Source organism: Vicia villosa, linkage group LG5, assembly GCF_029867415.1.
Source record: "Vicia villosa cultivar HV-30 ecotype Madison, WI linkage group LG5, Vvil1.0, whole genome shotgun sequence".
In the NCBI taxonomy this organism is placed as follows: domain Eukaryota; kingdom Viridiplantae; phylum Streptophyta; class Magnoliopsida; order Fabales; family Fabaceae; genus Vicia; species Vicia villosa.
Window position 1 is genome coordinate 91,183,759 of NC_081184.1, and position 72,089 is coordinate 91,255,847.

Consider the following 72,089-nt stretch of genomic DNA (forward strand, 5'->3'; position numbering starts at 1 on the left):
TCATCTTCACCTCACTCTCCTCGCCATCACCCTCATCTCTCTCCCTCATCTTCTTCCCATTCACCTTCCATTCTCTCTGCAACACAAACCTTCTTCACCTCTCCCTTACTAGAGCACAACCACAAGCATTCCTCAGGGTTCCTCCATTGAACTCTGAGTGAAGGTGTGCTAAACCTCTCACCTTCATCTCTCCGCTCACACGACTCAGAAATCAACAACACAACATCGCAATACAGAGCAAGATTCAGAGAACAAACAAAAAAGAAGAACAAAGAAGGATAAGAAGATAGCGGAAGAAATTAGAGAGGGAGAGAAGCATATCTTACGCGAAGTCTTCCCTGCGTTTATTTCGCCAGAATCTTCAATCTTCAGAATATCAACACAAGAACTCGTCGGAAGCTTCATACTATCTCCAACAACAATTGGCAATCGACGTCGTCCTCGTGCCGATCTTCATGCTTTCTGCAACGCCGCAATCAATCATCAATAACTCTACGCCGTCGCTTCAATTGTAAATTTGCGGACAACACGTCAATCATCATCACATCGCCACCGCAACAACTTCGCTCAACTTCCATCATTGTAACAACCGCAACATCACCATCAACGGAGATAAATTTGAACGAGAGTGTGACGAGAGTGAGTCAAAAAGAAGAGGAACGGTGCAATATGTAGCGACCGGAGAGAGTTCACCGGAGTATCGAGGGGAGAACTTCGCCACCATCGCTTGAGAGAGGGAGAGAAAAGTTCTGAAAGGAGCGTGAAGGTCACAACTAAAACCCTAATTTCCTCTTTTAATTATTTTCAATTAACATTAGTGCTAACCACATTTAATTAGGATTAATTAGGTCTAATTACACTGATAGAAACCATAAGTCTGATTTAATGGAATTAATGGACCATAAAGATTGATTAGGTTAATTGATGTCAAGGAAGTAATCTGAATACTGTACAATCCTTTGGGCCTTATTGCGAAATTAATATTCACACCCTTACTGAGCCCACAACACTTTTTTGACAAACCTGAAAACTCAACAAAAACGCCCTTGGGCCTGTCCACCTGGCCCTGCGCCCCATTGCTATTCACCATCCTTAATTCAACTTGCACCCCCCTCTGACTCACAAAATTATTAGGATTTTAGATCTTTTTACTTAGATTTCTCCCACTCTCTTTAGGTAATAAAATTTCTAATTTTCTTTTAGACATTAGTACTAATTTTTTACATAAAAATAATTCATAAAAAATAGTAACTTTAGGCTATTTTTTTTTTAGTCTTTTTACTTGATTTGTAATTCAATTTCTCTCATAATAACTCATAAAAAATAATAGTACTTTTAATTCACCTTTGTGCTATATTTTTGACTCGTTCGATTTCATGCTTTTATGCTATTTTCAATATTCCACTTTTTGCTTTATTTTCCATGTGTCTTTTATTCCTAACCATAGGTAGAAACCATGATAACATTAGGTAGAAATTCCCTTCATACTTAGGCTAGTTTCTTTTTCTTTTACAACCATAAAACACCTAAAAATACTTGAATAAACTCCCATTAAAAAATACAAAGAAAACACTTAAAACATTAATAATCAAAGTGAAAATCTTAAAAAGGGAATGGAAGCTTGAACATCCCTTGCTTTAGGGAATGTTCGAGTGCTTGGATCTCCCTTGCTTTAGGGAACCATTCGAGCGTAAGTTCCCACTTCTAAAAAACACAAACCATAGAGCAACTCGAGTTTCCCTTGCTTTAGGGATTTCCTCGAAACGCTCAAACTCTCTCTCTTCTCTCTCCTTTCTTAAGGGCATTGTTATCTCCGCTCTATTGCATCCTAGGTCGATCCCTTATGCAAGAGCGCGAGCGTTAACTCCGCCCAACTAAAAAACACAAAAACAAACAAAAACCTTGAGCCGAACTACGGCGCTCTGATTCCTGAAAAGGATACGTAGGCATCAAGTCGCGGGGCTTGAACGAGCACACATTTGTAAATATTCCTTCTTTTCCCCGTATTTCTTTTGCATGCATTCACATTTAGGTTTTAGACATTAGACACCCTTTAGATAGAAACAAACATAGGTGGATACCTTCGAGTACGATGGGCGTGAGGGGTGCTAATACCTTCCCCTTGCGTAACCGACTCCCGTACCTTGATCCTCTGGTCGCAAGACCCTGTTCCTTCCTTAGTTAGGTTTCCTGGTATTCCTTTCCCTTATGGGATAAATATATTGGTGGCGACTCTGTTCATTTTTCGCGAGCGTGCGACAGTGCCTAAGGGAACAACTAGAAAAGGAGTCCAGAATAAGAAAAGTAAGAAGACTAAGACTGGTGTGCCTGGTGTTGCTGCAAATACTGAGGCCCAGCCTGATGTTGCTGCACCCAATGAGACCTAGCCTGATGTTGCTGCAACCAATGAGACCCAGCCTGATGTTGCTGCAACCAATGTGCACCAACCTGATGTTGCTGCAAACAATGTGCCCCAGCCAAATGCACAACCTGAGGTAACAAGTACACAATCTTCTGCTGAAGCCATGAGAATGTATTGTGGTATAGATCCTGATGAGCTTGAAGCATTGTTGAATGATGATGAAATCCTGGATATTTAACCATTGAGTGTTGATACAAGTCCTGTGAAGTCAAATAGGTCTGGTCCCAAAACTTCTGGCCCCAAAACTTTTGTAGGTAAATGTCCTAAGGCACCAAAACCTGCTGTCAAAAGCTTCAAAGTTCCAAGTCCTAAGTCACCAACTCCTATTGCCAAAAATGTGGCATCTGATCCTTTAAGTTTGTTCATCATGCTTAGATATGCCAAGTGTATATTCATTGCTAATTTTCTTCTGTAATGACAGGTGAAAACCATGATATCACCAAGGAAAAAGACCAATGTTGTTACATCTCCTACAAGAAAAAGTGACAGGCTTAATACTTTAAGGACAAAAAACATAATGGGGCCTGGAAGGGATGCAAAGGAACCACTTGTAATTCCTGAAGATGAAGGAGAAGAAAGTGTTGGCAGTGCTATAGGGTCAAGCAAGTGGGATGACATCCAAAGGAACATGACTCAATGAAGACCTATAACTACTTTGTTTTGGAACCTATTATTATTATGTGTTTTGCTTGAAACTTATATGTTATGAACCTATTGTGTACTTTGCAACCTATTATGTTTTAGAACCTATTGTAATTTGCTCATGATTATGTACTTTGCAAGAAATGTAATGGAGCTCCACTTTTTTGCAACTACTGTTATGGAGCTCCTCATTTTGTACTTTGCAACTTAAGTAATGTTATCCTTATGTTACATTCATGTTATCCTTGTATTTTGCCAGTTACATTCATGTTACAAGTAACGTTTGGTCATCTATCAAATTAATTTGTTTTAACATTTTACCAATTACAAGTAACTATTGCTAACAATTTACCAATTTGCCAATTTTGAACACTAATGATACATACAAGTAAATTATGCAGAACATAACAATCTCATTTCATTAAACATCAAGTTAACATTACAACACTACCACCAGATCAAATGACATTACAAAGTTCATGAGATAACACATAATTCAGCAACTACATTTCATAACAAAATACACATTCAGGATAAAGGACACAACAAGACAAAACATCTTCAATCTTCCATGAAATTTCTCTGTTTTCAACTTCATCTTCAAGTTCTTGCTCTTCTTCCTTGATTCTCCATCGAATCTGCAACTTCAGTTCCAGCATGGTCTGCAAAATCTTCATCCCATATGAAGAGATCACACGTTTATGCACTCCTCCAATTAGGGCATCTCCAAAACAACCTACCTTTGTTTGGTCCATTCTTGCAGAGATACGACACCATACGAACATGACAACCACAAAACTTCCCAACTCCAGATTTCACCGAAGCAGTTGACATGATGATGGAGAGCAGAACAAGAAAGAGATCAAAAGGATGACAAAGACAACCAAATGAGATGATGGGTTTCACGATTTTAGTAGATAGGAGATGAGGCAAGAGAAGCAGAAGAAGAACATAAAAAATTGGGGAAATTAGGACAACTGATGAAATTGGGATTCCCTTTATAAACTAACCTACTTATGCCACGGTGTCATTGCAAAAATAAAAAGAAAAACAAAAATTTATTACACGTAGGCTGCCACATAAGCAACCGTTAGTGGCATCTGACGTCTGGGACCAATTATTAAGACGGAAAATTTTTAAGGGATGAAAAGTTGAAGGAAATTTTTTGAAGGACTAAAAATGAAATTTCAAATATTTAGAGGGACGAAAAACTTATTTAACCCTTAAATATATGTACGTTAAAAAAATACTTTAATCACTTAAAAAGTGTCCCAAGAACACTGTTAACATTTTCCTTTTTAAAATAAGGTAATATAACCAAAAATAAATGTAAGAATAGATACTTTATCATCAAATTACACCAACAATTTAATTTAAAATGTTATCAATTTAATTTAATGAAATTTGAATAAATAGTATTAAAAAATGACAGAAAACTTATCAATTTTATTGTTTTTCAATTTACAAATTAATTATTATAAACTCATTATTCATAAATTTATTTATTTTTATATAAATTTTCAATATAATTTGTTACTCTATCTAATATCTTATAAAATTTTATGGTTTAATTTAAGTGATTAGAAAGTGATTCATTGAAATAAAATATAATAGCAAATAGTAAAATTTATTCAAAATCAGAGGAAACAAATGTTTTTTTTATAAAAAACCATTTTGTTATTAAAAAATATTACAAATAGTATTATATTAATAAATAATAATATTAATCACATTACTTACGAGAGTTGTTAACAAAAACTAGAAAAATATATTTTGATTTAATAAAAATATCTTTCACTTTTAGTAATAAAATATATTTTAATTTAAGCAAATAGATCGTTTTTATTGTATATTATTTCAATAGATCATTTTTTATTCGCCTAATTAAACGGTAAATTTTTATAGAATTTTAATTAGTGTAAAAAATTATATTAAAAATTTACATGAAAAATAAAAATAATAAAATTCTAAGTAATGAATTCATAATAATTAATTTATAAACTGAAAAATAATGGAATTTTAAAAAAAAAATCATTTTAAAATATTTTTAAACAAATTTATTTAATATATGGAAAATTTATTTTTAATTCATAACTATATTTTTATATATCATTATTATTAATTAATTTTTTATACATATTTTTAGTGTTATTTATACTTTATAAGAGATATATCAGTTTTATTATTCACTTTAGGTGAATAGAATATAATTCAATTTAAAAAGTGAAATTTGTTTAAAATTAAGAACTATTTATTATTTAAAAAACCATAAAACGCAAAACTAGACATTGGAATTAAAGTGAGTTCAAGTACATCTTCATGACGATTTCTGGCACGATTTTCGGCGAGATCAAGACGTTTTTCGGCGACGATACTTTCTTCTTTGTTTCTTTTGGGTGAGTGTTCGGTGGTGGCTGTTCGCAAGGGTACCAAAACTCCTTCGTGTTGATTGAATTACATTCAATCCAAACGACAATTAACAACTACAATGACAACAACCATTATGACAGTATGAATATTAACATCGTTATGATTGCAACAACAGTTTTTCTAGTTGTCATCAACGTTGTTGGTTGATTTGGTCTTCTTTTTATAGTTTCTCAAAAGAGAGATGTTAGAGGGCAAGAAGGTCCTTTTGATTTCCAATGGCTAGTTCCCAACGGATAGAATCAAGCATAGATGTGAATGGTGTAGTACGTCTTTGTATTGTAGCTTGATACGTTGTTATGAATTGGTGGAAAATAGCTTATGTAGAATAGTAGGCCTTGTCCGTCCTTTCATGGTAATGGAACGAAACATTCATCTGTACCTTGTACATCATACTACATAACTTTATCTTCTATTCTTCTTGAACTTCAGAGGCTGACAGCATGAGTTGGAAGAAAGAAAATAAACTTTTGAGTCTTCAGAACCATGTCTTCAGAGTCTTCAGCACTTGGTCTTCACTACCCTTTGTCTTCAGAAACATGAATCTTCAGAGCTTCAAGTCTTCAGAGTCTTCAGAACTGCGTCTTCAGAGTCTTTCAGCACTTGGTCTTCAAATTGGTTTCTTGAGACTTCGTATCAGAATCCTTTAAGAGTTAGAACACTGTTATCCGATATGTGAGCATCTGAGAAACATGTCCTTTCATTGTTTGAATATACTTCTGATATTCTAGGATTGACCTTTGATGTATTCAGAATCTTGACTTTGACTTTGTTTGAATATAGCTTTTCTGATTAACAAATCTTGATTTCTGAATTTAACTTGAAAGCTCGCTCGTGGATTTTTGATCTTGGAGCAGAAGCTCAAACAGAGTTCTTTCTTCTGATTACTTGTGACTTATGAAGCAACAAGAAGCACACTGTAACTCCACTTTCTGATGAACATTCAGTATTATTCAGAACTGCTGATGTTTCTTCAGAATCAGATGCGAATGGCATTTTTTAGGCGCCTTGCTTATTTCTGATGATTCTTCACGGACAACAATCCAGAATCTCTTAGAACACATTATCTGCACACTCAAGAAACTATTAGAAACTAAATCGTTACATAGAAAATATATGTATTGTTAACGTCAAAACATAGAGACTTATTGTAGCAGCAAATCTTGTTCCAACAATCTCCCCATTTTTTATGATGACAAAACCATGTATTTTGATTAAACAATCTCACAGGGTAATATCATAAAAATAATATATATATATATATATATATATATATATATATATATATATATATATATATATATATATATATATATATATATGTGTGTGTGTGTGTGTGTGTGTGTGTGTGTGTGTTAGAAACAATACTCCCCCGGGGATGGAAACTCCCCCGAGTCTAAGAATCATGATGTCCTTCGAAGGAAAATAGTATCCTTAGAAATTGAACAAAGCGTTTGGAATATGCTTATTAGAGTTGCTTTGTCAGAGGGTACCTACAGTAATTCTCAAAAAACATATTCTAATCCTTTTCAAGTATGTTAGAATGTAAGCAATGGTTTATTTGAGAATTATATATATATATATATATATATATATATATATATATCAAAATTATTATCTCCTCTCCCCCTTTTTTTCATAATCAAAAAGTTAATTATGTGTGAAAACATAAAGCATAGGAAGCAAGAACAATAAATAAAGCTTCATTGGTGAAAGGGAGTACAAACAAACATAAAAAATAAAAAAACAAAGACACAAACTAGACTTCAAAGACATCACATCTTTCATCAAGCAAAACATTTCCACTTGTGAATTCTACCCGTCGAAGAATTCTGATAACCTCAGCTTCTTCAAATAAAGCGGATAAGACACGTTGTCGCGGGTCAAAAAATCATCGCCACGAAATTGTATCAAACAGAGTCGCCACCAAATTTTATTTATTCCAATGGGAAAGGGAAAATATTGATAAAACCCTTGGGAAATGAAAACAATGAATAAGATGGTCTTCGCAACCGAATTTGGGTTCGGGAGTCGGTTAAGCAAGGGGAAGGTATTAGCACCCCTTACCTCCATCGTACTCGATGGGACCCATTTAGTTGTTTCACAATCGAGAGTTAGCTTATGTCTATGTTTATTTCATTAAGAGAAAAGAACATGTTTTTGGTTTTTTTATTATGGAGGAAAAAGAAAAGATTTTTTTATTATTATGCTCGCCAAGACATTTGAATCTTGTGCCTACGTATTCCCAATGGGGAAAGTCAGAGCAATCGTAGTTCGAGGCTACGAAATTATATTTTTTTATTTAGGGTGCTCGCCAAGACATTTGAGTCTTGTGCCTACATATCTTCAATGGAAGAATCAGAGCGATTGTAGTTCGAAAGAACTACGAATTTGTTTTTTATTTTAGGATGGATGTTTACGGACGTTTAGTAAAGTGTTTGAGCATAGGTGTTCACCTAGCGCGTCCTTTACCCAAGGTATTCAACAGGAGCGAGTCCCGTTGTCACTTGTTGTCCAAGTTTTGGATTAATGTGTTTTAATTCAAAAGATCAAGGTATTCAAGAGGTGTTCACTTCTTGTCACTTGTTCTCTTGATTTGATTAATGTGTTTTAATTCAAAAGATCAAGGTATTCAAGAGGTGTTCACTTCTTGTCACTTGTTCTCTTGATTTGATTAATGTGTTTTAATTCAAAAGATCAAGGTATTCAAGAGGTGTTCACTTCTTGTCACTTGTTCTCTTGATTTGATTAATGTGTTTTAATTCAAAAGATCAAGGTATTCAAGAGGTGTTCACTTCTTGTCACTTGTTCTCTTGATTTATTAGGAAAGGGGTTTTAATTTATATGCTGGATTCAATGGACCAAAGGTATTCAAGAGGTGTTCACTTCTTGTCACTTGATCACTTTGATTTGATTAAGGAATATTCTTAAAAAAAGAACTTTTAATGTTTGATTCAAAGGATCGAAGGTATTCAAGAGGTGTACACCCCTTGTCACTTAATCACTTTGATATAGTTAAAAAAAGAAGATTAACAACTTGACGTTGGATCAAGCGTTTTATTTAGGGTTTATGAAATGAGTCTAATCGCACTTGGGCGGAGAAGACAATTTTTGAAATGAGATTCACACTTGGGTGAAATTTGCACTTGGGCAAAGAAAGGCTTCGCGCTTGGGCGAAAAATGAAATAATGAGTTTGAATTGATTTTTTTGAAGTTTTTGTGAGAAAGTTTTGAAATGGACTCGACATTGAATCGAGTATTTATTTGAATAAAAGCTATTTTTTTAAAAAGTTTTTTTTTTTTATTAATTCTTGGCATATGAAATAAGATTAATTTAAACAAACCAGCAAAAATCATTTTCTAAACAAACAAGAAATTATTTTGAATTTAAAATAAACATGAACTTTACTTATTTTTTGAGGATTTTTATTGTGAAAACCACTTATTAAAAATTAGGCTAATAACGTTTGAAATCAAAACAAAAGGAGGGTTTGAAGAGGTTGGGGCGATGGGCCCTGTTCATAGCAAGATGAATTGCTGGGTTTACGTGGACCGGGTCGGGTTTGGTCCAACCCTAGGTCCGTATCACAAATCAAAAAGGGTAAAAAAAAACCTAAAGCTTCTATGTGTGCCTCTGTTCTCTCTCTCACGCTTGCTCTCCGCCCGATCTCTATCTCTCGCGCATACAGAACAAAAACAAAGAAGCTCTAATGGCTTCCCTCACCTCACTCGGTTTCATCTCACGATCTTACTCAGTTCGGTTCAAACACAGACAACAAGAAAACAAAATCTACCCTTGTCCCAAATCAATCCCTAAATACCCCAATCCATTATGATTCATGAGATAATTACATCAAATTACATGAGCAAGCAACGATAAATGCAAGAAAAGCAAGAACTTGGTGAAGACTACCTCGTGTACGATCTCGGTTTGAACCATGTATGATTCTCTTATTTCTCTGCGTCTACTTCACTTGCTTGTTCTTCTTTGCTCTGTTCGTCTCCGTTCTTCTTTGTTGCTTCTGTTTCCGTTTGAATGTGTATGTGCTGGGTGGTGAGGACTTAAGGAGAAAGTTTGCAAGTTTTGAGTGTGGTGGTTTAGTGAGTGATTCGGTTTTGGCCGTGAGGGAGACTTAACAGGTGTTTTGAGGTTGTAAGTTGTGAGGGTTCTGTATTGAGTGGTTTTGAAGGTGAGTTTGAAGGGTTGTCTGTTGAGTTATGGTGAGAGTTAAATGAAGGTGGAGTGGTTCGAGTAGGATTTCGGCAGAGGTTTGGGAGTGTTATTTTCGTTGGTGCCTCCCCCTTCAGAGTTGTGTTGAAGGTCAGTTTTATAGACGAATTGAGGTAGGTTTTGGGGGGAAATTTGGGGAGCTTTTGAACTTATCTGGTATACTGAATCATGACTTTTTTTGACACAGGTTTTGGTTATGGTATTTTGGTGTATGCTATGGAATCCTATGTGCAAGTTTTGGACTATTGCTGCAGGTTTTTGGACTCTTTTGACAGAGCAAGGTTGGACAGCAAGGTTTGGTGATGCGCAGGGAGCTTGATGCAGAGGGAAACTTGCAATTTTTTTGTTTTTTTTTGTTTGTTGTGTAATGGGCCTCATGGACTTTGTAATAATGCTATGAAAAGAATTTAATGCATATAATACAATATGAATCTTATAGTTTCCATTTTAATTTTAATCTAAATTGATAATAACTAAATAATAATTTAATTATTAAATCAATCTAAATAAAATTTCAAAAAGAAAATGCAAGATTTAATTTATTAATAGGTGAATGAAAATACAAATGATAAAATTGAACTCAAGATGCAAAATTTAATGAAATAACGGGAAACTAAATTGCAAATTTCCTACTGATTTAAAATGCAATGTGCGGAATCGAAACTTATTTTGGATGTAGTTGAATTAATCGATGCTAATGCGAATGAATCAGATGAAAAAGCTTAGGGCAAAATTAGGGGTATGACACACGTTCATAATGGATGAAAGATTGTTGAGAGTGTCTGAAAGCCAAGATGGATTCTTTCAGATGATTGAAGATAATGGCTGGCAGATTGACTGGAATGCATTTTTGAAGGCAAAAGATAAGAAAATTATCCCTTGAGGATAAAACATTGAGACATTCTCCTCTAGGATGAAGGTTTGTAAGAATGAATCGAAACAATATTCTAGCAAGAGGTTTCAGATTCTCTGGATTGTTTGATGCTCGCCTAAAGGTGCTGAAGTAATTTAGAACAACAGTGACAGCCATATGATCAAAACTTCTATGATCATACGAATCAGGTTCATATGGACACCCGATAGCTTCAGCAATAGAGGATTGAGTGATCAAAAAAGGGATACCATAGATAATTGAAGTGATGCGACTGCCATCACTGCTAATAGAAGCGTAAAGCCAAAAAGTCTTCACAATGTTAGGATAGATGGGACCTCGAAGTATTGCAGTATATCCATACCAACCTTGATTTTCTTAACAAATATTGCTGATGAGACTGTCATCATTCACAATACTAGGACGTTTCTCACAAATGACTTCAAGCAAATTTTCATCTCCGCGAAACGTTTTGACAGCCATAATATCACACACACCACTTGAGATATTCATCATGAATGATTGCTTAAGATGTTACTTAAACTCCAAAGGAATGAGAATGTTATTGACTAAAATTGTCAAGGTACTCACTCTCTTTTCCAACTTTTTTACTTTGTGCTTAGTATTGTTAAAGCTTAGGACTCCCTCATTGTTTTAAAAATGATTTTGTATTGTTAAAGCTCAACCTTTTTAAATCCAACCCTTAGTTTTGTATTGTTAAAGCTCAATCACCACTCTTTTTAAATCATCTATTGCCTTGTACTGTTAAAGTTTGGCACCTTTTAAAACTTGTTAAGTACTGTTAAAACTTAACATTTTAAAAACCTGTTGAGTATTGTTAAAGCTCAACACCTAAAAAGATTTCGCCACTTAGCTTTTTATTTTCCTTTTAAGGGGAACTACAAATGCTCTGACTTCTCTATTGCACTTAAAGGGTATGTAGGCACACAATGTGATGTCGTGCTGAACACACTTTTAAAATCTTCTTTTCTCACCATCCCACTCTATTTAAACAAAAACACATAAACATTTTATAATAAAAACAACAATAATAATATATTTCAAAGAGGTTCCTATGGAGTACCTAGATGTGAGGGGTAATAATACATTCCCTTTGCATAATCAACCCTCAAACCTAAAATCTTTTTTTATTAGTTTTAATTTTAAAAATTTATGTGGGTTTTATTTCGCTCTTTTTCCCATTTCCTTTGGAAATAATAAAGCGCGATGGCGACTCTACTAAAATGTCTGAAATAAGTCAATCAATGGCTTTAATCTCAAAATTTCACCGCTACACATTTGAATGCGACTTTACTGATCCTTGCTTGTAATAATGTTATTAATGGTGCACTTTTATGAGTACAAAATCTATTTTCCAATAGTTTATGTGGGGATATAAGAAGAGGAAAAATTTATTAAGTTAAGTGGGAGAAAGTGTATAGTGTAGGACAATCGAAGAAGGGGGCTTATGGATTAGAAATTTAAGATTGTTCAATATCGGGTTGCCAAGCAAATGGACTTGATAAATTGTAATAGAAAAAAGGGGTTTATGGGGTATGGCGCTGGTTAATAGATCTCATGAGGTTTTGAATTTGGGGAGATGTAGGTTGTTGAAACACACCACTTGAGTACTTGGTAAAAGAGACACAAAAGTGTTTAATATTGAATTATCAAAGTCATTTCCTTTGTCTAAGTTCCGGGATAAGGTGATTCCCTCAAAAGTGATGGGTTTGGAAAGGAATAAAAAAAACCTTTTGAATGAGGAAATCAACGTTGAAAGAATGATAGAAGAGGAGAAATTGTTATTCTGAAAATGAATCCATTTAAAATTAAACAGGGCTCGTGATAATATTGTTCAATAGTGTGGGAATCCTAAGACGTACTATAGGTATTACGGTTGACTGATTTACATCTATCATTGTGCTTGTGCAAAAGATTGCTGAGTTTTTTTAGGCTTTGATTGAAGAGTACTGTGTCTGTCTGGTTCAGATAATGATGGAGAAGGCTGCTGATTAGCGGCGTGACTGCTGGTTTCTCTATTTGGTGTGATGTTCCTGTCTTTGACAGGTTTGTTTTCATGTCAGTGTAATATACTGATGTTTCATGCTCTTTCAAAAAAATCATTATATATCTTTTCCAATTGTGGAAGAATGTATAAACCCTCTGTCTTTTCAAAACAATTATAACACATTCTACATCCTCTTGATTTGTTGTGACCTTAAAACCGTGCCTTCTGAAAAGAACACTCCTGAGTAGAAGAGATCAACCTATTTAAGGGGCCAGCTCCTACCTTCTGGTTAGCGGTTATCAGTACCTTAACAACAATCAAAAGGGTAAATAATGACTAGTGCAAAAGGAGCAATAGCTGAATTTTTCTGCCCCACGATTGGGAATCGTTGATGTCGTTAGATGCTGCAATATATGATGTGAATCCTTTGCGAGAAACCATTCTCAAAAATCATATTTTGTTCTTCCACTTCCCAAAATGAGGCATAACATATCAGCAATGTCAGGAGTTGCTGAATAAAAATTCCATGATTCGAGCATTAGACGTTTTCTTGATCCTTTAAAATGAACAACCTGCATCCCAGAAATAAACCAGGAGTGAAAATAAACAAAAAATTCAGAACCAAAATTCGAAAATATAACTCCAAGCATTCAGCTAGTGAGCATTATACCTTAACATTCAAAGGCATGCCATGAAATTGACCAGCACCCTCAGGTGGAGTCCAGTTGTATATGGCACAGGGTAAGAACAATATTGAGGTACCACCAATGTCATCAGAGAAAGCAACTGTTTTGGCAAACCTGCTGGCATCGAAATGAGGTTTTGACTTCACAACAAAAGCAAGAGCTAACTGATCACCCAGCATGCGGGAAGCATTTGTGTATTTTGAGACATAAACTTTCAAAACCTCTTGTAGAAAAAGCTTTGCCCTGTGTTGATTCTCAAATTGGATTTAACAATTAGATAGCAGAAAAATGGAGAAATAAATCAGGATTTGAACATTAAATAAATCAGGAATTGAACATTAAATAAATCAGGATTTAACAATTAATATATACTAAAGACAACCTGTATATTTTAGATTTTAGGAGAAGCGGACATGGAAAAATGCTTCGAAAAATTAAAATGGCTCATGGATAGTATATACTATAGTGTAAAACTTTTTGCACTATAAAAGATCATAATTAAATATTTAAAGTACATTGTTTTCTTCTCAGAAACCTGAAACAAACATGACAATTTTCATGCAATTAGTTGCAGGTCATGTATGTCATCCACAAAAGGGTAAATCCAAGTGAGATAATTGAAACTTTGATAAACAGTGAAAACAGCATAAATACTATTACTAGCCAATTACACAATCAGACTTTAATTTTAATTTTTTGTAATAGTATCATGTAACTGCAATTGTTAGAATCAAAACCTAATATTTATTATTGGGAAGAATTAGCAAATCATATCAATTAGTGTTTATTGTGTTTATTCTATAAATAAGCTACTATAAATATATAGAAGTGAGTGAGTATAGTCTGTTCTTATAGACACAAATTCAACAGCAATTAAGCCAAATTACGGATAGTATAGTACAGTTCATTTACCTTAAAATTCCATCAGAAGTACCCCTTACTGCAATGAATCCTGAATTCAAAGGCTGACCCTTGTTGTTCCTGAAGGTCAGAGCCATATGACAATCAGGATGGTCGCGAAAAATCTGCCCTAAATCATCAACCACTGCTATATCAGAATCGGTGAAGATGTAATGAGTGATATCCCTCGGATTCTGAGAAAGTTTGTGAAGTCGTGTTTCTAAAAAGGTCTGTAAAGAAGCAAACAAAAGGTTATTTATATAACATTTAACATCCGTATCATCTTCATGGATAATGATAAAACAAGACTACTAGAACTATGAGCTTGAGAGTGACATAATGTCGAAGAGAAAGAATGATAAAGATAGAAAGCATCTATGATCTATTTCCGTGCACGTGATTCGGGGAAAAGACTGCTATAGTATTGATGTTGCATTTAGTAGATAGACAAAGAATGAAATGGGAAAAGCGAGCAGCAATTTTTAACCAAAAAAGATCTATATATACTTTCGATACAATGTGATCTTACAATGTAAGACCTGATCCTTTGGAGCATCAACTTGTCTCTTGAATATTCACCTTGTATGGGATACAGAGAGACCCTATTTCTGTGCACTGAAAGGTCAGAAACTGGATCTGTGAGAATAATCACTTCGCTCTGGGGCATTGCTACCTGCACATGTTACCCACACCAAATGTTAAATGATGTCTGTTTGATATAACTGTCAGAAATGAGCTCAAGGCTGAATGACACTATGAATTACCCAATATTTGGGCTGTATACACAAAGTTAAGAGAATTAAGCCTGAATTTGAGTATGTGAAACACGCTTAACCAAACTATACTCGATACTCCCTCCGTCTCACAATAGGTGTCCTCTTTCCTATTTTTATTTGTCTCAAATTATTTGTCCATTTAGAATATCAATGTGATATTTATTATTTCTTTCCACTAATTTACCCTTATTTATTGTATTTTAATTCATTTAAGTACTCCACTACCTATTATTAATAAGGTTATTTTAGTAAATGAGACTCATTTTATCATTGAAATCAACATAATTAATCATTTTCTTAAAAAGTGTGAAAATCTCAAAGAAGACACCTATTGTGAGACGGAGGGAGTAATTAAGTAACAGTAGAAACAATAATCAAAGGAAATAAGCTCTTTGCAATCTGACAGACCCACAGAATTTATTTAAGTTACCTGAATGAAGTTAATGAAGACATTCAACACAGCCATTGACCTGTCCATCTTATTATATGAAGTGTTGCCAACGACTGTTTTTGAGGATTTATCATCTACTCTATCAAGAGAAGAATTATAAATAGTAAAGACAGTTACAAATGTAATACTTCCATCTACACCTAATCTGTCATTTGAAGAATGGGTCCTGTTGAGAGCTTTTGATCCTGTAAATTGTGGAGATGTAAAATGCATTATAAGACTAAATAGAAACCAAAATAATACGGACAGGATAATAAGGAGTAAAATGTGAAACCTAAAAAATGAAAGTTTTCAAACATTTACAATCTACAAAAAATACCGTACTTATTGGATGTAAATATATAATAACAATTACGAGTTTTTCTAGATTATGAAACTTACATAAGTAAAAATTCCTTACCTGCACAATCACTATGCAAATAAACATACATAAGGTAAATAAAGGAAATTATGCCGGGATATAGATATCTTCAGAATAAGATTTATGAGAAATCAAGGTGATCTTTCTAGGCAATGCCATGTCAGGAGCCTTATAGCACTAGGTTTACCTTTAACAACATCGTACATGGTAATATATTAGAAGCTACAGCACTTCAAAGCACAAATTGATATTTACTCCTCGATTACATTAATAAAATAAAAGAACAAACGAAATTGTTTAGCACCTTAAGTTACATTTAAGATGATATCTAATATGGGGCATTTGAGAAAAAACTAATACTAGTTCAACATTTGTGAATGCTATCATGTTATATTATTAAAATCCCAAAGACAAGACAAAAGACAAATTTCACATAGCTATTTTTACTCATAGTGCAAGATGGGTCGTCAGCAACAGAAGATTTTAAGACAACCTATCAGGAATGAGGAATCACATCATTCTGAGCAAAATATTCAAGAAATAGACCATAACTTAAATAACTAATTTATAGAGACAAAAGGAACCTTGGCATTGCAAACGGTTTGACAAGCCTTGGCCAGCAGCAGGACCAAGAACCAGATGATCAAATTTCTTGTTTAGTTGTTTATGGGGTTCTGACATTTTTGAGCTGTTCAGCTCTGTGACTGCTGAGAATACAACCAAGTTCACTTGTAAAGATCAATTATACATGACACAGAATGATTTGTACTTATAGAAAAAATTGAAAGGGATTACCTACCAGAAAACAGATGAGTAAGGAGTAAAATTAATAGAACACCAAAAGCAAAACGACGCCAACCACTGAACATTTTCATGCTTCATAAATGCTCAATTGATGTCCAATACCATGTAAAAAGTGGAAGAAACTAATGCCCTGCCACCAAAGGCACTGTAGCTGCACAAAAATAGAAAATGAACTTGGGAATCAGGATGATGCTTTTAATGCTAAAATTACAAAGAGACGACAGAAAAAATTAGATAAAATATGGTAAATTTTTCCATTCACAATTCTTCGGGTTAGGCCCCCAAAAAAGAAATATTTTACATTTGAAAAATTGGGAGAATCGTGTGAATTTAATTATATCTAAAAGTGAATAATTATAATTTAGCTCAACCAAAATATGATGGCCCAGGTCAGCCTATCGCCGGTCTTCAATGGACATGAACGGGCTAGTTGGTGATAATCTAAAGTCAAACTTAGGTGCCAAGAGATGCTGTGTAATGGAATTATTGTTAGTATTGGGAGTTGTATAGCAATTATACTCAGATTGTTGTATATAGTTAGCCATGAACCTATGGAATATCATACATGCACTATACAAAGTAATAATATTGTTGATCTCCTTGTAAATGTAAATAATGTTTGTCTTTATTTATATATTTATTGCTAAGAGAGTATAAATAGAAGATCAGCTGAGAAAGTTATTTCTAAGGAGTTCACTAATAGAGTTGTTAGCTCTAGTGATCAACTAATAGAGATCTTCACAAAATCCCGATGGGGGCAAAGAGCTCAATTTATTTAGTCCAAGCTTAGAGCATTTCACTTGTATGCTCCAGCTTGAGTAGAGAAGACCATGCATGCACTTGGGAAGTAGAATGTTCTAATCTCACTGTAAATGTAAACTACATTTATTTACTTATTGCTAAGCTTAGAATTCAACTGAGCTGTGAAAAGGACGGACTTGACTAGTGTTGAAATGTAATTGATTTAATTTATATTTCTAATATCTTTACCTGTTTTCCTAATTTTCTGAAATTAGAGATATAAACCATGTAATATACATTCGACCATGAATGAATCTGAGATAGAGAGAAAAGTGCAGATGGAACATGTATGTTGAATCTTAAACCATATATTATGATTTGAATAATAGAGACTAGAAGGTATTTATATTAAGAGTTAGTATCTGACAGTCATTAACAGACGGAAAACCTTCTAGATTTTAGTTACTAGAATTATAACAGATATCAGAAAAAGATAAACAGTATCTAACTAAGTATAACTATCATTATATCATTCCCCTTGGGTGATGGAACACCTTTTCCTTAAGCAACTCAAGTATCTTTTTTTCCCTTTCCAGATCAGATGGATGGGATGCAAGTTTGGCCAAGTAATAGGCGGGTTGCAGAAGAGAGATAGAGAACGGTCCTTCTTTGTATGACTACATAACCAAACAGGAGGAGCTAACAATAAAATACTTTAATATGCTATGGACGAAGGACAGCAAGTAAGCCCCTGTGTACACGGTAATGTTTAAAGTGGGCAAAACGGGGTATTTTGTCCATTGCAAAAATCAAAGACAGGGTTGTTAATCACAACCATAGGTTGCCCACAATCAACCACTATTGTAGTCAGTAGCCACAATTAATTCAACACTGAAAATTGTGCATACATAGTTGTTTAGGCATGGCATACATCCATTCCTCTATGATTTAGGTGGTTGATAACCTCATTAGCATTAGTACCAACCGACTATTTAAGATTTTAAATTGAAGTCAGTAACCACAACTTCATTTGCCTAAAATTCAAAACTTTGGCAACTAGCACAAATTTCCAACACACGGCATAATAAATACGGTAATTCATGAAAATTAGGTTTATAAATAGCTCTTGAACTTGCAACCATTATTTTCCAAGGGAAACATCTTAACAATCAGTGTGTCAGTTGCGAAAATAAGTAGCTTGGAAATTTTGTTTCATTACTATGTTAAATAGTTTGAAGTAGAATCTACTTCAGGTTCAGACGCCAGGCTTCAGTTTCATCATCATCCTCCAAATCCACTTGTTTATGCCATATCTCATACCCTTCACTGGAAGTTTCTTAACCAGAAGCTCATAGCCATAGCTAGAATATACTTCAGGTTTAGTAACCAAGCTTCAATTTCATCATCATCCTCAAATCAACCAGAATACAGTGCTTCTATGTCTTCGTCATGAGGTGAATGTACCAATATCTCATACCCATCACTGGATGTTTCTTAACTAGAAACTCATTTCTGTAAGCCTCCCTAAGCACGACAGTCTGAGTCCTAATCTTATTACAGATGTAAAATATACCAGGATGATGAACCAAAGCCTTCTTAAATCTCGAGCCCAACCCCAAACACTCTCCATAACAAATAAAATTTTCTCTTTCTGTCTTCTTTGACACTAAAAGAGAAAGCAATTCATGCAAAATTGCCACCGTCCACTTCTCCGCCTGATCACTATTCGAGTCAAGATGAAATGCATTTTCGTATGGAGAAATGTAAGGCAATGTTTGCCAACCCTCTACCCAAGTTTTCACCCTTTTCTCTAAAGCAAAACTTGGGGGCAAAAACATGGGAAATGCAATATCATGTCGTCTTTTATCTGCACCATAGTTCACGCTTATTACCCTCTTCTCTAATTCCGACACAGAAAGATCTTTTCTCCAAGAAACAAGTTCTAAAGCAAGCACATCTTCCCCAGACGACGGATCTTTTACCACACAAACATCAAAATAATCAGGGTAATAAGCCAAAAGAGTTTTAACATAATCATGCGGAAGACCCATATCCCACTTTAGCTTCTCAATCACATAAATCGGCAATCTCTCCATGCCAGCAAGCATCAGAAGCCTTGCCAGCCTCCGAGCAGTCTCTTCACGGTTAATAGGAGAATTATGCACTTCCATCTCTTCTTTATGGAGCGATAAAGCCTGAGTAGTAAGCTTAACGCGTGGAGGGAGACCAGGACCCGGTTGGAACTGAGAGAAAACATGATGATATTTCTCAACGAATTTGACCGTTGTCATAGGAAGGTCGAGTGAAGATTTCAACATAGACGCATTGTAGATGGATAAGGATTTGGAAGGAGATGAAACAATATGGTTCTTGAGAGAAATTACGTGTTTGAGATTTTTCTCTTTGAGAACTGCAGTGTCGAGATCGGGATCTCGAACCCATTTAACCCTCGCATTCACGAAAGTCCTAATGTGGTTGAAGTGGTGATAGAGTTTGGAGGAACGAGCCATTTAAAACCAGCTCAATACCCTGTAATGTGGAAACACTCTGTCATAGAGTAGAAACTAAAACTATATAACTTTTGTATAAAGATTCTATAAAACTACTCAGATCAATTTTCTACTTGGTCTTAGCATTAGAGTTGAAGCAATATATGAACTTAAAATATTCAAAACTATAAAATCACAGTGCTGCAAATTACTGAAGGATCATATAATAACACTTTAAAACCCTAAAAGAAAAATCGAAACACAAATTAACATAGGGTGAAGGAAAATGTGAAAACAGAAATTGGGAATCTGGACTCACTGATTCTGGCGGCCGACGACGGGATCCGCCAACGATTTCCTGCCGGTTTTACTGAATTTGGCGAGTTGAGATCAGTGCGACGAATGCAGCTGCGTTTTTGTTGTTGAGTTTGTTCTTGCAAGTTGCAATAATGACACTCTTTGAACGAGAAGAAACCATAATTATTTTTTTGATTTAGTTATCTAACTTCAGTTTTCACTTTTCAATTTCTTAAAAAAAAACAATTTTCAATTTGAATTTTGATAATTTGTTTAAGTTTAATGATGCAATTTGATAAGACGGACATATTAGATTATAACAATAAAAAAATTTGATTTGTTTATAAAAAAATTAGGGTTAACGATGTAGACTTGTAGATACTGTACTTTTTAAGCATAAAAATTACAAAATTTTTGTTCATGTTCGCATCAGTAAAAGCTCGAAAAAAAAATATGAAAGATATAATAGAGAGAGCATGTTTAAAACCTTTTCTTGTTTCGCAAAAAAATCAGGCAAAACGAACATATCGAGCGGGACAGACTCGTTTTTTCACTCATAACAGTTCGTTCAGTTAGGTTTTCTTAACAAAAGGGGAGAGGAAAGGAAAAAATATTTTAAATTAAGTATGTTTGTCCACTCATTCCTCATTTTGATCCCAAACCAAGTCACAAAATCTTTCCATTTCTCCCGTCTTTCAAAACTAAAATATTATCTTAATATTTGAAACATTTCATTCTTTTTTATTCTAAATGGTTATGAATATTTTTACTTTCATTTTCAAACTGAGTAACCTAAACACTAGCATTTTCATTCAACAAAATTTTGAACATGCCTTGTCTAAATCTATAGTTAGAATCATTATTCGTTAGAGAAGCTCTGAAGCTTCTTCAATATGTATTTATCACCAAGATAGATGTACATCTGACCAAATTAACCGATCAAGCACCTCAGACAATCTAACCCTCTCTCAGCTAATAAAGTTATATATGTATTGACTAATAATTTTTTATCTATATATATACATATTTTTGATATGCATGATAGGAATTCAGACCCTTTCCAAGCTGATACACATGATTGAGTGAGTCGTGACCCTCATCTTTAACATGTCAGACGAAGCTTTGATTCTTGATCGAATGAGAGTCACGATTCTTAGCTTCAATATATTGAATTCCTCCTCCAAGATTTTATGTTTGATTTAGTGAAAATCTCAACACTTTATGATACATCCACTTCTTGTCTAACAATCAGATTGTCATGATATGCACCTCTTCCACCTCGATCTAAGGACTACTCCTTGGACCAAGGACGAGAACTTTTATGTTTTGTTTGACAACTTGTTCTTAGAAATGATAGGATGTCGATAAGACCAGTCATGCAAAATAAATATCATGTATCATCTGTGATACAACACATATGCAAAACACATGAAATGTATAAAGACTTTGTTTCCAAGACAACTTTGTTCTGGAATCAATTATCAATATAACAAATTTAATCGACAATAGTCTCGACAAAGGAACCGTGATTTCTAAATGTCAAATTCAAATCAGTCTATGTGATTTGAGACTCCGATGAGATGCCAAACTCAAACCATTACTTGACTCTGTCAGCCAAACGCTTAAAGGGCTATTATTCAGGTTGAACTTTTGGTTGACCCAAGTCCAATACTCCAACTTCAAGTCTATATAAGCTTAACACTACCAAGCACTCAAAATACATATTTATTAATCCAAAAAACTTCACAGTTAATACTAACTTAAGTGTTAGAGTGCTTGCAAGTTCTTTTCTCCAAAGTTGACGACCAATATTTTACTTAATACTATAATCAAGCTATCATTCACTAGTCTATTATCAACATTGTGAATATGAGTTTTACACAAGAATACATGACCTCTGAAAGTAAATTTGTGTTTATCAATCATGAATCATCAATAAAACAATCTTTGCATCTAATTTGTCATATTATAGTTTAATAAGAGTACAAAATCAATCTTTTCTTTTGGTGAGAAGAGGAAGATGATGATGATAAAAATAGTAGGAGAGATGGGGAAAAACAAATTGAGGGTGAGAAAATTTAAGAGATAGAATAATGAATTTAAATTTCAAATTGAAAGAGAGAAAGAGAAGAAAGAAAGAAAAAAAGAGGTTTCTTAAATTTATTCTCAACTTCCACTTGTAATATAGCTAGCATATGAAAAAACAAACAATTTTTATCAACTTAAAATCTAAAATAAACATAAAGGATGAAACGTGCAATTTTACATGGCATGTCATGTCCCTTTTTCTTTTTAATTTTCTAGATCCAAATTTTATTCTTGGAAATTAGAAAATATATATAGTTTTAAACAAACCAAAAAATAATAATCGTGATCCATAATAATAATAATCGTGATCCATAATAATAATAATAATAATAATAATAATAATAATAATAATAATAATAATAATAATAATAATCTACTTTTAATATAATAAAGTAGATGACATATGAAATCCTATTATTATCCCTCTAATCACCAATTTGAGGGTGATAAACGGGGATATAGATGTAATTGCATCTCCTTTAATATTTAATTGATAAATAAATTATTTACTAACCCATTTACTCCTTCTTTACACTAACCCATTTAATTGTTTCTACTAAGGGTGTGTTTGGTTCGGGGTAGATGGAGGGGAGGGGAGGGGAGGGGAGGGGAGGGGAGGGAATATTTTTAATTAAATGTGTTTGGTTCAAATTTTATGAGGGGAGGGGAGGGAAGGGGAGGGGAGCAAAACCCCTCCAAAACACATTTTTTGCGTCCCTCCGAATCGGAGGGATTTGGAGGGGAGGGAAGAGAATCTCAATTTTAATATTTTAAAAATTATTATAATTACTATAATATCCTCAGTTTTATTTTAATATTTCAAAATTATTCATTTTCTTTTGTATTATTGCTCTCTTCTGTGTCATTTTTCTCGATTGTTTCTATCAACTTATTATAATTATTTTTCATCTTCAAATTATTTTGAAATTTTTGTCCTTAATATAAATCATAATTATTTCACTTTTTTTTATTTTTTTATAACTCTTCTATGTTTATTCATATTTTTTTCTTCTAATTTTGTTATGTATCCTATCGTATTTTCTTTTATATCAAATTTTAAAATTTTCATTTTAATTAATTAATTTATTTTATTAAAATATTTAAACCATTTATATTTAATAATAAATTATTTTATGTATTTTATGTGTTAAATAATTCATTACGATTTCAAAGTTGTTATCAACATATAGTTTAATTTGTTTTTGAATATTTTATTCAAATTAAGTGAACTCAATTTTTTAACGTTATGTTTTAAATTATAACTTTTAAGTCACTCAATATTAAAGATTTTACTTTAAATTATAACTTTTAAGTCACTCAATATTAAAGATTTTACTAACAAAAAAATATGTATAATTTTTTCACATTTGAATATCATATTATATCACTTATATAAGATAATTAATAAGGATAAAAATGTAAATTATTAGTAAAACCCCTCCCCTCCCCTCCTGAACCAAACATATTTTTAATTAAAACCCCTCCCTTCCCCTCCCCTCCCCTCGTTTGAACCAAACACCCATCTGATTAAAAAAATCCCCTCACCTCCCCTCCCCTTCTCTCCCCTCCATTAAAATCCCTCCCCTCCCCTCCCCCTGGTTTGAACCAAACACACCCTAAAGCACATATTGAAAACATCATCTTACACTCAGCAATTATGACTTTTTCTTGAAAACATTCAATTTTACTTTGAAACAATAACAACTTTTCCAATTCTCTTTCAATTTCTCAGAGCATTCATTAGATTACTTGATGTGCTACAACCCTAATTAATTGAAATCCTTTAATTGGAACACGCTTTATTCCATCATCACACGCTTTAGTTTTCCCAAGCATTGAAAAATACACTGTTGTTTACTTTGAGTCCCTTCCAATTCCTTCCCTTCATCTATAAAGTTATTCCCTTTTGAAGAAAAAAATTGGTACTCTTTGGCTCCTTCATATATTCATCGGATTATTTCTTCTTCCCTGCTTTTCATTTTTTCCTTCTTCTTCATATATGATTATTTCCATCCTTTTGCAGAACTGATCTATTTGTTTTTTTTCCATATTCCTATGGCTCGGAAATTCAACAGTGTTCTTAATATAAATGATTCGTAGGAGACCTGTCGCCTTGCCGTTTGTATTATTGATTTATGGACAGTTATCAATAGCAAGGGTATAGAACATCTTGAGATGGTTGTTATTGATTCAAAGGTTAGATTACAAAATATAGATTTTTATTATCACTTCTGTTATTTTTTTTGTTCAATATCTGCAACATTTTAATTGAATAATGTTATGAGTTGCAGTTTATGGGACATTTATGGATCGAAGTTTTCAAGGACGTATGGATGGAAGAAATCAAAGCCATGGATATGTATACTGACAAACCCCTCCTGATCTGCGCTTCCATCAGAATCCGAACCACAAATATTCGTTTCAAATCTTCAAATATTTGTTTTAGTTTTTTTGCAATCAGATATGCATAAAGAGCTTCTAGAAAAAATTGATCATAATCAAATCTATAGGAAGAGTTTCTGGAAAAAATTGAAATCAACACAATCATTTAAGGACGTAGAGATGGAAGAAATCAAAGTCATGGATATGGAGACTAACAAACCCCTCCTGATCTGCGCTTCCATCAGAATCAGATCTGCCAATATTCGTTTCAGATTTGCAAATATTGGGTTTTGTTTTTTTCGAATTAGATTTGCATGAAGAGTTTCTAGAAAAAAAAATCTATGTTTAATCATTATCAAATTTGTAGGAAGAGTTTCTGGAAAAAATTGGAAGTAAGTTATTTTATATTTCTTACAATTATTCTAAACGTGCTTCTCTTTATTGTTTTGGTGTTTTTTGGTGTCCCTTTTCTCTCATTCTGTCTCACTTCCATCTGTTATTTTACTTTTCTAACAGTTCAGTATTTTGTACATCTCTTTACAAAAGATACAAACTTTTTCAGTTTTTACAACTTATTTTTGTTATTTGGTGAGTTTTCTCATTCTTTTATATTCTTATTCAAACTATATTTTTATATTTGAACTTGGTTATTTTGCAACACATTTTATGTCTTCTTCTTAGATCTATTTTCTTTTTAAACGTGTATTAAGCAACAAGATAAAGGGTTCGACGAAGACATTTTTGTAATTGTTTTTCTTCTTTCTTTTAGTCTCACCAATTTTTTTATTATTGGTTCTAAATTTTTTTTCAAGTACATCAAATATGATGTTGAAATAGTTTCCAAAGCTGCTTATTATAGGTTGAGGGGAGATGTTCTTTTCAAAGAGTTCTGGGTATGAAATTGTTCTATGTTTATTGTTTTGCTTCTATTTTTTATTGGCTGTTAGTCAAAGAACTGATTGTACCAAAGGTATTTTTTTCATTCTTATTTCTTTGATATGACATATTAACATAGTTTCTTTTCACTAACATGCAATTGATACATTGAGAATCATTAAGCAAAATCTGATTGATTGAGCAATTGGAGTGATGGAGACAAATGTATATTACCGAAATATTCCAAAAAAATGGGCAATATCAAATATTTAGAGAATTCAAATTTTTTTTGAGTTTATCTTTATAATATAAATATAATTTCATGTGATTAATATATATTCATAATAATTAATATTATGAAATTATGTAATTATGACAGCATTAATTTTAATATTATGAAATTATGTAATTATGATAGCATTAATTTTCTTAATTCAAATTGATTTGAATTTTTAAAATATTTTAATATTTTCTTTAACCATCATTAATGATAGTCCCATTCGCTTGCAAATTTTACATTGGTAAGCGATTCCTTAACCCCATTTATTTTGTATCAGCCATTTAGTATAATTTATTAGAGAATTTAAAATGAACTGTAAATATTCACATCAAGATTCTTTGCATTCGATTTTAAGAAGTTAAAATAATATATAGCATTTAATTTTAAAAGGTTAAAAATCAAAACTCTTTGTTTTGTGATTACCAGTTGAATCCGTAAATTTATGCGTCGGTGTAAAAAGTATTTTATATTTTTTTTTAAATTCAATTTGTATCCTGTTAATAAATCATTATTGTCTAGAGTATCTCTCTTTATATTTATTTGCTAAAATATATAAAAATATTTTTTAATTATATTAAAAATATTTCTTATAGGAAAGTTTTGGTATTATTATTTAATAGTTTAATTCTTAGGAATAAATTTGAAGACGGACCATGCTATAATTTTGTTTAAAAATATTATATCTATTTTAATATATAAAAATGAATTACCACCAAATTTCCTTAATTACCCTAATCACAAACAATTAAGCATGGTTTTGCATACCCCTGAGCGTCATTTTACATCTAATTATGATTACATTCCAACAGTTTATTTAATGCAAAACTTCTGTATTGGAATATGAAAAAAGTTGCACTACCTTCTATGCCACTCATTGCAGCAGCCTAATTAATTTAATTTTTTTATTGGAATATTGCAGGAGCCAAAAATTAATTATTTCATTGGAATATGAAAAAAAAAAACTTACAACACATTTTAGTCTTTCCAAGCTGAATGTCCTCATTTATTATGTTTCCCATAAAAACTTAATTTTTGGGTATCATTATTCTCCCTCTATATATTCCAAACAATATCAAGTAAACTATTCAGATTCACACGACAATCTGAAGACAATAACAATATTTCCCTTCTCTTTTCCATTTTATCTCCAATCCTCTCTCCTTGGCCGTCAAACCCTAAAATCAGCGGCTTCCACCTTTAGATTCGCTTCACTCCCTCTTCGAAATCCATTTTTTTCCTCGATATATCTTCCGTATCTCTAACCAAACTCTTATTCCTTCTTCTTTTTTTTTCATTTTCATTAACTATTATTTCATCGTTTCTTGAAATCTTAATGGTTTTCATTGCAAATCTTAATGGTTTTCATTGCATATGTTGACAGTTCATGAAATATGGGTGAGCGGTAGAAAGCTCGAGCATGGTGTGAGCTTTGAAGAAGACTGACAAGAAGGATCTAGCAATGACAGAAGAAGTGACCCTTTCAGGAAAATTCTTTAAAAATTTTGTTCAAAATTGAGAAAATTGTAATATTTTGTTCAAAATATTTGGAAACAAAAACTTTTTGATACTTGAGAGTTTGTGGCTTGAATCAAATTTTCACATTTTGCTTACTGATTGCCGATGAATTCTTTCCTCTTCTTTCTCTTTTGATTTCTCTACTATAGAAGTGTTGTTGTATTGCTATTTTATTGTTGTGGCTGTTGTGATAACTTCTTTGGTTGTTTCTGCTATGATGTTGTTCAAAATTTGTAAATAAAAATATAAACTATTATGTCAAAGGGACGAAACTTAAAAGTGATGATCTACGGTGTTGAGTTGGTTCTGCTACGATGTTGAGTCGGTTCTGTCTATGATTGCGAGTATTAAAGAATTTGAAATCATCTCTCTTTCATTTGGTTTTAATTTTTTAATACAATTTTCATAAAAGTGAAAAGATATTTACTTCAAGACAATCTACATCAGTCATCATACATTGTCAGGCAATGTATAATTTTTTAATACATTTGGTTTTAATAATTTTTGAATATTTTTTAGTGTAGAAGAGTTGTATTTTCTCATACATTGATAAGTGTTGTGTTGTATTTTGGTCTAATTTGTTGTAACAAACTAATAAAATATATTAAATGTCTATTAAATTTCTAATTTTTTTTACATATCATTAATCTGTAATACAAATAAGTGCATTAACATTAAATAATTAGTTTATAAACAGGCTTAAATTATTTGTTCCAATATAAATTAAATTTTTTCTGTATTTAAAAGTAATGATTTCTTTTTATGTTTTTGATACTATTATTGTGTACTATTTTAATTAAAAAAATTAAATTTGCTTCATCATTATTACTGCCTTAAACATTTTTTTTATATGATTACGTCGACAAGTTAAAAAAAATCAAAAACTAAAATCATCATTACATTTATGTCATGATTAATAGTCTGATTTATTTCTATTTTATTGTTATATATATATATATATATATATATATATATATATATATATATATATATATATATATATATATATATATATATATATATATATATATATATATATATATATATATATATATATATGACTCACCTAATTTCAAATTTTTCTATTTTTGTTGTTCATTATTGTTCTTAAAAATGGAAAAATATATATATTTTTCAACACCATTCATTTTATTTTCATTAAATGTTTTTTTTAAATCTACTTTTAATATAATAATTTTTTTCATTAATACTTAATTTTTTTCATCATTTAATAATCTTTCAATTGTCCATTTTCTTTTCCATCATTAATACTGTCGTGATAGCTTTGTATTGGAATTGTGGAAAACTTCCATCATTAACGAATTTCTAGAGCCATTATCTTAGCCACCAAAACACTCTTTTTGAAATAATCAATATGCAGCATGCGTCATCTTGAACCACCTTGGAACTGCAAAAAACGATTTAGCTTCTTCACCATCTTAGCCTTCTTCAAAACCCTTCAAATTCTACTCTCATTAATCTATAAATTATGGCAAATGATTTCGACCCAGGTCCAAAGTTTTCTTCAACCATTCCTTCAAGGGATGTATATAATAAAATTAAAAAGTATTTAATTTTTAAGTGGAACAATGCGAATACACTATGGTTGTCATTTTTAAAATTCATTCCAACATTATTATTCGTTTAGTACTCTTCACATGAAAGTAATTTTTTTTCCATTATTTTTTTATTGCACCTGTTTACCTTTTCATATGAAAAAAAAAGGTTTATTATTTTTTAATAAGATTATTTATTTTTCTCTGCAATATTATTTATTTAAAGACATGATTAAGATATACTTTGTAAGCATGTTGTTGTATTCTATAAATATCAAGCATATGACAAGTATATGCTTAAAAGTTTTATAATAAAATATTAGCATTAAAAAATTATATAAATATTTTTTTTTATAAAAAAATGAAATAATTATGATTGGTGAATTCACAAAGTTTGAATGAGAATATAAATTTGTTAATCTTAATGAGCAATTCTTATATTTCCTTTTTTTTAATCACTTATTCTTTTTCCTATAAATGTGAATTAATTATTAATTATAATAAATTGTTATTCCCGTTCTCTTTCCAATAAATATCATTTAATTTTCTACTTTAATATATAAAAAGTAATTATCACAAAAAAATAAATTATTATCCTAATTAATACATAATCATTATTAAAAACAACATAATTAATACATCCAATTTTAATTGATTCTTTCCATTATTTCCATAAAATTACACGGTTTAGAGAGCAACACGGTTTGTTAAAAATATATTTGTGAACACAAATAAGAAAATAATTCAATCTAAATCCAAATTTATGAGAATAAATAAATGATTATAATATTAATGTATAATTATAAAGATGATTAATTTATAGGAAAAGAAATAATGCGTTATAATCCATATTTTTTAAAAATTAATACAAATTATTTGATTATTGATATTATGAATAAATTTGATTTCGAGTGAATAATGAAAATTAATGTCAATTATGATTTAATTAATGATATAAATATTTGGTTTTTTACCAATTATTCATTCATACCAATTATAACACGTACCGATTACATGTGCCCATTAGGAATGAGTCAAATAGCATCTTTATATACAAGACGAGTTTGAAGATCAATTAATTTGGATGGATAATAAAGATGAATACTATAGTTTAAAAAAATGGCTATTAAATTAAAAAATCCATAATATTCTCGAGAAAACTGTGTTTTCCATGCATCATAATTTCATTAGTTGGAAAATTATGATGTATGGAAAATACAATTTTCTTATGAAAAACTCAAATTTGTCATTTTTTTATTTAATTTATATTATTATTATTTAATATTTATAAAAAATAAAGATAAATTCATACTATATTTTTGTATATGTAAATTCATAATATATGAATTTTATATTTATATGATACTTTTTACAATTTTCTTATCACATTTCTTAAAGATCATATACTATAGCATATAATTTCTAAATTACTACACAAATTTAACATATACTATAACATATAATTTTTTAAATTACTACACAAAATTACTACACAATTTTCTTATCACATTTCTTAAAGATCATATATATACTCCGTATATTTGATTTAATAGCAATTATGAAATCTATGTATATCCTGACAACTACTACAATTTCATAAATTAAATTATATTTGTATGACAATCGACATTGAATTTTTTTCCTGTTAATTCGTATAAGTATAAATTAATATACGTATTTAATTGTTTCTCAAATCAAATAATTATAATGTATACTAAGATTCGACATTACGAAGGCTATGAAGAAAATGACATATATAAAGTTATAAGTCATGAGTATATAAATTCAATCCCAAATTTACAACAGAGTCGATAATACAATACAGAAGAATTTAAAAATTATAGGCATGTCCGACGGGCATGCCCAACGATCCGAGCCTTTTAAAAATTATAAGCATCCCCGACGATCCAAACCTATTTTTCTGACGGACCGACAAAATACTTACTTAAATTGAACAGATATTAGAAATCATATGTACTTCTGAATTACTATAGCATATAACTTCTAAATTACTACTTAAAGTTAACAAACATAATATTATTCAAATCATTAAATCTAAGCAAATTATTAAACCAATATATTTTTTTGGTGTATAATATGTTTATTTTATAATAATTTTTAATAGAAATTATAAAATTAAAATTATAAACAATTATAAATATTATAGGCATGTCCGACGAGTCAGTCCTGTTTCTCCACCGTATATTTGGTTTAATAACAATTACAATTTACAAAACATATGTATATAAACTAATCTTTGTATGAGAATAACATTGAAATTTTTTATGTTAATTCGTATAAATTAGTATACATTTTTTAACCACAACTATATAATATTTATTTAATATTTATATCGACTTTACGTGACCCGTGCGAACGCACGGGTCCTTTGCTAGTTATCTTAAAAAAATTAATTCATTTACGTATATGAATTAATAAATTTTATATTTCACACCGTTTTTAAAAAATATTTGTACGAATATCTCCTTGCCTTCTTTAATTTGCAGATAAATTTTTCATTACCCGATTTTTATTCCTAAAATATTTATAAATAATAAATAATTTTTAATTATATTAAAAATATTTCTTATATGAAATTTTTGGTATTATTATTTAATAGTTTAATTCTTAGGAATAAATTTGAAGACGGACCATGCTATACTTTTGTTTAAAAAAATTAATTCATATAAGTATATGAATTAATAAATTTTATATAGGAATATCTCCTTGCCTTTTTTAATCTGTGGATAAATTTGTCACTACTCGATTTTTATCTCGATTATCTAAATTTATGGGTAATTACCATATTCAACCTTCTATAAACCTAATACAACTACTTTGCTTTGTCCGATAGGTATTTCAAACATAGTGTTTTGTTCCACATTTATTTAGCCTTCATCGGGAGAAAAGTAAATCCCACTTTACATTTTCAATGTTTCAATTATCTTTCGCAATCATCATCTTTCTACCTATACATTCATTTGAAAACTCTTCATAACTCTTACCTTCATTTTTTTAGTGATATATATTCATATTTAGATCCATCTCTTTATTTTAGTCACAAAAAAAAAAAAAGATCCGTCTCTTAATTAACTTCATTTCGATTTTTTTAGATTCAGATTCAGATCTATCTTAATTTTCAAATCAAATTATTTTAAAATAATCAAAATAATATAAAATTAAATGTTTTAAAATTACTATAATAATAAATTATTTACCAAACAATCTTTTAATGAATTTACTTTAAATATTAAAATTATTTCAAGTCACAACTTATTATTTTTAAAACGTTCAATCTCACATGTCAGTATTAACACAATCTATCAGTTTTTAAAATATATGACTAATTAAGGTTTTTTACATTCTAATTTAATAAAGTTGTAATGTTGACGTACCTATCCGTTTTTTTAGTACCAATATTTTAGATGGTTGATGGATAAATGTGATGGAGAGTTAGTATATAAATATGATAATACAATATTTGATCTTACGGGTTATACAATACCAAATTTGAAACATATTACTTTTACTTGAGAAATAACCTAATATTTTAAGTTATAAGAAAAATAGATAAATTCATTCTATATTTTTGCATATGTAAATTCATAGTATATGAATTTTATATTCATATAATATTTTTACAATTTACTTATCACATTCCATTTTTCAAAAACTTTTTCTTTTAAGATTTTCAACAATTGTTATTTTATTTTCTATTAGATGATAAAACTATATAATATCAATAGAATCCATAAATTTACAATACAGAAAAATTTAAAAATTATAGGCATGTCCAACGGGCCGAACCTATTTTTCTTACGGGCCGACAAAATATTTACTTAAATTGAATCGATATTAGAGATAATATGTTTAATGACTTCTCAATTACTATAGCATATAACTTCTAAATTACTATACAAATTTAACAAACATAATCTTATTCAATTCATTAAATCTAATCAAATTATTAAACCAATATGTTTTTTTGTATATAATATGTTTTACTTTATAATATTTGTTAATAGAAATTGTTAAATTAAAATTATAAACAATTATAAAAATTATAGGCATGCCCGACGGGCCAAACCTGTTTTTCCACCCTATATTTAATTTTAATAGCAATTACCAAATATTTCATACTGTCACATTTATGATTGGAATTTAGTTTACACGCATCTGTTTTTAAACTTTTCAAAACGGTCAAACTTGCATATTCCAATAAATGGCCTATTCCAATAAATTAATATTCCAAATCTAATATTCTATATATTAACTTGATTTATACATTTTATTATCAAGGTATTAATAAGGAATTGATAACACGTTCTTTGCATCCTAAGAGGTATTGATAACACGTTTTTATATCTTCAAAAATTAATTTGATTTAATTTTAAATAATATATTATTTTAGACTAATATATTTTTTAGATTAATTTATTCTTTACATTTATCTATAACTATTAATCTATGTGATATGTGGATAATAATTAACAATAATATCTATTTAAATTTTTAATACAAAGTTATAAATCTTCTTTAATAATGGATCATTTGACTTTTATTTATTTATTTACCTGGATCCTTATTTTTATAAAAGGAAAAATATTATTTATATTATTTAGATTTAATTTTTTAACTAATATGTAATTGAGTAAAGTGACAATAATAACGATATGACATCAATATTGATGGCATATCGTTATTATTGTCACTTTACATTTAACATAAGACAGTTATGATAGTTGAATACATAATTTCTTATAAAAAAAAAATTGACGGGCCGAAACTACTTATAAAATTACATTTAACTTGAGACAATTATGATTGGTGAATACATAATTTGTTATAAGAACAAAAATTTGTTATTCTTTTTGCATTTTATATACATTTTTAACCATTACTATATTATATTAATTTACTACTTATAACGATATTATACGAACTGTGCGAACGCACGGGTAAATGATTTCTTAATTATTTTCTTTATTTTTCTACTAAAATATACATTTTTCGACGGGACAAAGCTACTTAATTTGTATATATTATCACTATATTATTTATTTTCTTTATTTTTTATATGTTGATATTAAGCCATAACTGATATTTTTGAAAAAATAAATCTATTAAATATATTGAAATTTTTATTTAAAATAAGTGAAAAAGATTTCAAATGCTTATAATAAGATAGGGATATGAGTGACAATGAACAAAATTGGACAACAAAATTGGTACATGTTACCGAATCAAATAAATATAATCTCATATATTATATTTATTTTATTATTTATAACATTGTGCAATCCGTGCGAACGCACAGATAGATGACTACTCATGATAGATTTGTAATGATATTGTATGATGCGTGCGAACACACGGGTAGATGATTACTTAATTATATATATATTTCTAACTAAATTAAATTAATATTTATATGACAATTATAATTTCAAATGTTTTTTTCTTTTTAATTTGCGTATCTTTTATATATATTTATTAACCATCGTTATATATTTATTTATTATTTATATCGACTTTGCGTGACCCGTGCGAACACACGGGTCCTTTACTAGTAATAATAATAATAATAGTAATAATAATAATAATAATAATAATAATAATAATAATAATAATAATAATAATAACAATAATAATAATAATAATAATAATAATAATAATAATAAGAGTTTAAAGGTAGTACACTGACAGTGTAAACAAACTTTACACATACATCCAATCAAAATCCTTACACTTGCCATGTCATATTAATTTTTTTAAATTAAAATTGTGTTTTAATTGGATGCATGGTTGTGATTGGTTGACAGTGTAAAAATATTTTAGAGTGTAAGTGCATATCCATGTTTGGATATCAAGAAATGAACGGAGCGGAATGGAGCGGAACGGAGTGGGATGGAGCGGAATAGAACGGAGCGGAACGAAAATATCATTCCATTGTTTGGAAATTTTAGAACGGAATAAGACAAATTGTTCATTCCGCCCAAATCGGAGGGGAAGGAATATGGTGGTAAGTGATGGAATGGAATGAAATCCATACCACTCATTTCCGCTCCGCTCCATCCGTTTTTAAATTATCCAAATAATGGAATATCATTTTATTCCATTCCATTCCGCTCCGCTCCATCCGATTCCGTCAATCCAAACATAATAATAATAATAATAACAATAATAATATAACTATACAAAGAGAAAGATAAAAATACAAACATATGGCATGCAAATAACGAAGCAACGTCCATAACTGAAAACAATGCCCCATATTCTCAGTTCATTTTTCAATCAATCTTGAAAATAACCACTTCTTAACTAATTTCCACACCTTCTTCTTCTCTCTTTCTCTCTCTTCTCTCTCTCACTCAACACGCAACAATGGCGCAGGTGAACCTCGACGGGAAACCAATCACTCCGGTATCGATTTGCATGATCGGCGGCGGAGGATTCATCGGATCACACCTATGCGAAAAGCTAATGTCCGAAACTTCTCACACAGCCATAGTCGTCGATGTCTCCTCCGAGAAAATCAATCATCTTCTCGATAAGTCTCTTCCCTGGGCCAAACGTATCGAGTTTCATCACATGAACATCAAGAACGATTCGCGCCTTGAGACTCTCGTCAAAGCTTCCGATCTCGTATTCTTTCTTCTTCTTCGTCATGTTCATGTTGTTTTTCAATTTTCTGGTTTCGTTTTTTATTTATTTTTAATTTTCAATAATTTTGAATGGGGTTGTTTTTGTTGTAGACTATCAATCTTGCTGCGATTTGCACGCCGGCGGATTATAATACGCGGCCGTTGGACACTATTTTCAGTAATTTCATCGATGCGATTCCGGTGGTAGGTTTTTTATTGATGCATTTTGAATATACTCTTTGATTTCATTGTGCTTTGAGGAGTATTGTAATTGTTGGTGTAATGATTCATGCAGATTAAATTTTGCACTGAGAATAATAAGCGTTTGATTCATTTTTCTACTTGTGAGGTCTTTGGGAAGACTATAGGTAGCTTTCTGCCAGAGGAATATAGAAAGGTACCTGATGAATAAATAAAATTAGGGCTTAGTTGGATGCTTATATTTCAAAGTTATTCATTTGGTTTATCTGAATTATTTTCTGCTTTTATTTCAATTAATGTGTATAGTCACTTCCAAGGTTCTAAAATACGGTCGGATTTTGCAAAAACAACCGCAAGAAAAGTATCGGAAGGTGCCAATATTGATATGTTATTTACCGTTTTTATGATGAAAAAGAAATTGTGGCTAATTCACACTGTGATGACCGCAATCAATATCGCAACATCTGTACCGACCGTAATGCGACCTCGGCTGTTATGTAAAACCTTGGTCACTACTATTAACTAAGAATTATTTAGATTAGCTAATTCTTATATTTTATTCACTATATCTGTTCTTTTTAATTTCATATCATATATAGTGAACAAAATCAATCAAATGCCATTTTCTTATATTTGTTTCTATAGTTAACACAAATTTGCATGATGCAGGACCCCCAATATTACATGCTCAAAGAAGATGTGAGTCCTTGTATTTTTGGTCCAGTTCAGAAACAGAGATGGTCTTATGCATGTGCAAAGCAAATGACAGACAGACTAATTTATGGTAAGCAAAAACTCCTGCTTTTCTTTTAATTGTGATATACAAAGCACTGATCTAGAAACCAGACACAATACTAACACTAACACATTGATTACAGTATTAATTTAAAAAAAATAGAAGTAATTGAACGGAAACACATTTTTGTACCATATCGTTATAAGACAGTAGATACATCTCCTATCTGTGTGGCTATGCTATGTAATTGATAGTTATTATAAGATTTTCTTGTTTTACTTGTTAACTTACTCTTGAATATTAATATAAAGCTGAGCATGCTGAGAATGGCCTGAAGTTCACTATTGTGAGACCTTATAACTGGATTGGACCAAGAATGGACTTCATTCCTGGTGTGGACGGCCCAAGTGATGGTGTCCCCAGAGTTTTAGCTTGTTTCAGTAATGTAACATCAACTAGCTTCTTCTGTTTCTTGTTCATTTCTTCATGTTTTTAAAATATACACACCACTGTTTTTCTTAAAGTTTCTTGTTCCAGAATCTCCTTCGCGGTGAGCCGCTCAAGCTTGTTGATGGAGGACGTTCCCAGAGAACCTTTCTCTATGTCAAAGATGCAATCGAGGCTGTTATGTTAATGATTGTAAGTTGAGAAGTGAACCTCCATCTTTCACATTGAGCTTGGACTAATGTATATGCTAATCATCCCACATGCAGGATAACCCTGATAGAGCAAATGGACACATCTTTAATGTGGGAAACCCAGACAATGAAGTATCTGTGAAGCAACTAGCTGAGCTTATGATAAAGGTAGCTTATAAAATTGTCTTTAGATAAGTTCACGACTTTGTTTTTCAAGAAAGAAAAAGAACAGATTTGGCTCATTTTGTTGCTTCATTTAGGTATATGCCAAGGTGGCTGATGTACCTGCCTCTAGTCTATCAACTCTAGATGTGACTTCAGAAGAATTTTATGGAAAAGGCTATGATGACAGTGATAAGCGCATCCCGGACATGACAATTATCACTAAGCAGCTTGGTATTCTGTCATTATTTCTTTTGAATCTATGCTAATGTGTGTTTGTAATGACATTGAGCTTGAAGAAATAATGGCAGCACCGTTATTTTGTTGAAGTTTTAAAGTGTAGTTTTTGTCAAAATTGGCCACACACCATAATCATGTCAAATTTATTATGAATCCAAACATGCGTGTATTATTAGTAGTCTGCAGAATTTAATATTCTTGTTGTTTATTCTTTTGAGATTAGGTTGGAAGCCAAGGACATCACTTGATGAACTGTTGGATTCTACCCTTCAATATCAACATCAGACATATGCTCATGCTATCAAGAAAGAACTCTCAAACCCTTCAACTTGACTAACTTCAAAATTGAATTGGAGATTCAGTTTACTTCTAATTTTTATGTAAACGTGTCACTGCCATATGATGAGGCAAAGTGACAAATGTGTATATGATACACTCATTGTGAGGTCTAGCTCACAAGTCTAGTGTATATCTATAGTCATATATCTTCTGTTAATTCTTCCTGTAACTCTAACTTTTTGAATGAAAATCCTTCCTTTTTTTTGTCTTTTGGAGTTATAGCATTTATCTTCTTTATAACAGTGGAAATATTAAAGTTTCATTATTCTAACATGTATACATGGCAAAACAGAACTTTAGTTTAATATGGAAGCAACTCAAAAAGCTTGTTATGCTTTCATAATCTAAATCAAATTTAAGACAAATTATTCAAGAAAGAAAAGTACAAAGTTACAAGCAAAGAAACTAATTAGAAGTGATGTTTGTCTACTAGTTATGACAGAAATAATGCAGCAGAATCTATGCAACACCAACTATGTAAGCATTCCAAGAATCTTGTTGCTGAAAATTTGTTGTTTCTTCATATTTTATATCCTTTCCTGCTCCAAATCCTTCAGTTCTTGTAATTTCCGAGGTGTCTGGCATTTCTCGAACCCAAAAGTGAACAGATTGAAATCCAGCTTCTTCTAAGCAATCCCTTATCTCAGGCAATGTCCATCTAAATAACATATGGAGCATAATGTTAGAAAGTTGAAGAAAAAACAAAATGTTTGAACTATTGGAAAACTCTTTTATGCATTGAAGGAAAACAAACAAAAATAAGCAACTTACAGCCGCCAGCTGTATGAAAACGCATGGCGAAGTTTCCGCTGTTCCTTTTTCAGATGAAAATGGAGGCTAATCCTTGTTTTCCGTTGAATAATATCAAATTCAGCTTGCTCCCATACATACTGCAGATTTTGATCATAAATTCACATCATTAAACAATCATCCAGGAGAATATTCACATGAATCCCATATAAGATAGTAGAGTAATTGTGCTGTATGCATCAATCATTTGTTCTATTTCAAGTGCTGGAACTAAAATCAAGAATCTTATACCGTAAAATTAGGAAATCTTCTTTGAAGCTTCAACTTGTTTTCTGAAGATGTACCTCCATATAAATCCATTACAAAAATTCCACCTTTTGATGACAAGGCATCACGAACATGCTTGAAATACAGAACTAGATCAGCGCGTTTATGGAGACAACAACAGCTGTAGTTAAATGCACAGACAATATCTCTTCCGGCCGTCGGAAAGTTTTTTGCAGTTAACTTATCATCTTGAGCAGCAGAGCTTGTTGGGACATCCGACTCGAGCACATCAACCTTCAGCTTCTCTGTATCCTGTGACAGTGAAATATTCCTCACCAGCTCCTCGGGGTCCATTTCCACAAGTTTTGACTGAAGGGGTTGTAGAACATTCCCATGAAAGAGAGATATTCTAGAAAACCCATCAGCCCCGATTTTAGGTATATTGTTTTCCAGACACCAAGTAAGTGCCTCAAGATCCAAATCTAATCCTATAGCCGTCTTTCTTGGATCGCTGCGGAGCCATTCTGTACTGGCAAACATAAGTCATTGCAAGATAAGTAGATCAGAATCGACATGTCAAGACATATCAAAACGAGAAAATAATTAAGTATCAATTTATATTGACTTATCTGAACTTATCTACTGAGAACCGCACTTACTTATGAGACTGTTTGGGAGAACTAATAGAAATAGCTTATGACATGTCCATAGGTTATTTTCAGCTTATTCCTCATAAATTCACTAAGATGGCTTATGAAAACAATTTATAGCTTGATGACAACAACAACCACTTATAAACAAACTTTCAAATCGAATGCATCTATAATGATGACAACAAATTAGCAACAAGAATGGAATGAGAGAGTGTACCTAAGAAATGCAGTGCCACAGAAATCTTCTTGAAGATGGAGGGGCACCCTTCCACCAACATACGTGAGAAAGAACTTTTGCAAATAACTAATGTCTCCTTTGGGAGACTGCAATAACAAAAAAAACATATTTTGATAAGGTCGCCCAAACATAGTCACACAACTTTTGCTAGTAATTAAGCTCGAATAATCGGAATAAATCATTCAAAAACAATTTATAGCTTACATGAAAACAAATTGATTTTATTTTATCTTTCTTTATATAGAAATTGCTTATACAATAGTCTAAAAAGCGGAAACCTGGACAGATTGTTGGTAAAGGAGGAATTTTGAAGGCAAATCGTGTGATGGGTGTTGTTCATTGTTGTTGTTGTTGTTGTCAGAATCAGCGTCTTCTATAATTTCTTCTTCTTCGTTGTCAGCGGGTGAAAGCGTTGAAGCAGAAGAGAAGGGTTGTGGAGTGTCATTGTCTTGGAGATAGTAATCTCTTCCGCGTTGAGTTCTGTCGTGTTTCTGCTTCTGCTTCTCTCGCTTTCCCATTCCGCCGCTATAAACCAAAACCCCTACTACCACCGTTTACATGACAATAGAGTTAATACCATGTGGCAGTCTCATATTTTTCATTTACTAATTTTTATTTTAAGTAATAATTTCTAGGGTCTGTTAAGGATACTATAATTAGAAAAAGTTAAATGTAATTAAATGCAATAGAGTCATATTTAAAGTTTCAATACATTAAATGCACGCGTTCCAAGAAAATATTTCTATAAATATCTCATTAACTTGTGCCCTTGGGGCACATGTTAGCTTTTCCCTAATTTCTATTAATTTTAAAATAATATTTTGTTTGGATATCTAAAAAAATAAATAAGAAGAGGAATAAATTTTTTTAATTGAAATGCATGGTAAGAGAAGTTTGACTTTATTTTAACTATCTATAAAATAATATAAATAGACGATGGTGATGAATAGACATTATAAGTTTTTTATATTAATAGTGCATAGTAATTAATCTCGTAAAAAAATAAATATGAATGAGTTAGAATTGAACGCACTTAATTATTTTATTAGGTAACTTTTTTATAAATAAGATAACTAAATTGAAAGGAGAATTATTTTATAAATAAGATAACTAAATTGAAAGGAGAATTATGGATACTCAACGAAACTTAACAAAACAAGTTCTTTATTTAGTTTATATTAGGAAACAAAATATGATAGTTTACTAGTAAAAATATATTATTAAGAGCGTAGGTAAGTCGTTTCTATGTGAATTGGGTATGTCGTCATATGTTTATATAGCATCTACGATATTCTCGCACTTAAGAACTATGATGGTGGTTGACGTCGGATTTTATAGTCAGATCCTGAACCATAATATTTATCTATTAGTCATAAATATGTTATTAACGTAATTAAGTCTCCAAATGTAAATGTTCTTTCACATTAGTTTTTGGTAGAAAGGACCAATTTGGTCCACTAGCTGATTTATCTCAGCCTTATTATGTTGGGTAAGCTACAATTCAAGGCAAACTTTTTTGACTCAGTCTTACAACCTAACTCACTCTTGGAATGTGTTCTTCTTTTGCATTTTTATCCTATAATTGCACCACAGCGCGATGCAGTCGTGTCACGATTTCCACAAGACTAGTCTTTTGCATGAACATCATGAGATCATGCCACAATCCTGTTAGAACAAGATTTGTTCTGATCAATATTCTTAGTTTTGATGATAACAATGTATATGAATTTTGTATGAGATAATGTGGTACTCTAATCCTATGCAATTTCCATTTCAGGAATCACTTAAATAGTAGGCACAAAATCAGCGCAAGAAGCACTGACTCAGAAGGTTCAGCATGCAACATCAGAACATGGTCTGGCAAGACATCAGAAGATGGTCAAGCAGAATCAGAACATGGTCTATGGAAGCATCAGAAGGACTTGGGATCAGAAGCAGAAGCACTGAAGTTCTCATGGTATCACGCTAAAAAGCACTTCAAGGTCAGAAGACAAGAAGATGCTCTGCACCAAGCTGTTTGACTCTGATGATATTCAAACGTAGTTTACACAAACATCAGATCAGAAGCAAGTACAAGATGGCAGGCTACGCTGACTGACAAAAGGAACGTTAGTAGCTATTAAAGGCAACGTCAGTAGACACACCAAAAGCAAGGCTCGAGGTAGTTGACTAAAGAGTGAAACATTAAATGCAATGTTGTACGGAATACGCAAAGCATTAAATGCTCCCAATGGTCATCTTCTCAAACGCCTATAAATAGAAGTTCTGATGAGAAGCTGAATACAACACTTGCGCAAATATATAGAAACGCTGTCAAATTCAAAAAGCTCTCAAACTTCATCTTCAACCTCACTACATTGCTGTTGTAATATATTAGTGATATTAAGCTTAAACTTAAGAGAAAATCACAGTTGTGATAATAGCTTTTTAAGAAGCATTGTAACTCTTAAAAGAATTTGTTTACATTAATTTGTAAGAACTAGAGTGATCAGGTTGTTGATCAGAATACTCTAGAAAGTCTTAGAGGGTATCTAAGCAGTTTGTTCCTAGAGTGATCAGGTTCTGATCAGTATACTCTAGAAGACTTAGAAGTTGTATAAGTGGAAAACCATTGTAATCTTGTGTGATTAGTGGATTAAATCCTCAGGTGAGGTAAATCACTCCAAGAGGGTGGACTGGAGTAATTTAGTTAACAACGAACCAGGATAAAAATCATTGTGCAAATAGTTTTTATCTTACAAGTTTTAAAGATACACTTATTCAAACCCCCCCTTTCTAAGTGTTTTTCTATCCTTCAATTGGCATCAGAGCGCCGGTTCTAAGGTGCAAGCACTTAACCGTGTTTAGAAAAGATTCAGGAAGAGAAAAACGCTTAAGTCAAGATGGCTGGTGAAGATCCAACAAATACATCTACATCTGGCTCTGCTGAGCAACAAAATGGAAATGGTAACAATGGTTATACTAGACCACCAGTATTTGATGGTGAAAACTTTGAATACTGGAAAGATAAACTTGAAAGTTACTTCCTTGGTCTAGATGGTGACTTATGGGATCTGCTGATGGATGGTTACAAACATCCAGTGAAAGCTACTGGTGTAAAGCTTACAAGACAAGAAATGAATGATGATCAAAAGAAGCAATTCAAAAATCATCATAAGTGTATGACTGTTTTGCTGAATGCTATCTCTCATGCTGAATATGAGAAGATATCTAACAGGGAAACTGCCTATGATATATATGAGTCATTGAAAATGACCCATGAAGGAAATGCCCAAGTCAAGGAGACTAAAGCTCTTGCCTTGATCCAGAAATATGAAGCCTTCAAGATGGAGGATGATGAAAATATTGAGAAGATGTTCTCAAGATTTCAAACGCTAACTGCTGGATTGAGATTTCTTGACAAGGGATACACAAGGGCTGATCATGTCAAGAAGATCATCAGAAGCTTGCCAAGAAGATGGGGTCCTATGGTGACTGCTTTCAAAATTGCCAAGAATCTGAATGAAGTCTCTCTTGAAGAATTGATCAGTGCTCTGAGGAGTCATGAAATTGAGCTGGATGCTAATGAACCTCAGAAGAAAGGTAAGTCTATTGCATTAAAATCTAATTATAAAAAATGCACTAACGCTTTTCAGGCTGAAGAAGTAGATTCTGAAGAATCAGAATCAGAAGAAGAAGATGAATTGTCCATGATCTCCAGAAGGGTAAACCAACTCTGGAAGAGCAAGCAAAGGAAGTTCAAGAGCTTCAGAAGTTCAAAGAAGCCTGAAAGAGGAGAATCTTCTGGAGGCAGAAGATCTGACAAGAAGAAAGCCATCTGCTATGAGTGCAATGAGCCTGGACACTTCAAGAATGAATGTCCAAAACTTCAGAAGGAGAATCCCAAGAAGAAGTTTCATAAGAAGAAAGGTCTTATGGCAACATGGGATGATTCAGAATCAGAATCAGACTCTGAAGGCGAGCATGCAAACCTTGCACGGATGGCCACAGTGGATGACGGATCAGAATCTACATCAGAATCAGATTCTGAAGAGGTATTTTCTGAACTATCTAGAGAAGAGTTAGTTTCCAGTTTAACTGAACTTCTGGAACTCAAGGCTCATCTTAGTATCAAATACAAAAATCTGAAAAAGCTATTTGAATCTGAAACTAAGAAGCTGGAAGAGGAAAATTCTGAACTGAAGAAAAAAGTTTTAAAATTATCCAAAGATGTTGGATCTCCTTCTGAATCAGAAAAATCCATTCCTAGCCTCAATCATATTTTGAAAAAATATGACTCGAGCTTCAAAAAGTTTCTATCTAGAAGTATTGGCAGAAGTCATCTTGCTTCTATGATATATGGTGTTTCTGGAAACAAAAGGATTGGCGTTGGCTATGAGGGTGATACCCCACACAAATTTGAACCTGTTGATGATTTGAAAATCACATACAAGCCATTGTATGATCAGTTCAAATATGGCCACTCACATGATATTAGGCTCACTTCACATGCCAAGAGCTTTAACACTACACACACCAAGAAGCAATGTGACACAACCTAAAAAATATTATGCTGCCAAACCTAAAGAATATCATGTTGTTCCTCCTGTTACTTATCATGCTAAACCCAAGTTCAATCAGAACTTGAGGAAAACTAACAAGAAAGGACCCAAGAAATTGTGGGTACCTAAGGAGAAGATAATTTCTGTTGCAGATATCCTTAGTAGCAAAGAAGAAAAAGCACAAAATGTCATGGTACCTGGACTCTGGGTGCTCGCGACACATGACGGGAAGAAGGTCTATGTTCCAAGACCTGGTGCTTAAGTCTGGTGGAGAAGTCAAGTTTGGAGGAGATCAGAAAGGCAAGATAATTGGCTCTGGAACCATAAGTATTGGTAACTCTCCTTCCATAACTAATGTACTTCTTGTAGAATGATTAACACATAACTTATTGTCCATAAGTCAATTAAGTGCCAATGGTTATGATATAATCTTCAATCAAAAGTCTTGCAAGGCTGTAAGTCAGAAGGATGGCTCAATCCTATTTACAGGCAAGAGAAAGAACAACATTTATAAGATTGATCTTTCAGATCTTGAGAAGCAGAAGGTGACTTGCCTTATGTCTGTTTCTGAAGAGCAACGGGTCTGGCACAGAAGATTAGGACATGCTAGTTTGAGAAAGATTTCTCAGATTAACAAACTAAATCTGGTCAGAGGACTCCCAAATCTGAAATACAAATCAGATGCTCTTTGTGAAGCATGTCAAAAGGGCAAGTTCCCCAAACCTGCATTCAAATCTAAGAATGTTGTCTCTTCCTCAAGGCCGTTAGAACTTCTGCACATTGATCTGTTTAGATCAGTCAAAACAGCATCTGTCAGAGGGAAGAAATATGAATTAGTCATCGTAGATGATTATAGCCGCTGGACATGGGTAAAGTTCTTAAAACACAAGGATGAGTCTCATTCAGTGTTCTTTGAATTCTGCACTCAGATTCAATTTGAGAAGGAGTGCAAAATCATAAAGGTCAGAAGTGATCATGGTGGTGAATTTGAGAACAGATTCTTTGAGGAGTTCTTCAAATAAAATGGTATTGCCCATGATTTCTCTTGCCCTAGAACTCCACAGCAAAATGGAGTTGTAGAGCGAAAGAATAGGACTCTGCAAGAAATGGCCAGAACCAAGATCAATGAAACCAATATGGCTATGCACTTCTGGGTAGAAGCAATAAACACTGCATGTTATATTCTGAATAGAATCTCTATAAGACCTATTCTAAATAAGACTCCTTATGAATTGTGGAAGAACAGAAAGCCCAACATTTCATATTTTCATCCTTTTGGATGTGTCTGTTTCATTCTGAATACCAAAGATCATCTTGGTAAGTTTGATTCTAAGGCACAAAAATGTTTCCTTCTTGGATATTCTGAATGCTCTAAAGGCTACAGAGTATACAACACTGAAACATTGGTTGTAGAAGAATCAATCTGTAACGCCCATAAATGTGTTTTTCTGATTAATTGTGATGTTTGCTACATTTCCCTAATTTTATCGTTTTTGAGTCGAGTCAGTCGGTAAATATTAATTATGTTAATATTTTACTTATTACTTTCCATGTGTGTAATTATTATGTTTTGGGTGTTAATTGGTTAGAATTAATGTTTAGTAACATTTGGGCCAAAATTAGAATTTATGAGAGTTAAGAGGGTGAAAATGATAAGTAGAGATATAGAAAGAGTTATAGAGAGAAAAAGAGATATTTTGAGATATTTTTGGGAAAGAAAGAAAGAGAGCTTGTGAAGAGAAGAGAAAAACAAAGAGAAGAAGAGAAGTGTAGGAATCCAAACCAAGCTAGAGCCAAGAATCTAACCAAGGTAAGGGGGATGAATCTAGTTTATCTTGATTGTATGGTTCTTATAGTTTTGTGTGTTTTGTTCTTGTTCTTGCTCTTTTCTAAGCTTGATCAACAATGGTAAATTGGGTGTTTTGTGAGCTTTGAAGTTATAAACTTGATTTTGTGGTGTGTATGTATACTATGATGATAGATATTCCCATGGATCATGTTTGTTTTTCATTTCTCCATGTTTTCTTGCTCATGAAGAAATTGTTAGGTTATTGACATTTAGTGAGTGAGCCATGGATCATTGATTGATAGAGTGAATATATGGCATGTATGGGTTGTGTAGGATGTGTAGGGAAGCTTATTTGAGGTTTTGAGAGGATTGGATGGGGTTTTGCAGGTCTGTAGCAGAACTGATTTTTCTAGGTTTACGCAGGTCCGCTGAGCGGAGGGGGTCCGCTGAGCGGAGGTCCTTTTGCAGAAAAATCTCTGTGAAGGTCCGCTGAGCGGAGGTTCTGTATTTTTGTCTGATAATTCCCTGTCTGGGTCCGCTGAGCGGAGCTCAAGCAGACTGTGCGAAATTTTGTTTTCCAAACTTCGGTTTGTTGTATCTTTTGAACCGTAGGTCGTTTCTACGCGTCGTTTGAAGTATTATGAGAACCCTTGAGTATGCTTTATGATAAAGAGGAGTGTGTTGGTGGTTGAATGATTTTTCATAAATGTATTTTGTGAAATGATATTTGCTAATCAAGTATGTTTTGACGATATATGTGTGCTGTGTGAATATGAACGCCTGAGTGGCAATTTTGATGATGTATCCGTGTGGATTAATATAACCGGTGTGATGTGGATATGTGACTGAGTTATATTATTGTTGTTGTTGTTATGTAATCGAGTAGTTTGTATGCACAGCATAACATTTCAATACGTTAATGGCGGAATGCTGTTAACAGATGGCTTGCGGGCATTGGTTACCAGTAGGGGCTTAATGCTCGGTAACAGTATATTAGCCTGAGTGGCAAGAGGTCATTAGTGGGAGCTAAATGCTCGATGACGACAGCCTGCGGGCTTCCTGAGTGGAATAAAGTCCCAGCATAATGCTTGGCAGGTGTATTTGTCATAATGACAAGGAGGAGTTTTACTCCGGATTTGGTACCACATGCATACGCATAGTCGAGTCTCATTCATCATCGTCAGTCTTTATAATTTATGTTATCATTCATGTACCGCATTACTTATATATTGACTGTGGTTGACTTATTGGATTATCTTGTTATATGATTCTTAATGATATTTGTGGGCATTACTATATTGATCATGCTTTCATTATGAATTATATTCTCACCCTTCTGCCTTAATGTTACCTACTCGTGGGTAATGTGCAGGTGATCCGCAAGTGTAGGTGCTCTCTTTGTAGTCGTCCGTTTTGGTGTCGTCCGCTCGTGATACGTAACACCTAGGGGGGGATCGAACACTTATTTTGTAGATAATGCTTATAGGATCCTTTTGATGTATATTTGATCCTTTAGATGCATTCGTATTATGTATTTTGGATACCTTCTCATACGGTGTATTTTGGAGGAATGTTGTGGATATTTTGTTTACCGATGCATATATATAAGTATGAATACATTCAGATGTTTATGAGTATCCGTCCTCTTTGATTATTTGTGTTACGCATCTTTTGCGAGTATGTTATGTTTGGTTATGTGGTTACTTAAGTGTAACGCCCTAATTGTTTTTATGAATTTAATTTATATACTCTGATATTTGTACCTATATGCCTGGGTAGAATTTAATTTCATATTTTCATCCTTTTGGATGTGTCTGTTTCATTCTGAATACTAAAGATCATCTTGGTAAGTTTGATTCTAAGGCACAAAAATGTTTCCTTCTTGGATATTCTGAACGCTCTAAAGGCTACAGAGTATACAACACTGAAACATTGGTTGTAGAAGAATCAATCAATATCAGATTTGATGATAAGCTTGGTCTTGAAAAGCCAAAGCAGTTTGAGAATTTTGTAGATATAGATATTGATATATCAGAAGCTGAAGAACCAAGAAGCAAAGTTTCAGAAGCTGAAAATCTCAGAAGCAAAGAATCAGAAGATCATGTTGCTGCATCTTTAGAGAATCTCAGAATTTCTGAAGAGCCAACAGTCAGAAGATCTTCTAGACTCACCTTAGCTCACTCAGAAGATGTGATCCTTGGAAAGAAAGATGATCCTATCAGAACAAGAGCATTCCTTAAGAACAATGCAGAATGTCAAGTAGGTCTTGTTTCTTTGATCGAGCCAACTTCTGTTGATCAAGCTCTAGAAGATCCAGACTGGATAATTACCATGCAAGAAGAACTTAATCAGTTTACAAGGAATGATGTATGGGATCTTGTTCCTAGACCAAAAGGATTAAACATCATTGGTACAAAGTGGGTTTTCAGAAACAAGCTTAGTGAGAAGGGAGAAGTGGTAAGAAACAAAGCCAGACTGGTGGCTCAGGGTTATAGTCAGCAAGAAGGCATTGACTATACAGAAACCTTTGCACCAGTGGCCAGGTTAGAATCTATTCGCTTATTAATTTCTTTTGCCACTCAACATAACATCACTCTCTATCAGATGGATGTTAAGAGTGTCTTCTTAAATGGCTATATAGATGAGGAAGTCTATGTCCACCAACCTCCTGGTTTTGAAGACTCTAAGTATCCAGAACATGTTTTCAAACTAAAGAAATCATTGTATGGGCTGAAGCGAGCTCCTAGAGCTTGGTATGAAAGATTAAGTTCTTTCCTTCTGAACAATGGTTTCACCAGAGGACAAGTGGATACTACTCTCTTCTGTAAAACATCTAAGAAGGACATTTTAATTTGTCAAATTTATGTTGATGATATTATTTTTGGAACATCTAATGCTTCACTTGGAAAGGAGTTTTCTAAGTCTATGCAGGCTGAATTTGAAATGAGTATGATGGGAGAACTCAAGTATTTTCTTGGTATTCAAATCAATCGAACTTCTGATGGAACATATGTTCATCAAACGAAGTATGTGAAAGAACTTCTGAAGAAGTTTAATCTTTCTGAAAGCAAAGAAGCCAAAACTCCTATGCATCCAACGTGTGTTCTAGGTAAGGATGAGGTAAGTAAGAAGGTAGATCGGAAGTTGTACAGAGGTATGATTGGATCTCTTCTATATTTAACTGCTTCTAGACCTGACATTTTATTTAGTGTTTGTTTGTGCGCTAGATTCCAATCAGATCCCAAAGAATCTCACTTAACTGCTGTTAAGAGAATTCTGAGGTATCTGAAAGGTACTACTAATGTTGGTTTAGTCTACAGAAGATCTAAAGAATACAACTTAGTAGGATTTTGTGATGCTGACTATGCTGGAGATAGAATTGAAAGGAAGAGTACTTCTGGAAGTTGTCAATTTCTAGGAAGTCACCTGATCTCCTGGTATAACAAGAAGCAAGCTACCATTGCCCTCTCAATAATAGAAGCAGAATATGTTGCTGCTGCTGGTTGTAGCACACAAATGCTCTGGATGAAGAGTCAGCTAGAAGATTATCAAATATATGAGAGTAACATTCCTATCTTCTGTGATAATACTTCTGCCATATGTTTATCTAAGAATCCTATCTTACATTCCAAAGCTAAACATATTGAGATTAAACATCATTTCATTAGGGACTATGTTCAGAAGGGTGTTCTCTCTTTAAACTTTGTGGATACAGACCATCAATGGGATGATATCTTTACAAAACCCCTTGCTGAAGATAGGTTTAAGTTCATTCTGAAGAATATCAGTATGGATTTATGTCCAGAATGAGAAGATGAGAAGGTCTTACGTATGGCTAAGTTCTGAAATGTGTTGGGATTATGTTTTCATAAGAAGTTCTGATATTGATCAATTAGAAGTTCTGATTCTGTTAACGTTTCATTATCTAAGTTGATTCAGAATCTCTTTTAAAGTAAAACAGCTGTCACCAGTTTTCCAGAAAATGAACACGTGTTCACTATTTTTGGACAAGCATGCGTGCAGTTGAGGAGACGCCGCCCTAGGTAACTGTGCAAATCATTTCATTTTGTCACTTTATCTCTCCTAACGTCATATCTCATTAAATGCAAATTGATGTCATGTTTTTCTGTAATCATTTCACTTAAACCATATTGCATTTATTATTTTCTTGTACCCAACCTTTTATATACTCCTCTTCATCTTCATTTCATCTTTTTCACTCTCTCTCTTCATTTGTCTCTCTCTTTCTTTTTGCATTCAACGCATAAACCCTAGTTTGTGTCTGCATCTAAGCATTTCACCATGAATCCTTCGTCAAGTTCTTCAAGCCAAGCAGAAGTTTCTTCCACTCATCTGGTTTTCAGCAAGCATGGGTATGCTCCATTGAAGACCTGTTCCATTCCACCATCAGAAATGGAAGTTCTTTGTGAATCTTCAGTGGATTTTGAAAATCTGAAAGTACAAGGTTTCAAACCCGAAGCAAAGACAATGGCTCAAGGCTGGTCAAACTACCTTGATAGATTGGTTGGACCAATTTATCCTGCTCTTGTGAAAGATTTATGGGCTCATGCAACGGTTATCCCAACTGCAATCATCTCCTTCGTGTTAGGGCATGAAGTTGTGATAACTGAAAAGTTGATAAGAAAGCTGTACAACCTGGATGATGAAGAAGGATGTACTGGTCCTCTTCATGGCAGAGATTGTTGTTTGGAGACCTAAGTATCCAGTTCTGACTGGAGACTTCAAGTCACTGTTTAACTTTCTGAGGGAAAATCCTTCTGAGGAGGACCCCAATTTGGTCATTCCAGAAGTTGTTGATCCTCCAGAAGTTGAAGGTCCTTCTGCTTCAAGGAATCTTGCTGCCATTCTTCAAGCACTTGAGAATGGAGATTCTGATCTTCCTGCTCCAGAATATGAAGAAGATGCTTCTATGGGAGAAGCTGATGCTGAAGATCATCCTGCTGAGACTATTCCTGTTGAGGAAAATCATGATGATGATCTGACAATGGAAGCTGCAGTTGAGATTGCTGTCCCTCTGAACAGAAGTTGTGAAGCTTCTTCTGGTGAACCCTCTCTTCTGGTGAAGACTCTAGAGGTTATTCAGAAGAATCAGGCTGAGCTAGCTTCTCGTATGGACAAGCAAGATGACATCAATGTTGAGTTCCGCTCATTCATGGAGAGGCAGACTGAGAGCAATGCTGGGATTCATGACATGCTGGCCAAGATTATGTCTAAGCTAGGGTCGTCTTAGTCCTTTGTGTCTTAGTTGTTTCTTTGTTTCTTGCATCTGTCTTCTATGCATCTTCCTTGTACCTTCTGATAATTCTCTTTTGCAATCAATGAAAATTATCTTCTTTTCTCTCATATTGTTTTGTTTTTCATCTGAATCTTTTGTGTTTTTGATGTTATGACAAAAAGGGGGAGAAAATGTGATAAATGATCTGATTTATATTATCAGTTGCTGGGAGAAAGTCTCCATATTTCTAACAAGAATTTGCAAGTTCTGTGTCTTTAAGTGTTTTGCAGGATTGAAGACAATCTTAAAAGCTCAACATGAGAAGCAAAGACATGGGGAAAAACAATTCTGTATGGAAACAAGCTCATGGAAATTGAAGCAAGCTGAGTGCTATGAAGCTTCAAGATCAGAAGCAAGAAGGAAGAATGTTATGATCTTCTGATGATAGAATATGCTCTAACTCATTCTTATTCCTTACATGTTCTGATGCATGTTTTTGTTCTAAATATGCTCTGAAACATTATTGTTTATGCTCTGACACATATTATATGTTCTGATACATATTTTATGTTCTGATTCATTCATGCTCTGACTTTTGTCGTGTAGTTTGTTCTGTAACATTTCAGGATGTAGAGATGCTCTGATGATGCTCTGGTACATTCAACAATGTTCTGATACAATCTAGCATGCAATGGTTCAAGAAGAAATTCAAGCTCTGAAGTTGTCCTATGGAAGCAAGAAGCAGAAGTTATGAATGTTCTGAAGATCTAAGCATATGTGATTGTCTCAACTGAAATGGAAAATACTCAGGGAAGTCCTTTATTTATAAATTTCTTCCAGTATTTATTTCAGGGGGAGATTATTTATCTCAGGGGGAGATTGTTAATCTCAGGGGAAGACATATTCACACACTATGTTTATATGCTTATGCTATAACTGTGTAATTGTCTTTAACCGTCTGATATTCTGATTGCAAATTCATATCATTTATATATGTTTTTGTCATCATCAAAAAAGGGGAGATTGTTAGAACAAGATTTGTTCTGATCAATATTCTTAGTTTTGATGATAACAATGTATATGAATTTTGTATGAGATAATGCGGTACTCTAATCCTATGCAATTTCCATTTCAGGAATCACTTAAAGAGTATGCACAAAATCAGCGCAAGAAGCACTGACTCAGAAGGTTCAGCATGCAACATCAGAACATGGTATGGCAAGACATCAGAAGATGGTCAAGCAGAATCAGAACATGGTCTATGGAAGCATCAGAAGGACTTGAGATCAGAAGCAGAAGCACTGAAGTTCTCATGGTATCACGCTAAGAAGCACTTCAAGGTCAGAAGACAAGAAGATGCTCTGCACCAAGCTGTTTGACTCTGATGATATTCAAACGTAGTTTACACAAACATCAGATCAGAAGCAAGTACAAGATGGCAGGCTACGCTAACTGACAAAAGGAACGTTAGTAGCTATTAAAGGCAACGTCAGTAGACACACCGAAAGCAAGGCTCGAGGTAGTTGACTTAAGAGTGAAACATTAAATGCAATGTTGTACGGAATACGCAAAGCATTAAATGCTCCCAATGGTCATCTTCTCAAACGCCTATAAATAGAAGTTCTGATGAGAAGCTGAATACAACACTTGCGCAAATATACAGAAACGCTGTCAAATTCAAAAAGCTCTCAAACTTCATCTTCAACCTCACTACATTGCTGTTGTAATATATTAGTGAGATTAAGCTTAAACTTAAGAGAAAATCACAGTTGTGATAATAGCTTTTTAAGAAGCATTGTAACTCTTAAAAGAATTTGTTTACATTAATTTGTAAGAACTAGAGTGATCAGGTTGTTGATCAGAATACTCTAGAAAGTCTTAGAGGGTATCTAAGCAGTTTGTTCCTAGAGTGATCAGGTTGTGATCAGTATACTCTAGAAGACTTAGAAGTTGTCTAAGTGGAAAACCATTGTAATCTTGTGTGATTAGTGGATTAAATCCTCAGGTGAGGTAAATCACTCCAAGGGGGTGGACTGGAGTAGTTTAGTTAACAACGAACCAGGATAAAAATCATTGTGCAAATAGTTTTTATCTTACAAGTTTTAAAGATACACTTATTCAAACCCCCCCTTTCTAAGTGTTTTTCTATCCTTCAAATCCATCATGATTGTGGTCCGATTTCAGCAAAGTAAATCTTTGTTTGTTTTGCTTCACTTTTAGTCAAAATGTGTAAACACTGAAGAGTTGTCTAGTTAATATGATTTAATTGAAGTTGAGACTTTCCACAATAATCTTGATTTCATATCTAAAATGTTACAAAACATGAAGTTTTAATTGAAAAATGTAATAAAAACAATATAAAGACTTATTGAAAATAATTGTATGGCCTGTTGTGACATAATCTAACTTGTTATAACATATAAGTTAGAGTTAGTTAGATGTTTGTTATTAGTTGGTTACTTCATACACAAGTAATCTACTTGTTGTATATATGTTCATCAGTCGATACTTTACATTAAATCAATTCACACACACTCACATTTCAACTCTCAATTGCATTTTTCTCACAATCATAGTGCAACTGTGTGTACTAACAAATTGGTATCCATAGCTCTTAGGTTCGTTGCAAAGATTTTGTGATTCTATGGCGGTGACGTACAATTGTTTCAACGATGAATGGAAGCTGTGGCATTCCATATTCTCTTTCCACTTTTGATGGCAAGAACGGGGACCGTTGAAACAAGCATATGAGGTCTCTATTTGGCTTTCAAATTTTACAAATATTCTAAAATAACTCAAAAAGTCAAAAACTTATCGATTAAATAGAATTTTGAATTTGATGAAATGTGTTGATAGTTGATGTTGACAATGTCGGTCAAACTCGGAAAAAAATGCACTATTGGAGAAGTTTGATTTTTGGGGTTGAGAGAGTAGTTGAGAGAGTATGAGTTGAAGAAGAGAAAAGTGAAGAATGATGGAAGGGAAAAGTCTGGCACGAATCTAACATAAAATGCTTCCATAAATGCATCTACGGACATTTCCATATGTGCATCTACAGAACAAAACAACGTTTAATAAAAAAAGTGCTTCCAGAAATGCATCTAACTGGAAAATATTTTTGCCAATTTGAAAGTGTGTGAGAGATCCATGGGGTGTAGTTAGAAATTCTCATAACTTTAACCAATTTTACTATAAAAAAAATGCACCAATTTTATTTTCCAATTATCTAATTAACCGCTTTTTAATCTTTTTAATAAAAAAAAGAAACATTCAAAAGATAAAAAGCATATTAAGTTAGAGAAACCACGCATTGAAATTTTGAACATAAATTATTCATTACAAAATTTAACAATTTCCATATATTATCACCAAGAACCAGATCTATACTAAGCTGCTCAAAATGCAAGAACCAGAATCTAGTCTAGTAGAATAAACACATTAACCAGATCATGCGTGCTTTCGTCCATTCTTCGGATTCTTCAATTTGCAGCATAACATTTTCGTCATCATATAACAATAGAAAGAAACTCTAACCATAATCTTTTACCCTCATGAATGGAAGATTAAGCAAGTTGACAGAGAGCAAGTAATTCAACAAAGAGATTATATAACTGCTACAAATATACTATAGTGCCCGGTCCATGTTGTCTTCACCTCAGCAATGCAACTCAATCCATTATTCCCTAACAGAAGGAAAAAACATAAAATCAGAAAATGAAAGAGCCTCAGCAATGTAACTCAAACCATTATTTTCTATCAGAAGAAAAAAAAACATAAAATCAGAAAATGACAGAGAAGCGGGAAATATTCCGTAACCCATAATTATACTTCCATGGTCAGTTAGGGAAAAATTCAAACATGAAAGTAAAAATAATATATTACATTGCACAGTATGCACACTAATTATTTCACAAAGCTGGGAATGACATGAACTGTGATCAACCCCATAGATTACTACTGATACATTAGGGAAAACACACTCGAGGGAAACAAGAGGGTGCCTGAGAGAGTTTAACTTTGGTAGGATAATCACAACAGGGTTTTCCAATATTTTTAAAATTGAGGCACAAGCTGTGTAAATTCATTTATCAAATTTATCCAACGGTGAACACAAATAACAAGTTCAAGTACACAAAACTGTGCTTGCTTTTATCAATTGTCATGCATTAACTTAATAGACAATTAAGGCAAACAAAGCAAAAATCAGATTATCTAATTTCATAACATAATACTACAACAACAACAAAGCTGTTAATGTTCTATCCAAAATCATGTTTCTATCCAAGCTGTTAATCTCGAAACCTTTCTTAATAACTTCTCTTATAGTTTTTCTAGGCCTTCCTTTACCTCTAGCTATTTGACTCCTTGTCATCTGATCTATTCTCCTTACCACGGAATCTACAGGTCTTTTCTCTAGATGCCCAAACTACTTAAGTCTATTTTCCACCATCTTTTTCTACTGTAGGTGCTAACCCCAAAACACTCTCTCTAGTATTGTCATTTCTAATTTTATCATATCTAGTCTTATCACACATCCAACGCAACATCCACATCTTTTTGCTATAGTAATTACATAAATTAACCCATAAAAGCAACTTGCTTAATAAGATGAATTCTGATTATAAAGCACAACAAACATATAAAGTCTCATGACTCACACTCTAGCCACCTGTTTAGTCCATAACTCCAGATTGCAGTTCTGGATAGCAAACAAAAGTATTGCCTTTCAGTTATTTATTAGTAAGCTTATCTAATTTCTATAGATGGGCTGAAGAAAACTATTATTGTCTAATTAATGGGATATGGTTACAACTTGACATGATTGTTGATCATAAATATCAGGAGAGGATCTCTGAGCCTCAACATGGATTATGACAGATTAGAGCCCATTGTTTACGCCTCAACATGGATTATGACAGATTACACCCCATTGTTTACATTCACCATTCAAAGCTATTTAGTATTTACCGTATATGGAAATGCTGTAATCGTACATGCCTAGTGGGTTTCTCTTCCTATTTACCATATATGGAAATGCTGTAGTCGTAAATGCCTAGTTGGTTTCTCTTCCTATTTACCATACATGGAAATGCTGCCACTTGGTGCAATCGGGATAACTGAACTACAATTACAGCTAAATAACCTATGCAAGCAAATAACCAACTGTTGTTGCCTCATGCGGAAGGACTACTTCCCGCGCCATAGCAAACCATGGTTCGAACCCTCACCGAGAGATAATTTTTAAAAAACACTCGTCAAACATGATTTTCTCCAACCAGAAAAGAAAAATCCACATACAATTGCAACAATAACACCAAATCTAATAAAAGAAAGAAGCAAAACATTTGAATTAAAAAAACCAAGATGCACACATACCACTTAATAAGAGATCCAAAAAGAAAGTGCTGCATAATGGGAACCTTCTCCAACACTTCAGCTTTATACATCTTAAGCAAACCACTATTAACCTTCTTCCAATTAGGCACCCCACTAATATCATCCAACATAGGTGAATGCTCGGCAAAATGACCCTTCTTCACCTTCATAATAAAACTAATCCCAGCAAGATAAAAATATTCATGCGAGAAATTATCCAATATATCCCTATTATGAATCGATTTCGGCTTCATATACTTATGATCAATCAACTGCGAAGAACCAAATATAAACGGCAAAAAGTGATAATCATCAAGCCCCCAAACACCATGTGACCCTGCAGGTTCCAAACAATACACCATTTGCAACTTTCTCATCAAATCAAGATACCTCACAAACACTCTGCTTACTATAGCAGGGTAGTCCTCTTCTCTGATCACCCCCAACCTCGCCAAGCAATACAGCCATGCCGCGAAATTCGTCTCGTGCCCGGTACCGTAATCAATTCGGCTCGAGTTCCCGAAGCAATCGGAGAAATACGGAACAAGTTCAACCGCTGCCGGTTGGAGATCCTTCGGAAGGAACTTAAACATGAGGGATTCACCGGAAGTGACAAGGCGTTCGTGCCAGGTTCGGTAAGCAATGTTACCGTAACGCGCAGCTTGTTGAGCCGGTGGAATTTCATCGATCCATTGAATTAGGGTTTCGAGAATGGAGACGATGGTGTTGATGGTCTCGGATTGGTGACAAGGATCGGAGATTTTCCGACCGCGGATGGATTCGGAAAGCGCGACGACGAATCCGACGAAGTTTTTACCGGACTCGGAGTCGTGAAGTTTGCGAATGTCGTCGGGGGATTGGATACGTTTGATCGGGATTTGGAATTGGTAAGGCGGTGAAACTACGGGGACGTGTTGGGCTTGTGGAACTGGGGAAAGGATGATTGCGCGCTGTGAGTGAGGGTCCGGTGGGATCGCCGGAGCACGGATGGGACGGTAAGTTGGTGGTGGAGATATTTCTGAGAAGGCGGGTGATACTGGCGGTGGTGGGAATGTTGTGGGACCACCGCACTTGCAGCAGGTTCCGGAGGTGGGTGGTGATTGGGTTCCGGTGGAGTTTGGAGTGTTGCAGTCTTGGTGGTGGTGGTGTGATTCTTCCATGTTTGGTTGCTGTAGAATGGAATGAGAAGTGTGAGATAGTGGAAGAGGAAGAAGGAAAATCGAAGTGTGATTGTGTGATTGTTTATGGGCCTGCAGTTTATAATTTGGGCCTTTTGTTGGGTTTCAGCTTTTTAAAGAAATTTTTACCACATATCCCATCATTTATCCCTTACCCCTGCATTATATTATATTTGACCAAAATGTTCATGTTTAAAGAGTTTATTTGATCTAATTTTTTCTTTTTCCCTCATTACACATTTACCAAGTTCTTTGGTACACAATCATCAAACCGAAAATCATTTAGTAAGTTATCCGGTATTTGAAATCCACTAGAAATCTTTGAAAAAGTTATTCGATCCTTGAATTGCACCAAACGTCTTTTATAAAGTTATTGGGTTAAGTGAAAAACAACATTGAATATCTTTCAACATAGTTTTCCAATTGGATGCAATTTTTAGCCACCAGATATCTTTGATAAAGATTTTCAATTTGATTTTTTAATTCTTAATGTGTTTTTTTCTGCAGTAGATGTTGGTGTGGGACGGAACGCTCAAGAGCCAATGGTTGACAAGGAAGATTATGTAGGTAGATCTACATCTGCTCTATAGATGTTAGGATTTTCAAGAGGGTTGTATGATACGTCTCTTCTGGTAAGTACGAGCATCGTGTTGCTCGATATATATGATTCGGCGAGGCAAGTAAATGTCAATCATTTTATTTGAATAAATTGTAATTTTAATTATATATTTTATGATATAAACTTTAAATTATTTTCAGGAGAGAGGTCTGAAGAAAGAACTCAAGATTGTTGGACACGAGAACACCCTTATAGGATGGGTTCCTCGTTGTATATCCCCTGAGATACAAAGGTGGTTGAGTGACTATGGTTTATCTTCACTCTAAAGAACTAGTTTGTCGAGGATAGACCAAAACTTGGTATCAGCATTTGCAGAGAGATGGCATCCAGAGATATTGTCATTTTACATGTCATTGGTGAGATGAGCATTACACTAAACTATATTTCTTGATTGATTCACCTTCCGATTAGGGACAAGTTTTGAGCCCTTTCAAGTCTCGTTGAAGAAGATGTTGTTTGTAGTAACTCGATAAAATATGCATCTAAAATCACATAATTAAGTTGTTATACTGGTACAAAACACACAATAATAGCGATACAATTACATAAGTACACATGTATTTGCTTACATTACAAGATATGCTCAAACTGATACAAAATGTAATTTTAGAACATCATAATAAAATACAGCGGAAATATATCAAAACACGCCAAAGTGAAGTATTCACGCAAGCCTCCTCAAGTCATCTTGGCTTTACTTTTGGTTACTGAATGATCACCTATAAATATTATAACCAAAGGAGTGAAAATAAACTATCTCAGTGGAGTTCTTCTATCTTAGGAGTCCTCTCATCCATTGGTTAAATAAATTATCTATTATTCTAGCAGTATTAATTCTTACGGGATTTCATACACCCATGGATACCCGAGATCATCTTGGTATTATGCGAGGATACTTTTTTCGCCTATAGCTCTTACAACCAATGTATACCATACTAGCAAATGAGGGTTGAGGTATATGGTTACACTTACGAGCAAAGCGTATAAGTAGTCATCCTTTACACATATTTCTAATGTTGATCGTGTCAGCACCGTTCGTAGTAAATGAATTAGATCTTGGAAGGATGATTGTGTCTACACCGTTCGTGATGATAGAATTAGATCTTTGAATGTTGATCGTGTCAGCACCGTTCATAGTAACTGAAATAGATCTTGGAAGGACAATCGTGTCTACACCGTCGTGATGATAGAATTAGATCTTTGAATATTGATCATGTCAGCACCATTCGTAGTAACTGAATTAGATCTTGGAAGGATGATCGTGTTTACACCGTTCATGATGATAGAATTAGATCTTTGAATGTTGATCGTGTCAGCAGCGTTCGTAGTAACTGAATTAGATCTTGGAAGGACGATCGTGTCTACATCATTCGTGATGATAGAACTAGATCTTGGAATGTCGATCGTGTCAGCACCGTTCGTAGTAAATGAATTAGATCTTTGAAGGACGATCACGTCTACACCATTCATGATTATAGAATTAGATCTCTGAATGTCTCTTGATTATTTCTGAACTGTCTCTGGAGAATACCCGGAACTAAGTATCAGAACTAAATTATTGTCTTGATTATCTCTGAACTATCTCTAGGGAATACTCAAAATTAAGTATCAGAACTAAATCTCTGTCTTGATTATTTCTGAACTATCTCTGGAAGATACCCAAAATTAAGTATCAGAACTAAATCTCTGTCTTGATTATTTCTGAACTATCTCTGGAAGATATCCAAAATTAAGTATCAGAACTAAATATCTGTCTTGATTATCTCTGAACTATCTCCGGAAGATATCCAAAATTAAGTATCAGAACTAAATCTCTGTCTTGAATGAGTGTCAGAATTAAATCGTTGGCTTGATTATCTCTGCACTATATCTAGAAGATAATGTTCATTTAATTTGTAGGAATAGACTGAAAAAGCAACATTAGTTTTATGCAATGTCGTGATGCATGTTGTCATACCCCAAAATTTGCCCTCCATATTCCATTTACAATGATTCAAAGTTCAAGGTTCAGTTCCAAAGATTACTCACTCAAAAGTCCAGATGATCCATAGTCAACTGGTTTGACCTAAAAAGTCAACCACAATCAGAGCATAGTCAAAGCCTCCCAATTTTGGTCAACATCTAGTATGTGAAGTATGACCATTATTTGATCAAAGATTGATCATGATTCCATTAATAGAAACTCAGAGATGAACAAATACAAAAAGGTTCAAATTAGGGTTTCTTAGGAGAAAGTCAACCCAACTTTGACTGGGCATAACTTTCACATGGAACATCAAAAATTCCCCACTCAAAGCCTATTTTGAAGGAAATTGGATTCTCTACAACTTTGCCTCTCACAAGCCAAGGCTAGAAAAGATTTATTTGAGAGATACAATGCAAACGATTATAGGTCCTTTTCAGGCATCCTTCAAAGGCAGTTTTTCCCCAAGGAGGATATGATCAAGATAAAAGCTCCAAATGAAAAATATATTCCAAAGTGGCTTGTAGAGGACCTCTTGAGGTTTCCAAAAAGTATTAGAACTCCTTCATAGCTTAAAAATTGAGTGAGATATGCTTGATCAAAGTTGGTTGATTTTGGAGGACCAAATATGGAAAAAGAAGGTTCAAATTGAGAAACTTTGTAAATGGGCCTATGATTTTATGATACAAACTTGGTCCACAAGTTACTAGCATGCCCAAAATAAAATGCCACGAAATTAAACATATTATTTGATTTTTTAGGATTTTTATTTCATTTTTAAATGATTAAATTAAATGGAAAATCAAATAATTTGGTAGAAGATGTATTTTGATTGATTTCTATCAACATTTATGACCAAATATAATCCAATTTTCGTGATTAAGAGATTGAGAAAAGATTAACACAAAATAAGGCCAAAATAGAAAGTTTCCATTTGAAAGTAAAATCCAATTTTTAAGGAAGGCAAGATTTGATTCAAGTGAATATTGGTGGAGTTTTTTTAACCTAATTGATTCACTATAAGTAGACAAGAGAGGGCATAGGATTAGGGGAGGATTTTTCTGGGCAGAGGTACACGTTCAAGAACAAAAAAAAATCTCTAAGAAGCTTGAATTCGGTTTCGATCAATCAAGGTGTTTCAACAAGATTTGAAGGTTCCAAAAGCTTCCTCAGGAGATTTGGAACGTGTCTGGATCATTGCTCTGCATCAAAACCCCCAGAATCACCTCCGATTAACCAAGGTAAGTCGCTCTGAACATTGGATCGAGGGGCATGATTTGTGCATTCTCAGGTTAAATTGTTTGTGTTTTATGGTTCATATGATCACTGCGAACGTTTATGGATCATTTAGCTGAAGTTTGCATGGTTAAATCGTGTTTCACCATTGTCGACCTTTTAGGGTTCTAAGAAGTTTGAATTAGGGGTTTTCAATAGGAGTAAAATTAGATCAAACTAATCATAGGGTTAGAATCGCGTAATCCAGACGAGAGCACTGGGGGGGTCGCGAAAAGTTTATTGATCCATATGAGCCATTCGCTATTTTGGTAGATGTTTTCGCTACGAGCAATTGTGTAGCTATTTCGTAGCTAATTGTTACAGGTTTTTATGTGTTCAAGGAAGAAGACGATGATGTGTCGTCATGGCATTGGGTCATTTAAAAATTCGCGCGCCTTATTTCCATATTCTCTGCGTTTTGTTTATAATATTTGCGAACGTATTTTCTAAACGAAAGAGCGTGTTGGTTGAGTGGTTGCCTTGGTTGTTTGTAAACGAGAGGGCGTGGGTTCGAGCCATCCCTCCTACTTTTTTATGAAAACGTTTCATTCTCTGATTCAGTGTATGCTCTACCTTGTGGACCACCATGTTCATTTGAGATCCAATCATCAGATCACCCACATCTTAGATCTGACGCCCAGAATTTGATACCCATACTATAGACCTTAAAAGCAACCATACTGAATCCCAACCATCATAAACTAAATTAATTTTAATTAATTATATGTTTTAATTAAATCTTTTTAATATATTTATTTATATGATAATATTTATTTTTATAAATAAATTAACATGTAGTATTTATATTAAAAATGATAATTTGTTGTTCGTTTCGATTAAATCGATTAATCGCTATGGGCAATAATAATTTTAATTAAAATGTTTATTTCATTAAAATACAATTAATCTCTATTTAGTTAAATGGTTTCAACCATCCTCATTGGTTGCGATGATTAACTATTCAATTTTCATATTCTAAATTCCTTATTCTTTTTAATCGAAGTAATCGGTTGTGAGGGGTAACGATACAAATTAACTAATTATTAAATTATGAAAATACTATAATTCGTTATTAGTAATAATCAAATTAATTGATTAAAATTGGTCACGATACAACTTTCAATCTGTTAACTATGGCGATCGAATCTATTGATCGTTGCGGTTAATAGTGCCATATCAAATCAGGGTTGTACGCCCAAACCTCAAAAAACACTTTTTAAACATCTTTCAAACTTCAATTTCAAAACACGGATTTTTATCCTCATTCAAACTACGATAGGCTATTCAAAAGCCTTTAAACCTTCAAATCAAATTTCAAACCTTAAGGGCGTACAACCCTTCCCCGAACTACGTAGACTCTGATCCTCCATAAGGAGGTACGTAGGCACTTGGCAACAAGGCGGGTCCCCCTTCCTCTAAACTCTAATCATGTTCAATATAATTAGCCTTTTAACTCTATTTACTGTCTGTCATCTTTCTTTATCTTTAGCCATAAACCTTCATCTTTGCAATGTTAACCTTTAGGAAAGGGTTTTGGGTGCCTAACACCTTCCCTTAACCCGAATATAGTATCTTACCCTGATCTCTTAATTGCATAGGTTTCCTATTCGCCTTGGTAGAATAGGTGGCGACTCTAAAAGTCTATTTTTAGGGCAGGTTGCTACACATGTATAATTTTTATTTTTTTGAAATGAATGAGAATGTTATGCATATGGCATAAGGCGTATGTATGTTATGTGTGTGCCATGAGGCGTATGATGTATGAATGCAAAATGTTGTTAATGATGATAGTAGATTGTAGCAACGTATGGCGGGGAAAATAAATCCCTGACTGTTGTGGAGAATACAGAGTACAGGTCTTCCGTTTTAGTAGGAACTCCCACTTCATGGTCGAGGATGCTCAGCTGGGGATTTTTTACTTCTGCTTGGGGAAAGAAGTAATTTGAAAGATCGATCTTGACGTACCCTGACCAGAGATAAGAGAGATAGATAGAACCTCTGATGTTCAATCTGACCAAGCTCAAATATGAGTGCCAACCTTTGTTAGAGAATAGATTATTCGAAGATAGCTTCTTGAAGATTACTTTGTGGGGATATGATCTTGTGAAACTGGATTTGTGGTAAGACATGGATTCTTTGAACATCGCCCCCAGTGGTTATAATAACTGTCATTCCTGGACTTGTATTGATTGGAACACACCAATGAGTATTGGTCGACGTGTCAAACATGCCTTGCATAGCTTTGCCCTAGCTAGTAGGGAATTTGAAGAGATTCGCCTCATGAGGACCTTGTGAGATGTGTACTATGGGTGACATGCCTCTAGTAATCATAGACTTAGGAAAATGCCCCTGACTGATCGGGAAGTAGCTTCAGACCCACTTGGATGCATGCCCTGATTATTTCGCATTCTTGAGAGATTCTTGGAATCTTGACTTGATTGCCCCCAGATCGATTGGACAAAACGTGTCATGCCTCTTGTGTACATTGGTTCTCTAATGAACTGGGTCAGACATATTGATAATACTTCTGGAGTGATTCTGTCTATCAGGATAACTATTAGTCATTAGTCGTACCCTGTGCAGATTCTTCCTGATGCTAACATTTGAAATTATGTAGCAGAATATGTTTAATAATGAATTCATGAGATGTAATGCATATGTCTGTCTTGATTTTCGAAAAACATTAAAATAGAAGATCTAAAAGTGTGACGTTTGTAAAAATGTGATATTAACTCAGGATTTACGACAAATCTTGAGGAGTCAGGATACCTTTTTGGTGACAGTGTACTTTCGAACTAACCATGCTTCAGTTAGGACTTTCAAAGGTTGTAGCGTGGCTTAGTTCACGGTTTAAGAAACAAAGCATAATGGATCAAAGTTTATTTGTACTCATCCCAGTCTTCATGATGTTCTTCGATCCTATGCTCAGTTAACTTTGCGTTTAAGTCCTAGCAGAGCTTGAAGTCGTAACATTGACATTTGATGATGGTTAAAGCACTAGAATTTTATTTGGACAGGCAGTCATCCTTTTTTTGTAATATTTTCTTTTTTCGAGGATTTGTAGTGACCTATCTTTTGACTTTGTTATCCCTAACTTTTGCCCGAACTGTTTATTTTGTGATTACAGTCAGCGGGATGTTTCAATTTTTTTTTGATAAGTCTCCTTCGTAGGTTTTAACTCAACAGTTTTTTTTTCGTTTGATAGATATTAACCGCCTGACTTAATGGTTACGGGCACCCATCACTGATTGTGTAAAAGAAGCATTGGCGTAACTGAGCTAACCGAGAAACTACCCTGCCCCAGGTTACGATTACGGGTTTTAATTTGTACGAGAAAGAAACTTCTACTTCTTAGGCTCAAAGGGGTTGACGAGGGATTAACATCCTTATATCTCCACTATTTAGGAATTGAAACAATGCCTGTACATCGTCAGCATAGTCCGTTCAAAAGCATACTGTATGAGGTTGTGGTATTGTTTTCGTCATCCTCCCTCAAAAGGCTTATAGCTTAGCAGGAGTTGAATATCACAAAACAAAAACAAGGTAACGACGCAGTTTAAATGAGTGATAGCGAAATGATTTATTCAAGACAAACGTATGCGATGCATTAATGATGATTATTAAAACAGATAATGTCTATCATAAGTCGAATGTTTAAACGAACATAATAGAAATTGCAAATGAAAGCAAAACTAATGACCCAATAGTCCATCCTTCTAGCCATCCACAACATTAGCAATCTTGTTATGTTTAGGCATGGGAGCAGTGATCACGTTAGGGGTCTCGGGAGGATCGAACTCAATTTCACCAGCATCGATCATATCTTGAATCTTGTTTTTCAATGGCCAACAATCATTCGTATTATGTCAAGGGCTATTGGAGTGGTATTGACACCTTTCATGCTTAATTTCCTCCAATGAACATGAACAATGTCTATTAGTATCAATATACCACCAAATGTGTATCTTCTTAACTCATAAGCACAATGCAACCTATAAGATGTTTTAAGAGTACAAACATATATTTTCTTATTGGTTCATACATAATCAATCCTCAATAACTCTTCAATAATGCGTCTCAAAGTAGCTCGGGATACTGATCCATGCAGATTACCATAAAATGGACTAGTATGTGCGTGCTCAACTTTATAAAAACTTTTCTAAAAAGAAGTTCTAATGTTGGCCAATTGTAACTTCAAGTTGTTATTCACAGCCTCCCAACATTTAACCATGTTACGAATAATGTTTCTTAACATTTGCTTTAACTTCCAATGAGCAGACTCAACCCTAAAATGTCAAAAAATAATTAATAAACCAAACCAACACATAAAGAATACAAACTACAAATACTAATGGTATAAACCTATTAATCATGGTGTTACCTAAATTAAGCACTCAACTAATCAATGCTCTAACAAATAGGAATCAACCAAGTGTCTTTCATATAATCAATAAATTCACTACAATCTAGACACGTCTGCTTAAGTTGCTGCAGTCGTTGATCATACTCAAACTCATCACTAACACATACAACTTATATCCACAAAATGTCAATCGCCTTTTGCATGTTATTCACCACATATTGCCTTGCAATTTTGTACCAACATTTTTATTGATGTGAAATTGACAAAGCAAACTAATCATCCTTGGAAACACAGCTTCAATTACTTTCATCAAAGCAAGATCTCTATCAGTCAAAATCACTTGTGGACACAAATATTTCTTGATAAACAATTGTTTCAACTTATTCAACACCCAACAAAAGTTCACTGTCTACTCAGACTCCATATAGGCAAATGCAACATCAAATGTCATATCGGTTGACGTCATGCAAACCATTTCAAACAAAGGTTGTCTATATTGGTTTTTCTTGTAAATATTGTCTATAACTAACACAATAGGAAAATATTCAACAACTTAATTAAATTTGGGTGGGCCCAAAAAATTTCTCACACAAATTCCGAAAACATAGCCTACGTCCTCTATCAGCTGAAACAAATTTTGTATCTCGGACCTCTCGTCTCTTTTTATAAACTACTCTTATGTTTATATATATGTGTGATCTGAGTGTTATTCTCCATATCTCACTCTTGCAAAGAAAGCAATATGTGTCTAGGTAGAACATGTCGCTTTGTCAAATCAACAACATGTTGCTGCTCATCTGCTCTTAGCCTACCAACAAACGAATGGCCTTCTAATCTATTAGGTAAACCATGGTTATGAAGTCCACATTTTACATCAACCTTCAATTCAGACCCATATGTCGATGGTGCTGACCTGATTTTGAATGGACATCATATATTTCTTGGTGGCACTTTATGTTCCACTATTTGTATCCTTCTATTTTGCACCTTTATCACAACCAAATATTATTTTATTGCTTCTCATTCTCTTGCATGTTTTGGTACTTGAACGAGTGATTATAATAATTACTTTATTTATAATTTCAGCCTCTTTAATCTACCTTATCACATCTTCTCGTGTATAAAATATTCGTGTATTTGAAAATGCATTAGAGGTATTTACATTTATTTGATTTTTATCGCATATCTGTAAAGGAATTTCTATAGTTTAAGTTTTCCAGTTAAGAAAATGTGATTTACTAAATAACTTTACAATAAGTATTTCGATACACAAATGGAACAGACCAACCGGATAACATTGTACAAAGTTATTCGATACAGTTAATATAAAATTACAAATAGGATAACTAATCAATTAGTTATCTGGTAAAAATAAAATACAAACCGGATAACATAACTTCAAGTTATATTGTAATAAAAAATGTACCAGAGGACATTTTTGCAATTATCCCGTAAACATTCGAGGGGGCGTAAACTCCTTCAAAATTTCCTAAAACCTCAATGAATAGTAAAAAGAAAATGGTAAATTAGTTAAAACCATACAAGGGCAGAGTTGGAATATTTCACAAAATGTAGGGGTGGGGATGGATAAGTGTATGGACGAGGGGTAAAGCTTTCCTTTTTAAGTTACTTTTCAAGTGACAAGAGGTGTCTCCACTAGTAAAAACTACTTCAACTATCTACATAAGAATTCATTGATTCATAAATATTTATTTACTTCTCAATTTATACATTTTTTGCATAACTTTTCTATCTTTACTTTTGTAACAATGAATTTTTTTAGATGTTTGTTCCATCGTTAAATAGGAAATGTGAAAAATTCAAAGAAAGAATAGACTCATGCAATCTGATGTACTTAGGCACTAGTAGGTACAAGTTCATCGGGCGAGGCTCCATTATCCACAATGGCTTAGGAGTGTATGAGAGACTGGATAGAGCACAGTGTAACGAGTGTATGGCTCCATTATCCATAATGGCTTAGGAGTGTACAAGTTCCCTGATGTGCATGTTAAAGTACTTACCCAATTATAATTTTATGACCATCATCCAATTCTCGTTTCTCTTAGAAATAATGAAGGAAGGAAGATAGAAAAAAGTTTCAAGTTTGAGTGTGCTTGGATGTTAGAAGAAACCTATGAGAAAATGATCAAAACAGGATGGAACAATCAAAGTAGTCTTTCAAGCAATATAACAGAAGTTAGAAACCAAATAAAGGAGTGGAAAAACATATTATCCTAAGCATCCATAATGGAAAGAAGCAGCTATTGCCAAGGTTGAAAGGAATTAAAACAACCTTTCATAATGGTAGAGGTCACAATAACGTATGGAGGTAAGAAGAAACTATTTAATAAGAGATGGCTAAAATTATGCACCAGAGGAAATTATTATGTTACCAAAGATCTAGAGAAAAATGGCTAGTGGATGGGGATTATAACACTTGATACTAACACACTAAAGCAGTGTAAAGGAGAAGAAGAAAGCTTATTACTACGATTAAAGATTCTAATGGATATTGGAAAAAAGACAACAAGACCATTAAGAAAATGTTTAATGACTAATATAAGAAACTTTTCACCATAGACACTACACGTTCCCTTTGGATTCTGTTCTGAACCAATGCTAAAAATAGATAGCATCAGTTAGCTAAATAAAGAGTTAAATAATCAAGAAATTAAAACACCAGTGTATGATATGGCTCATTGGAAGACCCCGAGTCAAAATGGGTACCAAACTTATTTTTATTAGAATTTGTGGCATGTGGTAGGAGAAAGTGTTTGTAATTATATCCAAAACGTATGGGAGAATCCACTAAATACAGCACAGGTAAATAGTACTGAATCATGTTTAATTCCTAAGGTATTTAGTCCTCAATATGTTCATCAGTTTAGACTTATTTCCATGTGTAACTATATATATATATATATATATATATATATATATATATATATATATATATATAAAGTTTTGAGTAAGGTTATAGTTAATAGACTCAAAATGTGTTTAGATAGTCTTGTATCTCCATATTAGACATGATTATACTAGGGAGGAGCATTCATGAGAACATAGTTATGGCCCAAAAAATGCTACATAGCATGCATAATTTGAAGGGGAGGAAAAGTCTATTTGCAATCAAGGTTGACCTAGCAAAAGTCTATGATATGATCAGTTGGAATTTTGTTGACAAAATCTTAATTGAAGCAGGTATCCCAATCCAACTCAAGGATTTGATTATGGCTGCAATTACTACTGTTAAAATGAGAATTGTCTAGAATGGGGAGAAGGAAGACTATTTCAATCCCAAGAAAGACTTAAGGCAAGGAAATTCCACCTCTCCTTATATTTTTGTGTTATGCATGGACAAACTGTCACTTATGATCGTAGGAGCAGTAAAATATGAAGTTGCATGTCTCTACTATATTAAGGGAGAAATTATGCATGTCTTTGTTATATGTTTTTTTTCTTGTCCCTTTAGCTTTACTTTGGATTCAGTTTTATATCTTTAATTAAGTCTCATTTTCGATTGCGCATTTAAGGATTAAGTTTTGAATCTAATAAAAATATGACAAGTGTATAATTTATTCCTACACGTACGCAATTTTTATTAGAAAATAATATTAGAAAATATTCTTATTTTCAATTTTATCTTAGTTTCACTCATAATTGTTACATATTTTTGTTGAAAAACATGATTTTTAAGGGTTTTAATATTTTCTAAATTTTAATTTTAAGTTGTATTTTTTAAGAGAATATCTCATTACACCCCTTAATTTTCTCAGTCACCTGGCGAAATTTTAATTATGTCCTATTCTTCTGTAGATGCACATTCGGAAGCACCTTTTTTTTCAAAAAAATTGTTTCTTTACGTAGGTACATCTACGGAAGCGTTAAAAAACATAGTAAATGTTGGCTTAATTCAAATTACTTCAGTTCAGCAATTGTTCTGTACGTACATCTACGAAACGTGTTAAAAACAGAGTATTCCGTAGATGTGCCTACAGAATATTCTGCTATTTTTTTAAATCACATACATTTCACTCAAAAACTCAATTTTATAACAAAAAGGGAAAATCAAATTATAGTAAATTAAAGCAATCCAACTTAAAGGCAATAGTAAATAGTACACAAAAAAAGTATATCGTATAAATTATCGGCCAACATGTTGAATACACAATCAAAGTAACGTACATAAATGAAATCAAAATACATATATAAAAAAATCACATGCATCACTATTGTGTGTGCCGAACATTATCCTGCGCCTCTGCCTCTGGCCCCGCCTCAGCGTCCACCACGCCGTTTACTGGCTACTCTGCCTCTACCGTCAAGTGCCCTACCTGTCCTAGCATGATGTCGATGCTACAAAAATGTCTCCTTTGCCAGCCTAATCATACCATCCACTACACACCTGTCATTAGACCTCTCAGGAAAGAAACCATTTGCAATGCATGCCCTCCCCATGTCAGCTATCTGACGACACCAAGGAAGAACATCCTGAGTGTGGTTTAATTGAGTCTGATAAGTCCGCAAAATCTCCTCGTGGGCTGGTCTAGGCGGTGATCCTGGTGCAGTGGGAATCATGTATGAGTGTGACACTCTGTAGTACCAGTTGATGTACCCATTGACGTAGCTCCAATCTACCTCTGATCTGGTCTCCCGAGCCTCGTCAGGAACAATGTGATGCTCCCAGTCTACAAAAACATCATCTAGCTGCTGACTGGTCATGGCGATATAAGCAGAGTCAGAAGGGTGGCGAGATATCGTCTGCTGGTAGCTAAATTGACGCATGACGCGCTCTAGAAGATAACGAACAATAATGGTCGAAATGGCAGCCAACCATCCAGAATATAGGGCAATGTCATCCCACAGAACCGTCTCACGGTGATCATCATAGAATTTATATCGGAAGTCCTCAGCGGCCATACGGTTAAGACAATGCCTGTTAGGATCCGACACCCGGTTCCCTCTGAGGGGGACGAAGGCTCTAGCACGTGGCATGGACTCGGTATAATCCGACACCTCTCCCCAGCCAATAATATCTGGGAAGTGCTGTAGTATCAAACCCTAAAAATTAAAACACGGGGATCAAATATGTTATCACAAATATATAATAAACTTTGTGAAAAAATAGAAAGGTATAAGATTGTTACCACTATAAGGGAACAACTGTCTGCCACAGTCCTTACCTTCCAAAGGCATTCCTCGCCGAGTTTGTGGTAGGTGTACTCTAGTGTAGCCGCTCCCCAGTTGTACTCCCGGACAAGTGCGATATTCGATAAGTACGTCAGGTAAACGACGTTTGTGTACGACGAGCTCGTGTCCACAAACAGTTGAGTGCCTAACAAATATAAGAAAGTAACATCTCAATGCCCACTGCCTGTGTATATCCACCTCATCATCGTCACCAGCAGCAGTTTGTGCCGCAAGGAACTCGGCATCGTACTGTCGCCTCAAGAAGTGAAACCTGACGTGCGCCCCGCGGGTCCTCCTTACCTCCTAAAGCGCGTCCTCAAAATCAGTCCCTAGATCTTCAATCAGCATCTCCCTCGCTTCCTCCTTCGTTAGCCTACCGTGACTAAGGAGGATACCCCTGATAGGTATATGCATCAGGCATGCAATGTCGTCAAGAGTGATGGTAATGTCACAGCGAGGAAGATGAGATGACAATGTCTCTGGATGCCACCTCTCTACAAATTCCATCAGCATCCCATTTTGTATCATCTCGAACCTGACCTAACAGAGGTCCCTCAGCCTAGAAGCTGTGAGAACATCCTGGAACCACGCCTAATCAGGCTACGCGAGAGTGACAATCTTCCGACTGGGGTTGTAGAACTTCTAGGGTTCCCTATTCTGAAATTTTCCACAAAAAAATATCGTTGTTAATAAGAAAAGTTAGAAACAATTAATCAAAAACTGAAGAAAAAAAGTAATAAGTAATAACCAAAGAAAATTTACCTCCCTCTCCCAGATATGTCTGGCTGAATGATCTGCATACCTTGTTAACAAGGATACACCTATAGGACCCCCCGGGTACCAGACATGCTCCGACACCTCATCATCCTCGTGTAACTCAGGAGATGG

General features: G+C 33.5%; 6 protein-coding genes across 9 annotated transcripts; 1 reads left to right on the forward strand and 5 right to left on the reverse strand.

The window, feature by feature from the left end:
- Window positions 1-12,059: 12,059 nt before the first annotated feature.
- Window positions 12,060-20,269, reverse strand: LOC131601838 (uncharacterized). 4 transcript variants are annotated; one of them, XM_058873737.1, is made up of 8 exons: window positions 18,540-18,679; window positions 16,575-16,730; window positions 16,360-16,482; window positions 15,394-15,599; window positions 14,717-14,860; window positions 14,200-14,417; window positions 13,272-13,530; window positions 12,064-13,173 (listed from the first exon to the last, which is right to left on the reverse strand). In XM_058873737.1, exons 2-8 carry the CDS (start codon window positions 16,648-16,650, stop codon window positions 13,045-13,047), a joined length of 1,155 nt encoding a protein of 384 aa, XP_058729720.1. In that variant the 5' UTR covers window positions 16,651-16,730; window positions 18,540-18,679; the 3' UTR covers window positions 12,064-13,044. The 4 variants fall into 4 exon arrangements, with proteins under 4 accessions (XP_058729722.1, XP_058729720.1, XP_058729721.1 ...); XM_058873738.1 differs by lacking the exon at window positions 18,540-18,679 and adding an exon at window positions 20,129-20,269 and having other exon boundaries at window positions 12,066-13,173; window positions 16,360-16,479; XM_058873736.1 differs by lacking the exon at window positions 18,540-18,679 and adding an exon at window positions 20,129-20,269 and having other exon boundaries at window positions 12,068-13,173.
- Window positions 18,750-20,268, reverse strand: LOC131601840 (protein WHAT'S THIS FACTOR 9, mitochondrial-like). Its single transcript, XM_058873740.1, has 2 exons — window positions 20,129-20,268; window positions 18,750-19,849 (listed from the first exon to the last, which is right to left on the reverse strand). The coding sequence occupies exon 2, from the start codon at window positions 19,828-19,830 to the stop codon at window positions 18,757-18,759; it is 1,074 nt and encodes a 357-aa protein (XP_058729723.1). The 5' UTR covers window positions 19,831-19,849; window positions 20,129-20,268; the 3' UTR covers window positions 18,750-18,756.
- Window positions 20,270-35,145: 14,876 nt separating the features above from the next.
- Window positions 35,146-38,001, forward strand: LOC131606862 (UDP-D-apiose/UDP-D-xylose synthase 2-like). Its single transcript, XM_058878964.1, has 9 exons — window positions 35,146-35,448; window positions 35,559-35,651; window positions 35,743-35,844; window positions 36,318-36,432; window positions 36,696-36,829; window positions 36,922-37,023; window positions 37,098-37,190; window positions 37,283-37,418; window positions 37,648-38,001. The coding sequence occupies exons 1-9, from the start codon at window positions 35,188-35,190 to the stop codon at window positions 37,755-37,757; spliced, it is 1,146 nt and encodes a 381-aa protein (XP_058734947.1). The 5' UTR covers window positions 35,146-35,187; the 3' UTR covers window positions 37,758-38,001.
- Window positions 38,002-38,080: 79 nt separating this feature from the next.
- LOC131606861 (uncharacterized) lies at window positions 38,081-40,246 on the reverse strand. The gene is made up of 5 exons (XM_058878963.1): window positions 39,950-40,246; window positions 39,651-39,757; window positions 38,805-39,309; window positions 38,535-38,653; window positions 38,081-38,421 (listed from the first exon to the last, which is right to left on the reverse strand). The coding sequence occupies exons 1-5, from the start codon at window positions 40,187-40,189 to the stop codon at window positions 38,223-38,225; spliced, it is 1,170 nt and encodes a 389-aa protein (XP_058734946.1). The 5' UTR covers window positions 40,190-40,246; the 3' UTR covers window positions 38,081-38,222.
- A 14,301-nt stretch (window positions 40,247-54,547) lies between these two features.
- LOC131601841 (uncharacterized) lies at window positions 54,548-57,831 on the reverse strand. Its single transcript, XM_058873741.1, has 2 exons — window positions 56,614-57,831; window positions 54,548-54,920 (listed from the first exon to the last, which is right to left on the reverse strand). Exons 1-2 carry the CDS (start codon window positions 57,771-57,773, stop codon window positions 54,914-54,916), a joined length of 1,167 nt encoding a protein of 388 aa, XP_058729724.1. The 5' UTR covers window positions 57,774-57,831; the 3' UTR covers window positions 54,548-54,913.
- Window positions 57,832-70,367: 12,536 nt separating this feature from the next.
- Window positions 70,368-71,729, reverse strand: LOC131605002 (uncharacterized). Its single transcript, XM_058877410.1, has 3 exons — window positions 71,579-71,729; window positions 71,195-71,346; window positions 70,368-71,072 (listed from the first exon to the last, which is right to left on the reverse strand). Exons 1-3 carry the CDS (start codon window positions 71,727-71,729, stop codon window positions 70,368-70,370), a joined length of 1,008 nt encoding a protein of 335 aa, XP_058733393.1.
- Between the last annotated feature and the right edge of the window lie 360 nt (window positions 71,730-72,089).

What these genes read in the sequence shown, in the direction of transcription:
- LOC131601838 (XM_058873737.1), bottom strand. Translation starts at nt 16,650, where the DNA reads ATGAAAATGTTCAGTGGTTGGCGTCGTTTTGCTTTTGGTGTTCTATTA. An exon ending in CCTTACTCATCTGTTTTCTG is followed by an intron (nt 16,483 to 16,574) that starts GTAGGTAATCCC and finishes TTGTATTCTCAG; the next exon opens with CAGTCACAGAGCTGAACAGC. An exon ending in GCATGCCTTTGAATGTTAAG is followed by an intron (nt 13,174 to 13,271) that starts GTATAATGCTCA and finishes TCTGGGATGCAG; the next exon opens with GTTGTTCATTTTAAAGGATC.
- LOC131601840 (XM_058873740.1), bottom strand. Translation starts at nt 19,830, where the DNA reads ATGGCTCGTTCCTCCAAACTCTATCACCACTTCAACCACATTAGGACT.
- LOC131606862 (XM_058878964.1), top strand. Translation starts at nt 35,188, where the DNA reads ATGGCGCAGGTGAACCTCGACGGGAAACCAATCACTCCGGTATCGATT. An exon ending in AGGCTGTTATGTTAATGATT is followed by an intron (nt 37,024 to 37,097) that starts GTAAGTTGAGAA and finishes TCCCACATGCAG; the next exon opens with GATAACCCTGATAGAGCAAA. An exon ending in TAGCTGAGCTTATGATAAAG is followed by an intron (nt 37,191 to 37,282) that starts GTAGCTTATAAA and finishes TGCTTCATTTAG; the next exon opens with GTATATGCCAAGGTGGCTGA.
- LOC131606861 (XM_058878963.1), bottom strand. Translation starts at nt 40,189, where the DNA reads ATGGGAAAGCGAGAGAAGCAGAAGCAGAAACACGACAGAACTCAACGC. An exon ending in TGTGGCACTGCATTTCTTAG is followed by an intron (nt 39,310 to 39,650) that starts GTACACTCTCTC and finishes TATGTTTGCCAG; the next exon opens with TACAGAATGGCTCCGCAGCG. An exon ending in TTTTCATACAGCTGGCGGCT is followed by an intron (nt 38,422 to 38,534) that starts GTAAGTTGCTTA and finishes TATGTTATTTAG; the next exon opens with ATGGACATTGCCTGAGATAA.
- LOC131601841 (XM_058873741.1), bottom strand. Translation starts at nt 57,773, where the DNA reads ATGGAAGAATCACACCACCACCACCAAGACTGCAACACTCCAAACTCC.
- LOC131605002 (XM_058877410.1), bottom strand. Translation starts at nt 71,729, where the DNA reads ATGATACAAAATGGGATGCTGATGGAATTTGTAGAGAGGTGGCATCCA. An exon ending in GGGTATCCTCCTTAGTCACG is followed by an intron (nt 71,347 to 71,578) that starts GTAGGCTAACGA and finishes TATATTTGTTAG; the next exon opens with GCACTCAACTGTTTGTGGAC. An exon ending in GCGAGGAATGCCTTTGGAAG is followed by an intron (nt 71,073 to 71,194) that starts GTAAGGACTGTG and finishes TTTAATTTTTAG; the next exon opens with GGTTTGATACTACAGCACTT.